This window comes from Aegilops tauschii, chromosome 5 (assembly GCF_002575655.3).
Source record: "Aegilops tauschii subsp. strangulata cultivar AL8/78 chromosome 5, Aet v6.0, whole genome shotgun sequence".
NCBI lineage: Eukaryota > Viridiplantae > Streptophyta > Magnoliopsida > Poales > Poaceae > Aegilops > Aegilops tauschii.
Genome location: NC_053039.3, coordinates 543,343,414 through 543,414,780, shown reverse-complemented (window position 1 = coordinate 543,414,780; position 71,367 = coordinate 543,343,414). Strand labels below are relative to the sequence as shown.

The following is a 71,367-nucleotide window of genomic DNA, read 5'->3' as shown; positions in this document are numbered from 1 at the left end:
ACGAGACTGACTCGTTATATCAACTTCAAGATGGCAGGCTCAGTGGTTGTTCCGATGGCGACAGTATTCCAGACCCCTTTGAGCCGCCCAGCCAGGTTGGGATCTTCATGGCCGGCGCACAACCTGTTCAAAATCCCGCTGCTGGGGCAGGGGGCCATGCGCACTCGCCGGCTCAGACGCTGATGGATCTTACAGATAAGAGGACAGCCCTATTAACTGCTACGGCCGTCCCAGCAGATCAAGCCCAGCATGATGCGGAGGTGGCACAGTTAAAACTGGATATAGCGAGAGCCAAGGAAGATCTAGCAGCGGAAGGGATCAGGATGGCTGTAGAGCGGGCGGCTCTCGACGCCCAGACGTAGCTGATTCAGGTGCAGTCTTTCCGGCTCACGATGGATCAGAACGCATCCAATGAGATCACGAGAAGGAGGCATCAGAAGGCTCAATCTCGACTCCCTCCGGTTTACGATCCTCGAAATCTCTTCAACACGCCTGGTGCAGGGCCCAGTAACCCGCCGGAGATCACGGCACCCGGGGCTGGAACGCCAATTCAGCCGCAAGTGATGGGGCCTCCCCGTGTGAACACTACCCCGCCTCAGCACGTGCCAATACCACCGGGTCATTATGCCAACCCGTTAGGAAACATGGTCGCCGCGGCGGCACGACTGGCAGCTCTCCCAATCGACGACGACTCTCCAACGGCGGTCGAAACCCGGCGGGTCAGAGAACTTCTTCAGAAGGCTCTGGCACAACAGGAGGCATATTCATATAGCCGGGACAGGATTCATTCGACCCCTCGTCCAGGCTGGAGCCCAAGTTATAGCAGACACATGGTTTCTGCGACCGGCTCAAGCAACGTCCGGCGCCGTGACTTGCCAGCGAGCCACGGCCCGGCTCATAATGGAGCCTTTAACGCGGTAGACCAAGACAGAGCGCGGCAGGAGGCGTAGCAGGCACCCCAGTTGACGGCTCACCAGCCCCTTCCGGTGTATCCGACGGCTTCTTTCGAGGCGGGTATACCTACGAGGACCGGAGGTGTCCCTTGTCTGGTGCCGGCTCTCCGCAATGAGCGTCTGCCCAAGGATTTCAAAGGACCTAGGAAGGTACCTAATTATACGGCTGATTTACAACCCGGAGCTTGGATTGAGAGCTACGAGATGGCTATGGAGTTGCTAGAGGTCAGCGAAGCGGCAATGGACAAGTACTTCACCATGATGTTGGATGGGACTGCCCGCACTTGGTTGAAAGGACTGTCGCCTAATTCTATCGGGTCATGGGCAGAGCTAAAAGCCCGGTTCATCCAAAACTTCAAAGATACATGTAGACAATCTATGTCAATTGTGGATTTGACTAACTGCAAGCAGCAGGAGGGCGAGTCTACAACCCATTGGGTTCGCCGGGTCAAAGAGATAATACATTCGTCTGACAAGATGGATGCCGGTTCTGCAGTCTTAATGTTAGAGCAAAATTGTCGTTTTGCGCCCCTGAAGATGAAGCTCGGGCGGCTCAAGCACGATTGCAATGATATGGGTACGCTGATGGCGGCTCTGGTCAAGTACGCCGACTCTGATAGTACCAAGGATCCCGCGTCTGATGATGAAAGGACAGGGAAGGGAAGGAAGAATGGCAATGGCAAGGGCCCTCAGCATAACCCGGCGAACCAGGGAGGTAACAAACGTAAGGCGGATGGAAGTATGGAGTTTGTGGCCAACACCAATGCGCAGGGTAACAACCATCGGCGTAAGGGGAGACCGCCTCCCCGAGCCAGCGGGTCAGGCCCGACGCTTGAGCAAATGTTGAATGAACCTTGTCCAAGGCATGGCTCTAGGGAGAAGCCGGCCACTCATCTATGGAAGGACTGCACAATCATGAAAGCCTTAAAAAATTCCAACGCTTTTAATGGCAACAACGGGCAGGGTGGCGGCTCAGGCGCCGGCGGCTTTCATGGCCCGGGCGGCGGTTCAAATTCCAATTCTCAAAATTTTCAAGGGGGTTTTAATCAGCAACCTGGCCAGGGTAATCACCAGCAGCAGCAGGGGGGATACCAGACCAATCCAAAGCAGCTCAATGGTGGACAGTATCATGCGTTTACTACCAGTCTGTGCAAGCGAGACCAGAAGCTTCGTAAGAGGGCTGTAAATGCTGTTGAGCCGGCGGTTCCTCGCTATTTAAGATGGTCTGAGCAGCCTATTGTATGGAGTAGGGAAGATCACCCTCCCCGTGTTGATAATCCGGGTCACCTGGCCTTGGTGGTGGCTCCTCAGGTTGGGGGGTATAAATTCACTAAAGTGCTCATGGACGGAGGCAGCAGCATCAACATCCTCTATTATGAGACCTTCCGTCGTATGGGACTAGCTGATAAAAACCTCAGCCAGTCCAACACTGTTTTCCATGGGGTGGTGCCCGGTAAGTCGGCATATCCAGTCGGTAAGATCGAGCTGGAAGTAGCCTTCAGGGATGAGTACAACTACAGGGCGGAAAAGCTAACCTTTGAGGTGGTTAAAATAAGAAGCCCGTACCATGCTCTATTTGGGCGGCCGGCTTACGCCAAGTTCATGGCATGGCCGTGTTACGTGTATCTGCAGCTCAAGATGCCGGGTCATAATGGGACCATTACGGTTCACGGCAGCCGGAAGATAGCCTTGGAGTGTGAAGAAGGTGACGCTGCTTACGCTGAATCTGTTTGTGCAGCAGAGGAGTTGAAGTTTTACAAGGATAATGTTGACCTGGCGGATATGACGTCGTTGAAAAAGCCAACCACGGAGCATGAGCCGGTAATGACATTTAAGTCAGCTGATGAGACTAAACTTGTTGACTTTGTTCCAGGTGACTCATCTCAGCAGTTCAGCATCAGTGCCAATCTGGATCCGAAATAGGAAGGCGCGCTCATCGAGTTCATCCGTGAGAATAGGGACATCTTTGCATGGAAACCTTCTGACATGCCGGGTGTACCAAGAGAATTCGCTGAGCACACTCTCAATGTTGATCCGAAATTTAAGCCAGTCAGGCAATTCCTCCGGCGGTTTAATGAGGAGAGGCGGAAAGCCATCGGTGAGGAAGTAGCCCGGCTCTTGGCGGCCGGATTTATCGTTGAAGTCTTTCATCCAGAATGGTTAGCTAACCCGGTGCTCGTGCTCAAGAAGAATGGCACCTGGCGTATGTGTGTGGACTATACGAATTTAAACAAGGCTTGTCCGGCTGATCCTTTTGCTCTCCCCCGTATTGATCAAATTATTGATGCTACGGCGGGTTGTGAGCGTTTGAGTTTCTTGGATGCGTACTCTGGTTACCATCAGATCGAAATGGCTGTTAAAGACCAAGAGAAGACGGCGTTCATTACTCCTTTTGGAGCCTTCTGTTATGTGTCTATGCCTTTTGGGCTCAAAAGTGCACAGGCGACTTACCAGCGTTGCGTGCAGAATTGTCTTCATAATCAGATTGGGCGCAACGTTCATGCCTATGTGGATGATATCGTGGTTAAATCCAGAGAGAAGGAGACCTTGATAAATGATCTGAGAGAGACCTTTGATAATCTCCGGGTTTACAAGATGATGCTTAACCCGGCCATATGTGTTTTTGGTGTTCCTGCAGGCAAGCTCTTGGGTTTTCTGGTTTCTCACAGAGGCATTGAAGCTAACCCGGAGAAGATCAAGGCGATCACCTCTCTGGCTAAGCTGGCGTGTATAAATGACGTCCAACGTCTGGCGGGTCGCATTGCTGCTTTGAGCCGGTTTATCAGCCGGTTGGGCGAAAAGGCCATGCCACTATATCAGATGATGAAGAAAACAGATGACTTTGTCTGGAATGATGCTGCTAATGCTGCTTTTGAGGATTTGAAAAGGCAGCTAGCTGAGCCGCCAATCCTTGCTGCTCCTGTTGATAAGGAGCCTTTATTGCTGTATGTCGCCGCTAACTCATGAGTCGTCAGTGTAGCTGTGGTGGTGGAGCGTAAGGAAGCGGGTAAAGAGCATCCGGTTCAGCGGCCGGTTTACTACGGAAGTACTCATTGAGTCCAAACAACGGTATCCACATTGGCAGAAGCTTGTTTATGGGGTGTTCATGGCAAGCCGGAAGCTTAAGCATTATTTCCAGGGCCACCCTATCACGGTGGTCAGTTCTGCTCCCCTAGGAGATATCATTCAAAATAGGGAAGCCACAGGAAGAGTTGCTAAGTGGGCTATAGAACTTGGGCCTCATGGTCTAAAATATGTGCCACGCACTGCTATCAAATCTCAAGCATTGGTGGATTTCATCAACGATTGGACAGAGCTGCAGGTGCCTGAGGAGAAACCGGATAATACATACTGGACTATTCACTTTGACGGGTCCAGACAGTTGGAGGGCTCGGGGGCTGGAGTGGTGTTAGCTTCCCCTCGAGGTGACAAATTTCATTATGTACTACGGCTGATGTTTCCCTGTACTAACAATGCAGCTGAGTACGAGGCTTGCTCCATGGTCTTCGGATGGCTAAGGAGATGAGTTTAAGCCGGGTAAGGTGCTTCGGCGACTCAGATCCCCTTATGGCGGCTTATCGCCGTGAAGTTGATGCTATTGCTGGACACTTTCAGGGTTACCAAGTAGAGCACATCGATCGCAGAAAGAACGAGGCGGCTGATGCATTAAGCCGGCTGGGTTCTCAGCGTAAGCCGGTGCCGCCTAATATTTTCTTGGATATTTTGCATAACCCTTCTGTCAAGTTGCCTACAGAGGAAGACTTGGCTGTTCCTGACCCAGAAGCCCAGTTGGTGGCGGCTCTCCATGTTATCCCAGATTGGACAGTGCCATACTTGGCTTACATGACCCGGGGAGAATTGCCTGAGGATGAAACTTTGGCCAGACAAATAACCCGGCAGTCAAAGTCAATGATAATTATCAATGGCGAGCTGCATCATCGCAGTGTCACTGGAGCTTTTCAGCGTTGTGTTTCTTCTGAGGAAGGTCAAGAAATTTTACGTGAGATTCATGAGGGGGACTGTGGCCATCATGCCGGTTCAAAATCCCTTGTGGCCAAGGCTTTTCGTCATGGTTTTTATTGGCTGACGGCTCATGCGGATGCAGAGGACTTGGTCAGTAAATGTGACGGTTGTCAGAAGTTTTCAAGACGGGCTCATGTGCCGGCTCAAGAGTTGAGGATGATTCCAATCACTTGGCCGTTTGCAGTCTGGGGGCTTGATATGGTTGGGCCTTTCAAACGATCTAAGGATAAGAAGACCCACCTCTTGGTGGCGGTTGACAAGTTTACAAAGTGGGTTGAGGCAGAACCCGTTAGTAAGTGTGACGCGGCCACAGCGGTTCAGTTCATGAAAAAGGTGATATTTCGCTTTGGCTTTCCACACAGCATTATAACTGACAATGGTACCAATCTGTCTAAAGGCACCATGGAGGAGTTTTGTCAACGAGAGCATATTCGGCTTGATGTTTCATCAGTGGCTCACCCTCAATCCAATGGTCAAGCTGAGAGCCAATCAGGAAATCTTGAAGGGCATCAACCCCCGGCTTTTGGTCCCTTTGCAACGGACGCCGGGTTGTTGGGTGGAGGAGTTACCCTCCGTGTTATGGAGCATCAATACTACTCCTAACAGGTCTACGGGTTACACGCCTTTCTCCATGGTTTATGGAGCGGAGGCGGTCCTCCCTAGCGACATCCGTCATGACTCGCCTCGAGTGGCGGCTTATGTTGAGGCGGATAATGAGCAGGCGCGTCAAGATGCTCTTGACTTGTTGGACGAACAGTGTGATGTAGCAGCAGCTCGCTCGGTGATTTACCAACAGGACCTGCGCCGCTATCACAGCCGCCGGGTTAAGTCCAGGGTCTTTCAGGAAGGTGATCTGGTGCTCCGGCTCATCCAGGATCAAACAGACGCACACAAGTTATCCCCGCCTTGGGAAGGGCCCTTTGTGGTCAGCAAGAACTTGCACAACGGGTCATATTACCTTATCGATGTTCGGGAGCACAAAGATTCACGTAAGTCGGAGGAAGAGACACGTCGGCCGTGGAACATAGCTCAGCTTCGGCCTTATTATACTTGAGCCACCGGCTCTCATAATGTACATATTTCTATAGCCATGTATATATCATGATAAATAATAAAGCAGGACCTCTGTCCTTTTTTCCTCCAAAGGTAAATGTATTATTGTTATTTCCATTATAACTTTACATGGTCACTTGGAGGTTGATCCGGCTTATGACCGTATTCGAATCTAGCCGTTAATAGTATGATCATTTGGGGGCTTCCTGTTCAAACATAGGTCGTATTCGAACCAAGGAGAACATAGCTGTCGATACCCACTTGATTGGCATATTGCCGAGCTCATTGGGGAGTTTTTCTTGATCATATTTGAATCATAGCTCAACCCCCTTTGGGAACCGACGTGGATCGTATTCGAATCAGCGTCGTTAAAAACTTTCAAGGTCATTTGGGGGCTTCCTGTTCAAGCATAGGTCGTATTCGAACCAAAGAGAACATAGCTGTCGGTACCCTCTTGATCGGCAACGCCAAAGCCACTGGGGGCTATATGATCGTATTCGAATCTTAGCTTAACCCCTTTGGGACGGTTCTCTGGTCATATTCGAATCAGAAGCCTCCAAATTTTTGACATCTTTTTGTTGTAAGCAAGTTCTTTTGATCATATCGAAGGTATTTAAGGGTGGTTCTACTTCCACCGGCTTAACCTTGATTAATAATGTTAATGACCTATAATAAGCATTATAAGTGCAGGTGAGCCGGAGTTCTCCACCTTATTATTCGGGTTACATAAACCGGAAGTATATTTGAAGGCTCGCAAGACAATTAAAGACAACTATTTAAAACTTAAGGAAAGCAGAGGATCAAACATAACCCGGAAGCATATAAAAGTGCAGTTTACATGGAGTTAAGCACTATACATGTGCACGATGGCACGACAAAATTAAGTGTTCATCCTACTCTGTTACATGACTCCCCGAGTCCAAAAGGTGAGGCATCGTTTTTTAAGAAATCATATGAGCCACCGGCGAGATCAAGGGCGTTGCTGGCCCGAGGTTTCCAGGTCATCCCTCTCCGCTCCTCCGGCTGTGTCCATAACCTGGAAGGTTGATGATTTCCAGTCAATGGCACTTAAGGCTTCAAATTGAGCCTCGTCATCAATTAACCCGGCCAGGTCAACTTCTGGGGTGAAGGTATGCTTACGAGTCGGAGGGATCAGGCTGACTGCTTCATAGCGTGGAGTTGGGATCCTCTGATTCTCCGCGTCATAGCCCGCTTGATACTTGGTAAGGTCTGTATCATTCCCAATCAAGGTGGCCACCAGGCGCACGCTCTTCACACAGGCGGCGAAGTCTTTCTGGTCAAAGGGGGTGCCGTCTTCCTTCAAGCTGGGGTATCCAAGAGCGATGTCGGCCGGGTCTAGCTCCGGTAGAAATGCCTTGGCCCGGCTCAGAACAGTTATAGCTCTGGCTCTTGCAGAAGCCCGTCTCAGCTCTTGGAAGCGTTGAGGAAGTACGGCAAGCCGCCTGAGTACGTCTGCCAGGTGGGTGGGAACCTCATTTGACAGAGCCACAACGGCTAAGGCACGCTGTGACCCGGTGTAAAGTTGCTCTACCAAGGTATAAACCGCCTTCAGCTTGGTCAGCACGTTCTGATTGAGATTGGAACTTCTGGGACCTGCATGACAAAGTCAGGTGAGCTGATGGCAATGGTGAGGCTTATGGGAAATGAACGGTGTAAGCTAGTTAGAAATTTACAGAGTAACTTACCGAAGATTGCGGAGACCATCTGAGATACATGGCGTTTTAAGCCGGACAGTTCGGCGGTTCTTTCAGTAAGAGCGGCCTCCGCTTGTTCGGCCCGGCTGAGCAAGGCAGTTTTCTCATCCACCCAGGCTTTTCTTTCTGCTTCAAACTTTTTCTTCAGTTTCTCTTGTGCAGAAACACTGAATTCAAATTTGGCATTGGCCTTTTGGGTCTCACTTTCCTCAGTCTTCAAGCGGTTCTTCAGATCAGAGATTTCCGATTCAAATTTCTTACAGGCGGCCTGTACAATTTCCGGGTTACAGTTTGGGTGATTATTATGCAATAATAAAGTCCCAAGCACTTTGAGAGCAAAGACACTTGGCACTTGGGGGCTAATGTATGCTGAGAAGCTCTATTAACAGTGTCGGTTTATAAAAATAAGTCCCAAGCACTTTGCAGGCAAAGGTACTTAGCACTTGGGGGCTAATGTGTAAAGTTGTTCAACTACTTGATTAAAGTAAGGAAAGAACCGGGTCAACTATACTGTTTAAGCCGGCCCTTGAGTAGTACCAGGTAAGCCGTTTTTCTTACAAGTAGTTATTAAGCCGGTATTAAGTCTACAACATATTTTATCATAAGTCATAGACTTGGGGGCTGGCATGGTAAGGGTAACTATGGAGTAAGCAAGAGAATCATACCTCAGTTTTTTGCTGGATTTGCTTCACCATGTCAATTTCCAGGTCCCGGCTGTTGTGCACTTGATTAACATAGCCGGAGACAATATCTCCAATGCTCAAATTAGCATAGTCAGTGATATCCAGCCTGGCCCTGCGGCGTTCCAGCAGTTCTTCCTTGGCAGAGCATCTAGCTAACACAGTGGGTCTCCCCGGTTCGACAAACTCTGTCCGGGTGATTACAACGTCCGGATCATCGGCCGGTTGAGCCGGGCTGGGGATCTCCGAGTTATCAGAACCCTCCATAACTTGTTCTTCAGATGGAGCAGTGGTGGTTTCAGGAGCTGAGGCAGACGGCGGCTCATGAGCAGAAGCTTCCGGTTCAGTTAGGACCGACTCTTCGGCCGACTTATTTTTCTTCGCCCTCTTGCTGGGCTTTACTTGTACACTGAAAGTCAAAGAGTTAGTGCAAAAACATGAGTAAGATAAGCACAAAGTATGCTGATTATCATTACCCGGGGGCGGTCTTGAAGGCCGGCAGGCTAGACTGCATTGAGGCGCCGGAGGAAGGTGAAGTTCCCTGGTAGTTTGAATCAGAAGAATTGAGTGGTTCACGAGTGACGCCCGCCAAAGGATGAAAAGGATATAAGTCGGAGATAACCTCAGTCCGGCGCTTCCTTGTTGCTTCGAGTAAGCCAGAGGAGTGGTCTGCGTCTTTGCTGGTCCGGGTCTGCCTCCGCTCTCATAAATCTGTCGCTTCAAAAGAAATTGAGGATCTTGATAAGCTAAAGGATGTGAAAATCTTACTTTCCGGGTTACTCTTCGAATTTTCCGTCTCGGCAAAGGCTCGGAATCGGATGAAATTATAGTTACCTCTTCATTCACCTCGTGACTTGTTCCAGTATCCTCCTGCTGATAATCCGTGTTAATAAGATGGTTAAAAAAGGAGCCTAAAGAGTCAAGAACTACCTCTGACTCGGAGGTGTCTTCCAGACGAAGCAGGTCCGAGGCGCTAGGTTTGCTCCCCTTCTTACGGGGAGCGGCTTTCCTGGCGGCTTTTTTAACTTTCCTGGCCTTTTTGGCAGCTTCATGGTCATACTTGACCTTCCAGAATTTATCATTAGCCTGTAAAATACAACAAAGGTTAGTAAGCTAAGACAAAATCGTTAAAATGGAAGGAGAAGCATTCAGGTCAATGGTTTACCGCAGGAGCCGGGTTAGTCTTGCAGAAGGGGCTTAAGCCCACTCTCCCGCAATCTGCCAGGCTTTCGTTCAGAAGCGACTTGGTTGTGTCATCAATGACGTCCTCAGGTAAGTCGTCTGGGCTGTGTCGTAGAGGATCATCTTTCTGGCCTGTGTAATCACACATCAAGCCGGGGCGGCGGCTTAAGGGAATCACCCGCCAGGCAACCCAGATCCGGACCAGATCAATACCATTCAAGCCGTTCCCCAGGAGAGCTTTGATTTTTTTGATGGTGGGTGTAAGTGTTTGACGTTCAGCTTGAGATAATTTGTCTGGCAAGGGGTGATTTGATTCCAGACGCAGGGCGCGAAAGCCGGGCAGAGGATTCTCGTCAGCTGGAGAAGTGTCCTGGCAGTAGAACCATGTCTGGTTCCAATCTTTCGGGTGGCTTGGCGGCTCAGCATAAGGAAAGAGACAATCTCTCCGTGAAATCCCGCCAAGTTCCAAGCTAGGCCCGTTGGCACACTCATTCTGGCGGTTCAGGTAAAATATCTCCCTAAAGAGCAGCAAGCTGGGTTCTTCTCCGAGGTACACCTCACAGAACACTTGGAAGTTGCAGATGTTTGACACGGAATTGGGTCCGATGTCTTGAGGTCGCGGGTCAAAGAAGTGCAGGACATCTCTGAAGAACTTTGAGCCGGGAGGAGCAAAGCCCCGGTTCATGTGATCAGTAAAAATGACAACTTCCCCATCCCTGGGTTGAGGCCTTTCTTCTGACGGGTCAGGAGCACGATAGGACATGACCTCTTTCTTTGGCAGATAACCCAATTTCACGAAGTCAGTTAAGATGCTGTCGGTGACATTGGATCTAACCCAGTTGCAGGTGATGGGTGCTTTGGGAGCCTTAGGAGGCATTGTGAAAGATGGAAGCCTATGACAAAATAAAATTTCCGGTTCAAATTTAAGCCAGAGGAAAATTTCAGTTCAGTATTCAAGATGGCGGCTTATGAAAGGGCCTAATGATATATGGTTGATTGTGTCAGGCTATTTAAAGCCGCCGTGGATATCATGAGCAATTAAGTTGTTTATCTCTATCACGAATGATCCAGAAATTTCACAAAGCGTGGCTTCTTTTAAGCCGGCGATATGACCCGCCATGGTTCACAGATGCAGTTTTTGCCTAAGTGTTGCACAAACAGGTTTCACAGATTACAGGAATTATTTTGGATCAAACGATCGTCCAGTAAGGAAAAATTTCTAGACCTAAAAACTGATACAGAGAAGTTCATAAGCTCTAAATGAGGTCTTTTTGCAAGCAAAAGGGGTCTGCTAATATTGAAAATGGGCGTGAAAAAACTACCGCCGGAGTTGTGCTTTACTCTTGGATCAAAGGGAGCCGTTGTGGAAGAACTGCGAAGGAATCGCGAGGAACCACGAAGAACACCGAAGAACTTGCGAACCCTAATGTGGATCTAGTATACGGGACGGCGAGGACTTACTGGTGCTGACGAGCAGCGGAGATGAGTCGCGTTTCTCTGGTCAAGACAGGTCGATGCAGCGGCCTTGGTTGGTGCAGACGGGATGCGCGGCGGCGGCAGCGGAGCTCGGGCTCTGGAGTGTTGAGAGGAGGAAGACGATGGAAAGGGAAGAGTGACGAAGACCTGAGGGCCGAGCCTATTTGTAAGGGACGGCTGATGAGTGGGCACGAGAAACGAGGAGGCTGAAGACATGATTATCCAGCTGCAGAGGCGCCTTGATTTTCGGGATAGTTATTAAGATAAGGATCCGTTGAGATACGTTGGACGGAACGTGCATTAATGACGGATGACGTCACGGCGGGTTACCAAGAATCCAGAAGATGACGTCATGGCGGGTTATGACCTTCGCTCAAACAAAAGCCGGAAGATTTACTCTTAAGGTATTGAAGATTGACATGAACCGGTTCAAATCAATCTGGGGCCTAATGTTGAGGATATAGCTACTGGTGTCACCCGCCCAGGAGGGGCCGGGTTACACTGAGACGATCATCGCGGGAAGCCCAGAATCAAGCTCGAAGATGGCGGGTCAGTAATGGGCTTAAGGCCCAGAAGCGGCTTAAGGCCCGTAGTGGTAAACCGCCGTAAGGCGTGACTTGTAGTGTAAGGCAAGAATAGTTAAGAGTCTGAGCAGGACGTTGTTTATAAGCCGGCCGGGACTCTGAGAGCCGCTGGGCGTTAACCTCTCTATATAAAGGGACGACCCGGCGGCGGTTCAGGGCAGAGAAGATCAGATCGATAGCCAAGTAGAGCGGTTTAGCTCCTGGTCATCGAAAACCCTAAGTAATACCACCTCAACTGGACGTAGGCTTTTACCTTCAACGTAAGGGGCCGAACCAGTATAATCCCGTGACCTTTGTCCCATTTAACCCCTTTAAGCTTCCTAGCGGCGATGGCTCCACGACTAAGTCCTTGCACGAGGACATCTGCCGTGACAATTCCACGACAGTGTGGTTTGCAGGCTTATCGGGTGTGCCATGAATCTGACAGGGCCTCTCAAGGATTTTTTCCAAGTTGGATGGACCGTCCCTGTTGCCTTTAAAAGGTTTCTTCCGTTGACCGGGTTTAGAACCACTGAATCCAGCATTGACTGCCGTGTCATCTGCGCCATCGTTATTGCTTCGACGATTGTTTTTATTGCGGCGTGGTTTACCATTGTCATCCCTGGCCTCAGAAGTGTCGGGGTTGCTAGAGCTGTTGCTTCTACGAGCCAACCAACTATCTTCACCCGCACAGAAACGGGTCATGAGTGCAGTTAAAGCTGCCATGGTCTTCGGCTTTTCCTACCCGAGGTGTCGGGCGAGCCATTCGTCACGGACGCTATGTTTGAAGGCTGCTAAGGCTTCGGTGTCCGGACAGTCCATGATTTGGTTCTTTTTAGTTAGGAATCGATTCCAAAGCTTGCGGGCTGATTCGCCAGGTTGCTGGATTATGTGACTGAGGTCATCAGCATCCGGTGGCCGGACATAAGTGCCCTGGAAGTTGGCCTGAAAAGCGTCCTCTAAATCTTCCCGGCTTCCAATGGAGTTCTCTGGGAGGCTGTTCAGCCAGTGTCGTGCTGGTCCTTTCAGCTTTAGAGGAAGATATTTAATGGAGTGAAGGTCATCTCCACGAGCCATATGAATGTGGAGAAGAAAATCCTCGATCCAGACGCCCGGATCCGTCGTACCATCGTACTGTTCGATGTTTACGGGTTTGAACCCTTCCGAAAACTGGTGTTGCATTACCTCATCGGTGAAGCACATGGGGTGTGCGGCACCCCTATACCATGCGACATCACGGCGGAGATCGGATGACATCTGAGTTCAGTGCTGATCCCGAATATTGTAATGTTCATCACGCCGGGCTTCATAGCCGTGATCTCGTGCCGGGGCACGACCTCTTGATCCATAGATCGATCTCGTCCGACCGGCTTTATTGGCCAGGTCCTGATGCAAGTCATATGTATAGCCCGCAGCTGCTGTTTCCTTGTCTCTTCGGCGAAGGGGTGCGGGCTGGTGTTCGGCTTGATGTGCCGCTTTATCCCGTCAACGTGGTGGTCGGTCTGGTTGATCTGCCTGATTGTATTTCGACGGTATTGGCTCAAGGGCTTCATCGTCGAATTGTGGCAGCAGCTTGCGCTTGGGGTAACTTTTTACGGGTTGCTCGGGGCCATACTCCTTGACGGCCAGGACCTTGGTCCACCTTTCATTGAGCGTATCCTGTTCAGCTTTGAGCTGCTGCTGCTTCTTTTTCAGGCTCAGTGCAGTGGCGATTAGCTGTCGCTTGAAGCATTCTTGTTCGAGAGGTTCCTCTGGGATGATAAAATCTTCGTCACCAAGGCTAACATCTTCTTCGGAGACTGGCATATAGTTGATGTCTTCCGAATCTTCATGATCAGCATGTTCGGGGCTATACTGACCCTCCTCCCTCTCATCCTGTTCGGACATGGGCTCAACGGGGTGTTCGGGGTCCTCGGCATTATCCGGAGTCTCATTGTCACCGGTGTCGGTGTTGCTGTCCCTTGCCCGACGTGATCGTGAGCGGCGCCGCTGGCGCCGGCGCTTTGGTGGTTCGTCGACGGGCTTGTCCTTATCGGGGTTCTGATTATCCTCGTCGTCCATTTCATCAGGAGTGTCCACCATGTATACGTCATAGGTAGAAGTGGCTGTCCAACGTCCTGTGATAGGTGGGACTTGGCTTGATTCCGCGTCGGCATCGTCGTCCATACCGTCGATGTCTTCGGACGCGTAGTCTAGCATGTCGGTTAAATCCTCGACTGTGGCTATTAAGTGGGTGGTGGGAGGTCATAAAATTCCCCGCTCTCAGCCCCCAGCCCATGCTGGGCATAGTTCGGAGGTAAAACTTCCGTGATGGCGAGAGACCGCATTAAGCCCAATGCTTCGTCCAAGGGTGAAAGCTCGATAGGAGTCTGCGGATCTGCAGGGCTGAGTTCAGTGATAGACACCTGGTCGGGCCCGATCGATGCAGACGTCGATAGTTCGGAGGCGTCGTCCAGAGGCGAGTCCAAGATCGCGTCTGGGTCTCCGGTCGGAAGTTCCACGATAGAAAAGAGTCCGGCGGGGCTGATCCTCCCGTCTTCGGACGATACGACCTGCTCCGGATCTAAGGCCGAGGCGGGCGCGAGCGTCGGCCCCTGGAGGGGATCTAAGAGCGGATCTGAAGAGCTTCCTTCATGATGGTAGGGGGCGACACTCGATGCCGCGAACCCCTCGAAGATCAGATCTCCTCGGATATTGGCGACGTAGTTCAGATTTCCGAACCTGATCTGGTGGCCGGGGGCGTAACTGTCGACCTGCTCAAGGTGGCTGGTCGAGTTGGCACGAAGCACGAAGCCGCCGAACACAAAGGCCTGTCCTGGGAGAAAAGTTTCCCTAGACACAGCATCATCGTTGATGAAGAGGCGAGCCATCGATCCTTCTGATGACAACACAGCGGAGCTCTCAATGAAAGCACCAATGTCGGTGTCAAAACCGGCAGATCTCGGGTAGGGGGGCCCAAGCTGTATGTCTGCGGATTCATGGTAACGATAATCAAAGGGACACAGTATTTACCCAGGTTCGGGCCCTCTTAATGGAGGTAAAACCCTACTCCTGCTTGATTATATTCGATGAGTATAGGGGTTACAAGAGTTGATCTACCTCGAGATCGTAGTGGCTAAACCCTAACTTGGCTAGCCTGTCAATGTTATGATCCTGCCTTCGGTCTAAACCCTCCGGTTTATATAGATACCAGAGGGGCCTAGGGTTGTACAAAGTCAGTTACACAGAAAGGAAATAATATACCCGGACACCTAAACTTGTCGTCCACGTATACGGGAGTCCCAACCAAGTCAAAACCGAGAAATAACAAAAAACCCGATGAAAACCAAGTCAAAACTCCTCATAAAAAGTCACAAATTCTCGAGCCATCAAAGAGGAAATATCACCCTCTCCCCCAAACACATAGAAGGGGAATGCCCCACCGCCACCATAGGCCGGTGGTTGACGGGCGCGCCTCAGTGCCGTCCTGGGCTACCTAGAGACGGTTAGGTTTCAACAATGTCATTCCATATTAATGTGTTATGCAATCACCAGACACCATCTACTTTCGATTAGTATGTGATTCAATATGATCATGACATCTACTACTACTTCTAACCTTTTTTTTTTGTTCCTACAACTGCGTTTTGTAAGTGAACCATAGAGGGACTTCCTCTCGCAAGTGAACCAAAAAGGAACTTCCTTTCTCCTCTAGAAGAACCTGTCCTGTCCTGTCCTGAAACCAAACTGTCCTGTCCCCGTTGGGGAACGCGCCGCACCCGCAGCTGGAGATCCCTCCCTCCCTCCCACCCGGTCCCGGTCCCGGTCCCGGCTCACGAGCCCGCCGCCCCGCCCGCCGAATCCGCCGCTCTCTCCCTCCCCGCCAGGGACGCGCCGGGGAAGGAAGGACCGTCCAGGCCTCCTCCCTCTCCGCCCACCGAACCCGCGACGCCCCCCCTCTCCACCGCGCAGGCGATCCGCCCTGGCCGCCGATCTCCTCGCTGGTATGGAATGGAAGCCCTCACGCAGCTCCCTCGGGTTTCCGACCGCCTCGTGTTTGATTGCTCTCCTCGATACCGCATTCCGCCCCGTCGATCGGTCGGGGGTCTGATTTGGTTGTGTTCTAGACGTCTAGTGGCAGCTCGTTTTCCCCAAAATTTCAGACGGATTAAACTGAACACGGTCCACTTTGGGTCCGCTACTGGGTTCTGCCGATTAGTAGGAGATTCTGCTGAATTTGGTTGTATTCTAGTGGCCCTAGTAACGTTGACGCATAGTTAGTTGACCTTGGATAGTTTCGTCGTTAGTCGTGGGGAAATTGATAGTTGGAGTGTGTGTGTACGTAGATACTTTTCAACTAAGAAATTCCGAGAGGTCCTGGGTTCTAACTTGCAATAGTGCAGAAATGCTTTCTGTTTGTTGTACGGAAAGTTATTTACAAACCGATGGGAGCTCTTCCACATCAGATAGTATGATTTTAATTTGGTGTCATAGCTGGGATTATTCGGTAAGGTTATCCTGTTTTCCAGTTTATTAATTCATCTGACATAATCTGATTATACTTTTCTAATACCATTTCCTGGTTGCTAGAGACACATTATTTCTGCAGCATGGAAATACCATTGAATCAGTTAGAAAACTGACAGGAGTTACACATCAAAAGATGAGGACTGTCATGTTTTGCAGTTTAATTCTTAATGCGTGGACTGATTGTTTACTTTTCTTATATCTCACGCTGTCATAAATTTGCTCCGATAACCGTATGCGGATTTGTTTTCCTGTTAGTTCCATTTCCTTCTTGTTACTTAGTTAGAGACACCTGCTTTGCAATTGCTGGTTGAGCTGGTGCTAGTGCTAGAGGCAGATAGCAGGGCTCGTGATTTGATTTGGCTTGTGCTTTGTAGGAATGGCCAATTTTACTAAAAACTTCCAGTCTTCAAGCAAACCAGATGGTGAAAAGAAATATCAGGGTACATTGGTTGCTTCTCCAGCAAAGGCCATTTCACCAAAGACAATAAAGCATATTGTGCCAAAACAATTGATCTTGAGCAGGGAGTCAACAGGTCATGTGGCGTCGTTTTTGGTAAAGGTTATTGCTCTTGAGGTAGTCAGGAGGATATCTAAAGCAAAATGTCCTTTTGTATGGAATTCTATTCAAGCACTGCAAGTTCTTGGATATCCTCCATTTAGGTGGATTCAAAGATGGGCACCACTCAAATTTGTCGTGCAAGGCATTCAGGTAATTTTATTCCTTAGCTCTTCAAGGCCTTGGATCTCTTCAAATGTCTAAGCTGCACATTCTTTTTTTCTTACAAAATTATATGTACTTTTGCAAGTTGTGACCTACTCCCTCCGTCCCAAAAATAAGTGTCTCAACTTTGTACATTAATATTGTGTTAGCTCCTCTATGTGCATGAAGATAATTGAAAGAATCGTTCTCTTGCTGTTATTCGTTTATCTAGAAGACCAGGGATTAGTTGACTATGTTCTGTTATACTCCCACACTGGAACTATAGTTGCAAGTTGCAACCATATTATGTTTCATAATTTGTGACAAATATAACTATACTTCGTACTCACCTTAGTCCCCTGGTTTAGTCCACTTAATGGATTTAACGCATTTGTATCTGTAACTAGCTGAGGGGCCATGTGTAGCTACGGAAGTAAAAAGAAATCCAATCTGGTGGAAAATCCAATGATATCAAAGCTAGCCTAGGCTTAGGGAAAAGCCAGACAATTTGCAGATAGAAAAACTGTATAAAGAATCATATGTATTACATATTTAAACCCCCAAAACAAGATTATGGAGATCATGGAGATGGTTCTACTTGTCAACAAGTTACTTTTGGCGGAGAGGATCACAACCAGCAGAGCTATTTGAATCAGCTGACCTGCCATCACAACCAGCTCTTATATTTATATGAATAAATGGTGTTTTATCTACCGGATTTGGAGTCCAACAAAGAGCTATAACCATGCTAGGTTCAGGATCACTCAACCCTCAGTGGAAAATACTGACTTATGAGTTGGCATAGAATTTATTTTGGCATAGCTTTTGTTTGGCTCCTTATTCCGCAGACTGAGCTTCTTGAGGTGTGTGCTGGATTAAGACTTGGAGAGAGATGAAGAAACTACAAACATGTCTGTAGTTTCTTTTCCAATATATTTTAGCACTAACCCTGATAATATATACTACTGCCTCCGTCCCACAATATAAGATCGTTTTTCAAGCTAGCTAACGATCTTATATTGTGGGACGGGGGTGTGTGTACTAAGTTACTGTAGAGCATCCCATTCAATTCATGTGATGCTGTGCTCATGTATGCTCGGTTACCTATTTGAATTCTCTTGAATGTATTTTTGTCGTTTTAAGCTTTGTTGAACTGCCTAGTATAAAACATTGCTGTATGATGTTTCAAATCCAATGATATATTTTTTGTGGTTCTATAATAATGCTTTGTTAAATTGGCTATTATGACACATCTGCTGTATGCTGTTTCTCAAATAGTATTTGTTTTAATGATAATATATTTATGTTTTCATTGCTTCTGAGCGCTGATGACTTTTCTCCAAATGCAGAAATTATCCACTCCACTGCTGTTCCTATCTGTCACATCTGCAGTAGGTGATCTTTCATCTAAGAGCGATGAAGCTGATGATGGACCTAGTAGCACTACAGGAGCTCCTGACCTTCCTGCTGAATCAAATGAAACATCATCGACTTCTGATACAAGGTTGGTTAAGACTTCAGGAAGAAACACAATAAGTAGCTTTAAAAAACACAATAGCATATTTTCTCAAACCATTACATTTAAGTTTGATCACATATAACTGCAATATCGAGAAGAGGGTACAGAAAGAAATATCGTTTTATATTTCCTCCCATATACTGTATAATGGAGCTGGTGGTGATAGGCCGTATGCCATGACACCACTCCTCCACCAGAAGTAACTTGCTGATAAGTGGAACCTCTCCATCATCTCTGCCATCTTGTTGTTTTTGTAATATGACTATCTGTCTATCTCTGCCATCTTGTAATATGACTATTTTGTTTTTTGTAATATGACTATGGCTCGAACTGGTATGGAGATTGATCCGCCACAAGATTGGATTTATTTTGTTACTTCTGTAGCGATGCACATGTATTCAGCTAATGTTTGATGATGGTGGTGGTTTCTTGGTTTAGGGAGGCCGCTGATGGGGATGGTACAAAGGATATTGTTGTTTCTGAGAATTGGCTGGTGCTGCTTTTCAAGGAACTTGAAAAACAAGGAATCACTTTGCCTGAGAGGTGGGCTTCTACTAGCCTATTTGCTATTCATATTAAGTAATACTACCTCTGTCCGTAATTAGTTGTCACTAAAATGGATGTATTTTGCACGTCAATCCTTACCTACCACCACAAGGTGCGCGGGGGTCAGGTGAGGTGGGGGGAGCAACGATATTTCTTTTGCACTTTTGAATATTTTAACGATATTGATAAAAATCTTGGTTATGTAACGGTTATTGTCTATGTTATCTTATGTCCAGTCATGAGTTTTACCTCTTAAGGAGGGTGCAAGTTATCCAAGCCCCTTTTACTCTATCCTAAGTAGCTTGTTGGCGGGTATTTGGAGAGAAAAATAATATATTATGTTTTGACATGATGTTCAAACCTTTCTTTTGTTACGTGCTGTTATATTTGGAGTTGCATGTTTCTATATCAGAAGACTAGTTACATGTTGTGGTGCTGGCAAGCATAGAAAGGATCTTACTGGCATGCAGCGAGATGACGTATGGCTGAATAGTTTATCTGGTGTATGTTTCAGGTTCAGTGAAGATGAACTACGCAGATTCCACATGGCAGCAAATGGTGACCTTTCAATCTTGGTCTCTTCAGTTAAGAAGACAATCCGTTGGAGGGAAACTTTTCACATACTTACATTGCAAGAACTTGAGAAATGGTCCCATTTGGTCTTTTGGCATGGGTTTGACACTACGCTTCGGCCTTGCTTAGTAATCCGTCTTGGACTCGCGTGCTCTAGTATAGCCCCTCGTGATAGACCTTGTTTTGGGCAGGCAGTAGGTAATTTCTCAACCTGTTTTATCTGACTATCAATTTGTTCCATATTTATTTTCCTTGTAATAGTCCATCATCAGTTAGAGTTTGGTAAGATGGGAATGGATTTCTTGCTTACACTTTGCGATAGACCTTATTTTTCTATCATGCGGTCCATTGGTCCACTGTTACTTAATCTGACAGAAAACATAGTTTCTCTTTCAGCAATTATTTGTTTAGTTGTTCTTATCATTTACTAGAAGTTAGTTAGTTTTCTGGTTTACTTGCCACTTCAGAGTCATTTTCCTTCCTGTTTTGAGGTTGCAGTAGTGGCCACTAATCACTAGCATCTTTCTGTCCAGTTTCTCAGATTGACCATGGTATTATACATTTGACCAACGAAGAAGATCCAAGAATTACTGTTTTGCTGGATTGCCACGGGATTTCTCCATTCAAATTTCCGATGCAAATGATGAGGTCATTTGTCAACTTGGTTCAAGAAAACTACCCAAATCGTCTTGGAGTATTAATTGTTGTCCGTCTTCCTCCAGTTGTCAGAGTTATTGCACAGACTTTTATTCAAGTAAGATTACTATCTTTGCCCCATTACTCAACGCACACGATTCACATTTGTATAGCTGGCATCCTTGTCATTCTTTCTGTATCAATCATGTAATATACAAACCTCCATCATCAGCTACATCTGTTTTATGTAGACAATGACCATGTCTTCGTGATATTTTTTGTTAGTGTGTTGTGATATTAATGTACATGACTGCTAAAATTTGCAAGTCGTACCACCTGTCTCAGTATTAGGTTTAGTGCCAAAATTTGCCTGTCGCACTCTTGTATTGGATTTTTTGCAGCCTCTACCATATTAAAATTATGTCATGCATTTTTTGATACAAAACAGGGAAGTCTTGATGAAAGCCTGAATGAGCATTATTAATTATTTTGAGATGATCTAATAAGCAACTATTGTACTTACTATTCCCTTTTCAAATCCTGCGCAGCTCCTGAAACCATCCACAAAGCAGAAGCTGCGTTTCGAGGGAGAATCGTACAAGAAGACGTTAGCCGAGTTCTTACAGATTGTGCCAGCTTTTCTTGGTGGCAAATGCAACTGCTCACGATGCAAGAAGCCTCGCGACAGTTCACTAATCCAGGCAGGGGAGGGGAGCAGGAGCAGGAGCCTTACCAGCGCCGGCTCCAGATCACCAGTCTCGGACATGGACTTGGACGAGGAACTGGAGGAGCTTCCATCCCCTTACAACTGCGAGAACGCGATAAGGGCTGCGGTGGTCGGCCTCCTGATGGTGTGGATCTTCGTCGCGTTTCTCGCTGGGATGAACGATCCCCAGTCCATTCCTTAGCCTCCCGAGTCTGTCTCCCAACGGTTCATTGCCTGCCAGTGCCAGTAGCGTAGCGTTACTGTATGTTGTTTCTTTGAGGTTGACGGTATGTTGTTTCTCGCACCAGTTCTTCCGAATTTCCTCTGCAAGCCGGCGTATAGTGTGGTGCTGTGCCGGCCGCAAGATTTATATAGTAGATATGAATAAAGTTGTGCGTGTATTCAGCATGGTTCACTCCAGTGTGATAGGTGCTACTATCATCACCCTTTTCGGCGGTTGTTGCTAGGTGTAGTTTGCCAATGTAATTTTGTACTTCAAGAGTAAAACAGAGGATTGTAAAACCACTGGATTTGTAGAACTGTGGTGTTGCATGGAGTACAAGATTGCTGTTGCTGCTAATGCGCAACCATTCTCCTAGCCTTTTCAATAGTATAAACATAAGAACATGATAAGATTGCATGAGCAAAATACAGGATTGTAAAACCGCTGGATTTGTAGAATTTGTGTTTGATTCGCTAGGAAAAATATAAGAATGCTATAAAACAGTCAAATAGGGTCAAAGCATATGCAAAAGGTAAGACTATGTTAGTTATGGTCTTTATGCATAGGAATGTAAAAGAAAGTGGTTGGAGTTGATTGTAAAATTTCTTTGACTCAAATCAAAGGATTTTTCTTTTTACATTCTTCCTATGGTTCACTCCTTTGAATCAAGTGGATGAATAGTGTAATCTAGGGCCTATGTAAATTTCCTACTCCTATGTTATTTCTCTACTTTTTCTCTGAATCAAAGGGGCCCTTTGTCGCCGGTTTATTTTGTTTTGATAACTCTAGTAATCAAAAGCTTGACCAAAACGTTGACAGGTCAAATATTTGGTAGCTTGCGGTTTGAGCTTGGGCTAAAACCAAACCTACGATGCTTGTTGACCTAAAAGGAAGCGATACAAACAGTACTGTGGATCTTGGTGAGCAACCCTTTACACAGTCTTACTCGTGCTACAACTCCAATGCATATTATGTATTCCCTCTGTTCACTAATATAAGGCATTTTTTGAGGGAGTAGTATTTATTTGATAAAAAAAATTATGAAGGAAATGTAATTGAATTGATTTTTTGCGCCGTCATCTGTTGTACACCGAGAGTGAAATTAGGTTGTGTGCCAGCACCATAGTGATACTAAATATGTGTTTACGGCGGATTTCTAGGGTTCACTTTCTATCTTACCCGGTTCACAATTTTAATTTTGTGTTTCAGTCACATCATAAAAAGCCTGCCCATATTCTAAGTGATTTTGATGAAAATTGTATCGGCGTGCATGCATATCAATAGGTATAGCTCAATATCATTAATATTCTCCAGTTCATTCAAGAAAAGAAAACATAGAAGTGATACGTACATTTGTAAAACCGTGGCTCGCACCCTGTATGATTTATCATATCTTTATGAGTCGCTTATCACTCTCTTTCTCTATTATCGCTCACATTTTTGCCGCTCTCCTGTACCTATATTGCTCTTTCAAAACGGCTATAGAGGCCTGTTCATGAAATCACTACTAGAAGGTGGTTTCGCATCCCCACTTAATGAATGCTCGAGTGGCACCATGTGACAACACACATTCTTCAATCATTAGGATTACAACAGTGGTCCCACAATGAATAAGAGCAAGTACAATAGAGTGACGTAGGCGGGCTATAATAGATGTCACGTCAGATTTATGCCTAGTTGAAGGAAAGAAGAGAGGAGAGAAGAGAAGTGGGCTATTCCCTCCGTCCGGGTTTATTAGGCCCCCTTTCATTTAGAGCCAAAGTTTGACCATGAATTTAACTAATAAAATATAAACTATATGTCATGAAAACTATACCTTAGAAAACCTCTTTCAAATACAAATCCAACAATATACTTTGGGTTCCATATACTTTATATATTTTTAGTTAAATACATGGTCAAATTTGGACCCAAAATACAAAGGGGGTCTAATAAACCCGGACGGAGGAGGTAGTACAAGCTTACAGTCGGCTGTAGCACGAGACCCAACAAGCTTTGTGTGAGAGAGAGACGTGGGCCATATATTAATTGCATGCCATACTACTATGGCTAACTATTGTATGTGTGGACTATTATGGACTATTATGTTGACAATAAATGACATGGCAACTCCATATAGTCAGCTCTTTGTTATAAACAGTTAGGCAAGATATCGGATAGAACCAAAAAAATATCATATGCGCATCAAAAGAGTATGGTATCACAATGTTTCGCGCAACGTGCGCGTACAATGACAACCAATAGGCAACGAACTTTCGTTGCGAGGCACGATAACTACGGATGTTTTTACAACAAATTTTTTGAAAACACATGGCGATTTCTTCAAAAACACATGGCAAATTCTGGCAAACAAAGAACCTTGCTGCGAAAATTTTCGTGTTGGCTTGAAAGAATTGACATGCTCCGAACACATAAATTGTAGTGGAAAAACGTTCGTTTTGCCATGCACCCCAGCGAACATTCGTTGAATAACATTATCCAACAAGAAACATCGAGAGCATGAGCTCAGTTTTGTTCGAAACTTGAAGCATAGTCAAACAAATTTACAGAGACAAGTTCAGTCAAAAAATTTAACTGCAAGTTCAGTGGCCTCGGTGCTGCCGTTAACTCACTCGCTGGCTGACCAACGAGGCAGGGCCACGGTTTCTTCCACACCTTTTAACCCTAGCGGGCAGGACTGGCACAGTACTACTACCAGCACCGGCCTTCTCCCACCCAAAACAACCATCCCCTCGCCGTCCGAGCGCCTCCTCCCTCGCCGGGCCACTCCGCCGGCGGCGGCCTCCCTCCCTCGCCCACCGCCCTGCTCCCGCCCCCTCGTCCCTCGCCGCCAGATCCGCCCATCCTCCGCGCCCTCTCCCGCTCGGGCCTCGGCAGATCTGCGCGGGCGGCGGCCCACCCCACCCCGACGCTCCTCCCCGAGCCATGGTGAGTCCCTTCCCCTCCCCTGGATCGCCTCATTCCTCGCACGCCGTCGCCGTTAGACCCGGGGCGGCCGCCGAGTCTAGGAGTAGTAGTAGCAGGCCTAGGCCATACTGGAAATGAAACTCCCTGTTGAACCGCCAGGTTTGAATTGGATATGCTGGTAGATTTAGATACGGGTCTCCTCTCGGGCGCGCTAGAGTTTTGTTTGTTGATTGTCACGCTGCTTATTTAGTGCACATTTTAACATTTGCAGCTTATCTTGTTTCGGGGTAGCAAAATCGATGGAAACCAGGTTGCATATTATGATTGAAATATTTGTGTAACCATGGTGCCCCCTCCCCCTTGTCCCTGTAGTTTCTGGAGAATGGTGAAACCCATGTACCTCAACATGTATGGTGTTGGACACGCGCGTCTGTGTCCATGCCCTTTAACATGGGTGTTATTTCATTCTGTTGGTAGATGTGATTTTGCCTTCTCCCTGGATTTGTTTGTAGTCTGACCGTTGGAGTTCATTTTGAAATTCATGTGCTAGGATCAAGTTATGGTGAGTCCATCACCAAGCGCCAGCAGCGGCAGTGGCAAGAGCGTGGGTAGGGCCAAGAGCAGGAGCAGGAGCAGAAGCAAGAGCAAGAGTAGGAGCAGGAGCAGGAGCAGAAGCAAGAGCAGCAGCAAGAGTAAGAGCAGGAGCAGGAGCAGGAGTCGCAGCCGGAGCAGAAGCCGAAGCCCTCGGCGAGATAGGCTGCGCAGCGAGCGTTCATCTCGCCGCAGCCGTAGCCCACCTCGTCGTGGCCGCAGTCCTCCTCGTCGCAGCGAACGTCGTAGCTACAGGTGTGCACCTGCTGATGTTCTCTTCTTAGAAGCTTTCGTGCAAAATACGTTATGCTGACTTGGATTTACATTGAGCGTTTTGTTACCTGAAATATTCACTGGAATACCAACTGCAGCACAAGTTCACGCATCGTTGGCTGTCCAGTAGTGTTGTGCACCTGCTGATGTTTTCTTCTTAGAAGCTTGCTTGCAAAATATGTTATGCTGACTTGGATTTACATTGAGGGTTTATGTTGCCTGAAGTATTCACTGGAATACCAACTGCAGCACAAGTTCACGCATCGTTGGCTGTCCAGTAGTGCATCATTTGCCCGCTCTTCTGCACTGGAGTGGGTATCGACAATTCGACACACCATAGCTAGCACACTTGTGGAAAAATAGAATGATGAATCAACATTTTATTTATTTATTTACTTGTCATAGAAGTGTTAGTATATATGTGAAAAATAGCTATTGTGCTTGTCTGATTTATTTAAGCATCTTTAGTTGGTCAACTGGTATTGGAGGCATGTTGGTGTTCTTTTTAATAGGTTTTAGTCTGACGAAGTTACTATGCCAATAGCTTTGCATTAACTAAACCACACAGGGAAATGCATATCTCTAGAAAATTGGCTGCCTGGTTTATTTCTGGCAATGCCAATGGTATTGGTATATGGTGAATGAACCATGGATATCTCTAGAGATATATATGCCTAGCACCCTTGTCTTCAAGTGTGCTACATGGGCTAGCTGGACCACCACAACCAGCCCCAGTTGCCTTTTATCTGGTCAGTCAAATTGTCAGGGCAGAATTTTATGTGATTTACTTGCCGACGTCACTTATCTCTTCCTCCGTCAAGGCTAACACGTACCTTTTGGGTATCTCTCAAGTTTCTAGCCTGGATTCTGGGGAAGCTGTTAGATGGGTATCAAAGGCTCTCTCGATGGACTTAGGAACAAATTTGCTAGATATGGTAGGATTTGAATAGGTGGGACTAAGTAGAGTTGGGTAACTCATAAGAAACACATTATTATTAATGAATCCAATATTTTTCAACAATATTGCTCTGGTATCGATCTGAGAAACAACTGGAACTTGGTATCAGGAAGTATGAATTGAATGTGATGTTTCCATGTCCCTAAAGTATGACGCCATAACAGGTCTGTGTTGTTTCTATAATACCATTAAACCACCCTCACTGCATTACGTTATGGTGTGGACCCCCCTCCCCCCATCTATAACTTGTAGCACACTACTTTATAGATTTACTAAGGTGTATGTTACTGCTAGTACTCCGTAATCCACTGGAAAAGCACATCAAAGAGCAAAGCCTGAAGGGTGTGTACAATGGTGCTATCTTTGGAGTGCCCTGTAGGATAAAGGCTGATGTGGAGGAGGGAGAAACCCAAAAAAGGCTTGCGGTTCCACCTTCCTCGCCCCTGCGTCGCTCCTAGGAGCGGCACGGGCGGAACCCAGCGCCGGCCCCACCCCCACCCCCATCCCCTCCCTCCCTCTCGGCCTCGCCGGCGCACGCCAGCGGGCAAAGCCCCCCGGCGGCCGGTGGCTTTCCCCACATGCGCAGGTGGTGGATGGGGCACAGGTGCTGCGAGTCAACGGCTTCTCCGGCGGCCTAGATCCGGCCCCTGGCGGCTTTGGCTGCGTGGATCCGGCGGGTGGCTGCGTGGGCGGGCAGCTTCTGCTGCTCAACAACGGCCCCTCTGGCAGTGCGGTGGCTGCGGCAGGAGGTGCGGGCTAAGGCCCTCGAAGGCGGGCGGGCATGTCTCCGCTCGCGGGTGGCTGAGCTGGAGGCGCGGCGCGGGCGCTCTTGAGGCCGGCGTTGTGGATCTACTTTATGGGGTCGCGAACAAGGACCGATGCACGCGGGGGCGAGCGTGCGGGGATGTGTTGTTGTTGCTGCTGCGGGGCGGATATGAGGCCGTGATGGCGGGTGGTGCTTGGACGCCGGGGTGGCCGCCCCAGACCTCTTCTTCGGCGACGGCGGCCATGGTGGCTGCGTGGGCAGCGCCATGGCTGTAGCTCGGGGGCGTCGGTACTTTGCGGCACTGCGTCGGCCCTCGGTCGCACGAGGGACACTTGGTGCTGGCTGGTGGGTTGGTTGTAGCTGTTGCGCGGGGTGTCTGATCTGACCAGTCGTGGCTAGTTCTGACTCCTGTAGTGGTGATGGGGTAGCCTAGTCGGCGGCGGCGGGGCTGTTCTCATCGATGACTCCGGGCTTTGGAGGCGGGTGGTTGTTCAGGCGGGCGATGGCTCCCGTGTGCCGTTTCGAGGGGAGGGCTTTCGTTGGCTTCTCGGGGCGAAAGCCTTGCCCTGGCCTTGGCCGGCGCCGACGATGGCGACGCTTGTGGGCGTCGGGACCTTCTTGGAGGCGTCGTTGTTCGAGGGCCTACGATCTCTTCTCTCGCACTCCGGGGAAACCCCAGTTCCAGGTTCCTGGAGCGGACGATGGCGGCGCTCGGGTGTCGCGTTCCTTCTTGGAGGCATCGTTCTGGAGTGGTCTTGGCTTGGGCGAGCCATCGGCTCAGGTGGTGTGTGGCCTCGGGGCCGGCGTGGAAGTCTGAGCGGCGGCTCCGGATCTCGTCGTCATGGAGGGGTGGCAGCATTGGTCACGTGGGTGGTAGTGTCGTTGGCCAGCCTGGTGCGCGGCCTCAGGGTCGGCGTGGAGATCGGAGCGGCGGCTCCGGATCTGGTTGTTGGTGTCGGCTCCGGTTGCTCGGGTGACGAAGCTGGCGGCTCACCTGGTGTGCGGCCTTGGGGTCGGCGTGTGTGATTTTCATCTGTACGTAGGAGCGGCGGCTCCGGAGATGGTTGTATAGTGTCGGCTTTGTTTGCTCGGGTGGCAGAGCAGTCGGCTTGCCTGGTGCGCGGCCTCGGGATCGGTGTGGATGCCGGAGCGGCGGCTTCGGTTTTGGTTGTAGGGAGTTACTCGGGCGACGGAGCCGGCGGCTCGTCTGGTGCCCGGCCCCAGGGTCGGTGTGTGTGTAGATGGTGCCATATTGGGGACGTGTTGTAACCGTTTTCGCCCGGGTTTCTGTTAATTAACTAGGCAACTCTCTTCTACCTTTTTTAATTAATCGGGCCCTAAGAGACCGCATTTCAAAAAAAAAAGGCTTACGGTCTCTTAATTAAGAGATGATCTCTTAGCAACGATATCTCTCCGCACATATTTAGGTATATCTAGTTATTAGAGATAAGACTAAGAAATCACCCATTGTCCATATTTTATTTGCCATCTCTAGCTTATGTGGCGCGCTTAAGATAAGACTGCCTTATCAACCACTGTTCATGCACATAAATCACTGGGTTCCAGTGGAATAGGGAAAATATTTATCTCTATATGCTCTTTGTTAGTGAGTTATGGAAGAGAGTGGATTTTTGGAACCCGGGTGTATTGGAGGACCTTATTTTAAATACTTTGAAAATCACATTTAAGGTTTCAAAAAATTCTGAAAAAAATTCTACGTGATCATATGGATGTATATTACACATGTGTAATGTTTGGTGATGAAATAAGTAACTATGCGACCTATATAAAAATGACAAAATGGTGATTTCCAAATAGTGAATAATGCATGCACTGTTCATCTTTCTAAAATCACGATTTTGTCATTTTTGTGTAACTCACATGGTTACTTATTTCAGCATCAAAGTTTACACATGTGTAATATACATTCATATAAACATGTTGATTTGTTTTCAGAATTTTTTGAAACTTCAAAAAAGCATTTTGGCACAGTTCAAAAAATAGGGCTCCAATACACCCGGGTTCCAAAGTGACTTTTTGGTTATGGAAATATTATACTGTCACCATCATAATATATGTCGTCCTTTGATGGAAAAATGGCCATGTTTAACTTGAATGATTTTCCAGGGATATTATTTGCAAGAACTGCAGGAGACCTGGCCACATTGCTAGGGATTGCCCATCTGCTTCTACCTGCAATAATTGTAACCTTCCAGGGTAAAGTGAACTTTCAGCACTCTCTTACTGTACTTGTACACCTGTACTTATTTCAACTTTGCGGGGGTCAGTATGCAGTTCTCTCGATTATTGCTTGTCCCTTTTGGCTATTTTCTGCTATGTTATTGTTACCAGAAATGTATTAAAAAGTTGGGCCATAACTCTTGTTTAAATATATCTTTTGTCAGGCACTTTGCAGCAGAATGCACTTCCAAAACAGTTTGCTGGAACTGCAAGAAGTCTGGGCACATTGCCACTGAATGCAAGAACGAGGCCTTGTGCCACACTTGCAGCAAGACGGGGCATATGGCGCGCGACTGCCCCGCCTCAGGGTCCAACGCCAAGCTATGCAACAACTGCTTTAAGCCGGGACACATCGCGGTCGACTGCACCAACGACCGCGCCTGCAACAACTGCCGCCAGCCAGGCCACATCGCCCGCGAGTGCAAGAACGACCCTGTCTGCAACCTATGCAACGTGTCGGGCCACCTGGCCCGCGCCTGCCCGAAGACGACGACCCTGGCCTCGGAGATCCACGGGGGCCCCTTCCGCGACATCTCGTGCCGCATGTGCGGCCAGCCGGGCCACATCAGCCGCAACTGCATGGCCACCGTCATCTGCGACACCTGCGGCGGCAGGGGCCACATGTCATACGAGTGCCCCTCGGCCAGGGTCTTTGACCGTGGCGTCCGCCGGTTCTGATGGATTCAGGGGTGGCCCCGGCGCCTGAAGCACCCCGCCCTTGTTCCGTTCGTTGGTTGGTTCCTGTTTTAGATAGCTTCGGCAGACGACGCCGAAACCGTTTTTCGCTTGGTCGGTGCACGCTCTTCTTGCTCCCTGGGTGTTGGTTGTTGTGGAATGAATGTTTATGGTGTAGCTTTGTAACTCTGCTGAACTGAGCCGAGAAAGAGTCGTTTATATGAACTGCCATGGTTAGACCAGATTATATATCATTGTGACACGCTTTCCAGTTTACCTGAGGAGCTGGTTTCGTGCCGCGGTCTGCCTGCCTCGTGCTCTGCTCTGCTGAGTTGAAAGTTTCGGAGGGTTGTTGGATGCATGTCGTGTTACTGGTGGGTTTTTTCTGGGGTTGCAGATGTTGACTGTCCTCGGCGGTGATGGCTTTCCTTGCTGTTTCTTCATACATATTTTACATCAGGAACATGAAAAGTTGGCTGCCTTTGAGATGACATCCGAGCACATGGGGCTCATTTGGTTTCTGCAGTTGGAATGAGGGAATCCAGAGGAAAGTTCCTCGCAGATGTACTCGGTTTGTAGGAAAGGAGCACAACAATTTTCATCGAAATACTGTTCATTTCCTGTGTGTTGGCAACTGTTCAGGTCAAAATTCTTATATTATTCCTAAATCCTAGTAGTACATTTTAGTTTCCTCCAAACGGAACGAGCCCTGATGGTGTGAAAATTGATCTTCGCAGCTTCATGATTTGAAGTGGGAATTTTTGGAATATGGGGGGAGGAATCCTCTCCTTCCTCACAAAATTCTTGTTGTCTGGTACCCGAACAAGGGCTGCATTCACAGGCACCAAGCGAAGCACTAAAGTAATGTAGCGTACAAATGCTGAATGCTTTGCCTCATGTCCATTGCTTTCTCTCGGCATCATGGTCGCCATCAGCACCATATCCTATTTATATAGTACACACTTCAACTGTTTAGCACAGTCAAAAGATGTTGGTGCGGTGGGTAGAGCACAGCACAGTCAAGAGAGCTAGCTACTAACATACATGCCAGAAATTTCATCCGACAAAAAGACACGCTGGAGATCATATCCAACAGATATGCAGCAGATAGACTGCCATGCTGAATTACACACGGACCTTGTGACGAATCCAAACAGAACATTTAATTATTTATAACCGTAACTTGGAGGAACAGTGCAGTGCAGCAGCATAAGGCCCGGCATATAAATGGGCAGAAGAAAAAGAACAGATTACATGATAGAGCAAGCCCTCCGTGGTCACACGGACCACGGGAGGAGGGCCTTTCGACACGGTAACAAAGCCACAAATCATCAAGAAAGTTTCAAGAGTCACACCGCCAAATCTATATTTGACATAAATCCATATTGCGAGGCATTGGGATGATTTGCCTTAGTGCGCGCGCTCCTTGATCACGTCCAGGCTGATTTCGCTGGGGTCAGTGGCCTGCATCTCGATCTGGATGCCGTCCAGGGTCCTCTTGAACTTCTCGTTGGTGCTCGCGTACGTCATCTTGCTCCTCACCTTTGCGGTGTCCGGGGACCTTTCGAATTCAGGCACAGCGTAACCCGTAAGCAAGCAATCAATAAGCCTTCGGTTGATGTGAGCTAACCACGCATGGGAAATGCAAGGAACGGAGAACAACATACCAGAAGATATAGAAGATCCTGCTCTTTGGCACATCCTCCGGGGTGGTGAAGTCGAAGTCGAACACCGCGAATCGGCAGTCATTCTCAGGGAGGGTCTTGGTGAAGTCCTCATAGGTGGCCTCGCGCTCCCCAGTTTGGTCCACAATGACCTCCTTCTGGTTCTCCAGCCTGTAGGTTATGAAGCGGTGCATCCTCTTGGACTTGAGCTCCACAAACCTCAGCTTGCAGTCATCATGGATCCCAGCTCCGGATGATGCGTTTGCCTGGGTGCATAATAAAGAAAGTTACGATGGATATCATAGCTACACAGATAACGCAACCTCAATTCTACTTGAACAACATCATAGACTCTTAAGTAAACATACAACTCAATGAACGCCTTTGCGCTTAGTCTTCTATACTAGGAAGATGGAATGGGGTGCTACCCCATAGTTGCTCGAAGCCAAAATTCATTACAATGTCATGAACTGGGAAGGAAATGCCAAAAGGCTCAAGATGTCACAGTCCAACAAAAGTTGAAATCAGGAGCTACATGTACTAATTTTTGTTAATCTTCTGTACGGCAGACAATTTCCACTTGCATCCACCTAAATCAGACTTATCCATCAACTTAACACACTACCAGATCTCTATCCTTCTCCACCAACTAGTCTGGAACATGGATTAGCGATCTCTTGGAGCCAAAACTGGCGCTGAATTATAGTAGGTTGTAAAATCATACTTTGGTGGCCCGGCGCTAGTGCTACCCACAGATGCACGGCATAGTCAACAGGTGCTGCTAGCTAACAGGCAGCAGATGCATGGTGGCGGCACAGATCAGCTGAGATTCCATGGACGATCCATGGTGCACAACCTGGATCTACCGATTGCAAGTTGCTAAAACCAAGGATCCGAGGGGCCAGCCATCCCTGCCTAGCCAAATCCCGAGAGATTCGCTGGGAAAGCAGACGGGTTTCCCACGATCCGACCGCTGGCGACGCGGAAAAAGAGAAGAGCAAAGCTTCGCCCGACCTCGGTCTCCCCCGATCCAGGCGCCCAGGCCAGTACTTCTCTGCCGGCGGCCAGATCGAGGGCCGACCCACCTATCGCCCCGACAGCAGAGGAAAATTGAACTAGGTAAAGCAAGCGCCGATCTGCGGGACAGGCGGCGAGATCGGCGCGCGGAGACCGCAGACCCGGCGCGGGGGAGGGGGGTGGGGGAAGGACGAAGACGTACCATTGCCGAGCTCGGGAGGGGTGGGAATCCGCCGGGGAGGGGAAAGGGGTGGATTGCTGGGGGTGGAGAGGGTTGTGTGCTGCCTAGCTTGGAGTTGCTGCTCGCTCGGCTCGCGCGGCCCCCCTTTTGATGGGTGGAGTCGTCGGGGCGTCCCCCCGTCCCCGTGTGTGGTGCGCTCGTGGTCGGCCTTTTTTGCGGTCGCCTGCCCTGCGCGGCTCCGTGGCCGTCGGATGGCGAGATGGGCGGGCGGGATTGGCCCCTGGCCCGCGGCGTGACAAATCACCGCTTCTTGCGTGCTGCGACTGTCGTCTGGCCTGGCCGCGTGGGTAAAAACGTACTCCTGCGGCCCAAAGAAAAACGTAGTCGGGTACCCAAAACAGGAAACATTTGCTAGTGCCTGGTAGTAGGCATTTTTTACGATGGGCAGAATATCACATACGAAAACCAATACTTATTAAACAACGCGAAAAAGATATTTTGAAGTTTCAAAAAACTCTCAAAGAAAAAAAAATGAGATGTTAAGAGGACGGTGTTCTATTGCCATGCAAAATGCCAAGTTCAAACACACTACGGGATTTGAGCTATGAAAATAACAACCCAAAATCAGCATTGAATAGTGCCGAACAGTAACGCCACTATTTAGGGCTGAATTTGTTTTTTTTTCATAGCTCATATTTCTTGATGTGTTTCAACTTGAAATTTTGCTGCCAATAAAACATCGCCTTCTTGACATCTCGTAATTTTTTTAATTTCATTTTTTTGAAACGTTCAAATGTGGTTTCCAGGAAGTTTTCTTTGAATGTCGGTTTCCGCATGACATTCTCGCTTTACGATGTGCATGCTTCTGGCCATAGACTTTTTTATGCGAGAGAATCATTGTGTGCATTTGGGAGAGGGGGGGTCTACCCCCCTGTTGGGGAACGTAGCAATAATTCAAAATTTTCTACGCATCACCAAGATCAATCTATGGAGTTTACTAGCAACGAGAGGGGAGGAGTGCATCTACATACCCTTGTAGATCACGAGCGGAAGCGTTCAAGAGAACGGGGTTGATGGAGTCATACTCGTCGTGATCCAAGTCACCGATGATCCAAGCGCCGAACGGACGGCACCTCCGCGTTCAACACACGTACGGAGCGGTGACGTCTCCCACGCCTTGATCCAGCAAGGAGGAGGGAGAGGTTGAGGAAGAAGGCTCCAACAGTCGTACGACGGCGTGGTGGTGGTGGAGTGACAGTTTCTCCGGCAGGGCTTCGCCAAGCACACGCGGAGGAGGAGAGGTGTTGGGGAGGGGAGGGGCTGCGCCTTGGGAAAGGTGTGGCTGCCCTCCCACCCCTCCACTATATATAGGGGCAAGGGAGAGGGGGCCCGGCCCCCTTAGATCCCATCTGGTGGGAGGGGCGGCGGCCAGGGGGAGGTGGCTTGCCCCCCAAGCAAGGGGGGCGCCCCTCATTAGGGTTCCCCCAAAACCCTAGGCGCATGGGCCCTAGGGGGGTTTGGCGCCCAGCCCACTTAGGGCTGGTTCCCTTCCACCTACAGCCCATAAGGCCCTCCAGGGCAGGTGGACCCTCCCGGTGGACCCCCGGAACCCCTTCGGTGGTCCCGGCACAATACCGGCATACCCCCGAACACTTCCGGTGACCGTATGGTGACTTCCCATGTATAAATCTTTACCTCCGGACCATTCCGGAACTCCTCGTGACGTCCGGGATCTCATCCAGGACTCCGAACAACATTCGGTAATCACATACAAACCTTCCTTATAACCCTAGCGTCATCGAACCTTAAGTGTGTAGACCCTACGGGTTCGGGAATCATGCAGACAATGACCGAGACACCTCTCTAGCCAATAACCAACGGCGGGATCTGGATACCCATGTTGGCTCCCACATGTTCCACGATGATCTCATCAGATGAACCACGATGTCGAGGATTCAAGCAATCCCGTATACAATTCCCTTCATCAATCGGTACGTTACTTGCCCGAGATTCGATCGTCGGTATCCCAATACCTCGTTCAATCTCGTTACCGGCAAGTCACTTTACTCGTTCCGTAATGCATGACCCCGTGACTAACTACTTAGTCACATTGAGCTCATTATGATGATGCAATACCGAGTGGGCCTAGAGATACCTCTCCGTCATACGGAGTGACAAATCCCAGTCTCGATCCGTGCCAACCCAACAGACACTTTCGGAGATACCTGTAGTGCACCTTTATAGCCACCCAGTTACGTTGTGACGTTTGGTACACCCAAAGCATTCCTACGGTGTCCGGGAGTTGCACGATCTCATGGTCTAAGGAAATGATACTTGACATTAGAAAAGCTTTAGCAAACGAACTACACGATCTAGTGCTATGCTTAGGATTTGGGTCTTGTCCATCACATCATTCTCCTAATGATGTGATCCCGTTATCAATGACATCCAATGTCCATGGTCAGGAAACCGTAACCATCTATTGATCAACGAGCTAGTCAACTAGAGGCTCACTAGGGACACGTTATGGTCTATGTGTTCACACATGTATTACGATTTCCGGATAACACAATTATAGCATGAACAATAGACAATTATCATGAACAAGGAAATATAATAATAACCATTTTATTATTGCCTCTAGGGCATATTTCCAACAATCTCCCACTTGCACTAGAGTCAATAATCTAGTTACATTGTGATGAATCGTACACCCATAGAGTTCTGGTGTTAATCATGTTTCGCTCGTGGAAGAGGTTTAGTCAACGGATCTGCGACATTCAAATCCGTATGTACTTTACAAATATCTATGTCTCCATTTTGAACATTTTCACGAATGGAGTTGAAGCGACGCTTGATGTGCCTGGTCTGCTTGTGAAACCTGGGCTCCTTGGCAAGGGCAATAGCTCCAGTGTTGTCACAGAAGAGAGTCATCGGCCCCGATGCATTGGGAATAACTCCTAGGTTGGCAATGAACTCCTTCATCCAGATTGCTTCATGTGCTGCCTCCGAGGCTGCCATGTACTCCGCTTCACATGTAGATCCCGCCACGACGCTTTGCTTGCAACTGCACCAGCTGACTGCCCCACCATTCAAAATATACACGTATCCGGTTTGTGACTTAGAGTCATCCAGATCTGTGTCGAAGCTAGCATCGACGTAACCCTTTACGACGAGCTCTTCGTCACCTCCATAAACGAGAAACATATCCTTAGTCCTTTTCAGGTACTTCAGGATGTTCTTGACCGCTGTCCAGTGTTCCATGCCGGGATTACTTTGGTACCTTCCTACCAAACTTACGGCAAGGTTTACATCAGGTCTGGTACACAGCATGGCATACATAATAGACCCTATGGCCGAGGCATAGGGGACGACACTCCTCTTTTCTCTATCTTCTGCCGTGGTCGGGCATTGAGCCGTGCTCAATCTCACACCTTGAAATACAGGCAAGAACCCCTTCTTGGACTGATCCATATTGAACTTCTTCAATATCTTGTCAAGGTATGTGCTTTGTGAAAGACCTATGAGGCATCTCGATCTATCTCTATAGATCTTGATGCCTAATATGTAAGCAGCTTCTCCAAGGTCCTTCATTGAAAAACACTTATTCAAGTAGGCCTTTATACTTTCCAAGAATTCTATATCATTTCCCATTAATAGTATGTCATCCACATATAATATGAGAAATGCCACAGAGCTCCCACTCACTTTCTTGTAAACACAGGCTTCTCCATAAGTCTGTGTAAACCCAAACGCTTTGATCATCTCATCAAAGCGAATGTTCCAACTCCGAGATGCCTGCACCAGCCCATAGATTGAGCGCTGGAGCTTGCATACTTTGTCAGCATTCTTAGGATCGACAAAACCTTCCGGCTGCATCATATAGAATTCTTCCTTAAGGAAGCCGTTAAGGAACGCCGTTTTGACGTCCATTTGCCATATTTCATAATCATAGAATGCGGCAATTGCTAACATGATTCGGACGGACTTCAGCTTCGCTACGGGTGAGAAGGTCTCATCATAGTCAACTCCTTGAACTTGTCGATAACCCTTAGCGACAAGTCAAGCTTTATAGATGGTAACATTTCCATCCGCGTCCGTCTTCTTCTTAAAGATCCATTTATTTTCTATCGCTCGCCGATCATCGGGCAAGTCTGTCAAAGTCCATACTTTGTTTTCATACATGGATCCTATCTCGGATTGCATGGCTTCAAGCCATTTGTTGGAATCTGGGCCTGCCATTGCTTCTTCATAGTTCGAAGGTTCACCGTTGTCAACAACATGATTTCCAGGACAGGGTTGCCGTACCACTCTGGTGCGGAACGTGTCCTTGTGGACCTACGAAGTTCAGTGGTAACTTGATCATGATCATCATCATTAACTTCCTCTCTAGTCAGTGCAGGCACCACATAAACATTTTCTTGTGCTGCGCTACTTTCTGGTTCGAGAGGGGTCATCTCATCAAGTTCCACTTTCCTCCCACTTACTTCTTTCGAGAGAAACTCTTTCTCCAGAAAGGACCCGTTCTTAGGTATACCCAATGGTTTCCTTAGGGTATCCTATGAAGACACATTTTTCCGACTTGGGTTCGAGCTTTTCAGGTTGAAGTTTCTTGACATAAGCATCGCATCCCCAAACTTTAAGAAACGACAGCTTAGGTTTCTTTCCAAACCATAATTCATACGGTGTCGTCTCAACGGATTTTGACGGAGCCCTATTTAAAGTGAATGCGGCAGTCTCTAAAGCATAACCCCAGAATGATAGCGGTAGATCAGTAAGAGACATCATAGATCGCACCATATCCAATAGAGTGCGATTACGACGTTCGGACACACCATTACGCTGAGGTGTTCCAGGCGGCGTGAGTTGTGAAACAATTCCACATTTCCTTAAGTGTGTGCCAAATTCGTGACTCAAATATTCCCCTCCACGATCTGATCGTAAGAACTTTATTTTCCTGTCACGTTGATTCTCAACCTCACTCTGAAATTCCTTGAACTTTTCAAAGGTCTCAGACTTGTGTTTCATTAAATAGACATACCCATATCTACTCAAGTCATCAGTTAGGGTGAGAACATAATGATAGCCACCGCGAGCCTCAATGCTCATTGGACCGCACACATCAGTATGTATGATTTCCAATAAGTTGGTTGCTCGCTCCACTGTTCCGGAGAACGGAGTCTTGGTCATTTTGCCCATGAGGCATGGTTCGCACATGTCAAATGATTCATAATCAAGAGACTCCAAAAGTCCATCTACATGGAGTTTCTTCATGCGTTTGACACCAATGTGACCAAGGCGGCAGTGCCACAAGTATGTGGGACTATCATTATCAACCTTACATTTCCTGGCATTCACACTATGAATATGTGTAACATCACGTTCGAGATTCATTAAGAATAAACCATTGACTAGCGGGGCATGACCATAAAACATATCTCTCATATAAATAGAACAACCATTATTCTCGGATTTAAATGAGTAGCCATCTCGCATTAAACGAGATCCAGATACAATGTTCATGCTCAAAGCTGGCACTAAATAACAATTATTGAGGTTTAAAACTAATCCCGTAGGTAAATGTAGAGGTAGCGTGCCGACGGCGATCACATCGACCTTTGAACCATTCCCGACGAGCATCGTCACCTCGTCCTTTGCCAGTCTCCGCTTATTCCGCAGCTCCTGCTTTGAGTTACAAATATGAGCAACCGCACCGGTATCAAATACCCAGGAGCTACTACGAGCGCTGGTTAGGTACACATCAATAACATGTATATCACATATACCTTTGGTATTGCCGGCCTTCTTATCCGCTAAGTACTTGGGGCAGTTCCGCTTCTAGTGATCGTTTCCCTTGCAATAAAAGCACTCAGTCTCAGGCTTGGGTCCATTCTTTGTCTTCTTCCCGGCAGCTTGCTTACCGGGCGCGGCAACTCCCTTGCCGTCTTTCTTGAAGTTCTTCTTACCCTTGCCTTTCTTGAACTTAGTGGTTTTATTCACCATCAACACTTGATGTTCCTTTTTGATCTCCACCTCCGCTGATTTCAGCATTGAATATACCTTAGGAATGGTCTTTTCCATCCCCTGCATATTGAAGTTCATCACAAAGCTCTTGTAGCTAGGTGGGAGCGACTGAAGCATTCTGTCAACGACCGCGTCATCCGGGAGATTAACTCCCAGCTGAGACAAGCGGTTGTGCAACCCAGACATTTTGAGTATGTGTTCGCTGACGGAACTATTCTCCTCCATCTTACAACTATAGAACTTACCGGAGACTTCATATCTCTCGACCCGGGCATGAGCTTGGAAAACCATTTTCAGCTCTTGGAACATCTCATATGCTCCGTGCTGCTCAAAACGCTTTTGGAGCCCCGGTTCTAAGCTGTAAAGCATGCCGCACTGAACCAGGGAGTAATCATCACTACGTGACTGCCAGGCGTTCAGAACGTCTTGAGTTGCTGGGAAAACAGGTGCATCACCTAGCGGTGCTTCAAGGACATATGCTTTCTTGGCAGCTATGAGGATAATCCTCAGGTTACGGACCCAGTCCGTGTAGTTGCTACCATCGTCTTTCAGCTTGGTTTTCTCTAGGAACGCGTTGAAGTTGAGGGCAACATTAGCGTGGGCCATTTGATCTACAAGACATATTGTAAAGGCTTTTAGACTAAGTTCATGATAATTAAGTTCATCTAATCAAATTATTAACGAACTCCCACTCAAACAGACATCCCTCTAGTCATCTAAGTGATACATGATCCGAATCAACTAGGTCGTGTCCGATCATCACGTGAGACGGACTAGTCGTCATCGGTGAACATCTTCATGTTGATCGTATCTGCTATACGACTCATGTTCGACCTTTCGGTCTCTTGTGTTCCGAGGCCATGTCTGTACATGCTAGGCTCGTCAAGTCAACCTAAGTGTATTGCGTGTGTAAATCTGGCTTACACCCGTTGTATGCGAATGTTAGAACCTATCACACCCGATCATCACGTGGTGCTTCGGAACAACGAACCTTCGCAACGGTGCACAGTTAGGGGGAACACTTTCTTGAAATTTTAGCGAGGGATCATCTTATTGATGCTACCGTCGTTCTATGCAAATAAGATGTAAAACATGATAAACACCACATGCAATCAAATAGTGACATGATATGGCCAATATCATTTTGCTCCTTTTGATCTCCATCTTCGGGGCGCCATGTTCATCATTGTCACCGGCATGACACCATGATCTCCATCATCATGATCTCCATCATCGTGTCTTCATGAAGTTGTCTTGCCAACTATTACTTCTACTACTATGGCTAACGGTTAGCAATAAAGTAAAGTAATTACATGACGTTTCAGTTGACACGCAGGTCATAAATAAATTAAGACAACTCCTATGGCTCCTGCCGGTTGTCATACTCATCGACATGCAAGTCATGATTCCTATTACAAGAACATGATCAATCTCATACATCACATATATCATTCATCACATCCTTCTGGCCATATCACATCACATGACACTTGTTGCAAAAACAAGTTAGACGTCCTCTAATTGTTGTTGCAATTTTACGTGGATGCTATAGGGTTCTAGCAAGAACGTTTCTTACCTACGCCAAAACCACAACGTGATATGCCAATTTCTATTTACCCTTCATAAGGACCCTTTTCATCGAATCCGATCCGACTAAAGTGGGAGAGACAGATACCCGCTAGCCACCTTATGCAACTAGTGCATGTCAGTCGATGGAACCTGTCTCACGTAAGCGTACGTGTTAGGTCGGTCCAGGCCGCTTCATCCCACGATGCCGCCGAATCAAGATAAGACTAGTAACGACAAGCAAATTGACAAAATCGACGCCCACAACAACTTGTGTTCTACTCGTGCATAGAAACTACGCATAAACCTGGCTCTGATACCACTGTTGGGGAAAGTAGCAATAAGTCAAAATTTTCTACGCATCACCAAGATCAATCTATGGAGTTTACTAGCAACGAGCGGGGAGGAGTGCATCTACATACCCTTGTAGATCGCGAGAGGAAGCGTTTAAGAGAACGGGGTTGATGGAGTCGTACTCGTCGTGATCCAAATCACCGATGATCCAAGCGCCGAACGGACGGCACCTCCGCGTTCAACACACGTACGGAGCGGTGACGTTTCCCACGCCTTGATCCAGCAACGAGGAGGGAGAGGTTGAGGAAGAAGGCTCCAACAGCAGCACGACGACGTGGTGGTGGTGGAGTGACAGTTTCTCCGGAAGGGCTTCGCCAAGCACACGCGGAGGAGGAGAGGTGTTGGGGAGGGGAGGGGCTGCGCCTTGGGAAAGGTGTGGCTGCCCTCCCACCCCTCCACTATATATAGGGGCAAGGGAGAGGGGGGCCGGCCCCCTTAGATCCCATCTGGTGGGAGGGGCGGCGGCCAGGGGGAGGTGGCTTGCCCCCCAAGCAAGGGGGGCGCCCCACTTTAGGGTTCCCCCAAAACCCTAGGCGCATGGGCCCTAGGGGGGTTTGGTGGCCAGCCCACTTAGGGCTGGTTCCCTTCCACCTACAGCCCATAAGGCCCTCTGGGGCAGGTGGACCCTCCCGGTGGACCCCCGGAACCCCTTCGGTGGTCCCGGCACAATACCAGCATACCCCCGAACACTTCCGGTGACCGTATGGTGACTTCCCATATATAAATCTTTACCTCCGGACCATTCCGGAACTCCTCGTGACATCCGGGATCTCATCCGGGACTACGAACAACATTCGGTAATCACATACAAACCTTCCTTATAACCCTAGCGTCATCGAACCTTAAGTGTGTAGACCCTACGGGTTCGGGAATCATGCAGACATGACCGAGACACCTCTCTAGCCAATAACCAACGACGGGATCTGGATACCCATGTTGGCTCCCACATGTTCCACGATGATCTCATCAGATGAACCACGATGTCGAGGATTCAAGCAATCCCGTATACAATTCCCTTTATCAATCGGTACGTTACTTGCCCGAGATTCGATCGTCGGTATCCCAATACCTCGTTCAATCTCGTTACCGGCAAGTCACTTTACTCGTTCCGTAATGCATGTCCCCGTGACTAACTACTTAGTCACATTGAGCTCATTATGATGATGCAATACCGAGTGGGCCCAGAGATAGCTCTCCGTCATACGGAGTGACAAATCCCAGTCTCGATCTGTGCCAACCCAACAGACACTTTCGGAGATACCTGTAGTGCACCTTTATAGCCACCCAGTTACGTTGTGAAGTTTGGTACACCCAAAGCATTCCTACGGTGTCCGGGAGTTGCACGATCTCATGGTCTAAGGAAATGATACTTGACATTAGAAAAGCTTTAGCAAACGAACTATACGATCTAGTGCTATGCTTAGGATTTGGGTCTTGTCCATCACATCATTCTCCTAATAATGTGATCCCGTTATCAATGACATCCAATGTCCATGGTCAGGAAACCGTAACCATCTATTAATCAACGAGCTAGTCAACTAGAGGCTCACTAGGGACACGTTATGGTCTATGTGTTCACACATGTATTACGATTTCCGGATAACACAATTATAGCATGAACAATAGACAATTATCATGAACAAGGAAATATAATAATAACCATTTTATTATTGCCTCTAGGGCATATTTCCAACACCCCCATGGTAGCTGAGGTGAATTGACTTGAGATTCTGCAACAATTCATTTGATGTCAGTATGGATACATATATCTTGTTCCCGGATAATGACAACACAGAAAGTGTGTGTGGAGTTTGCTTATGTTGGTTGGTAGCTTTCCTGATAACTAGCTATTCTGCACCATCAACGCCAATAGCCTAGTCGCACATTGTTTTTCATCTCAATTTGAGAGATATCTCGGTCGACATGGTGCTAGTAAAGGTATTGTCTGATATTAGCACTGTATGCAGCAACGAGAATAACCGTGTATTCACCTGGAACCCCCAAGAGAACTTATTGTTGTTGAGCATGATGTTATCTAGTTAGTCAGAGGTAGTTGTCAATGCTCATCGAAGAAGTTGTTGGTAAAAAATGCTATGTTGTAGAATTTCCCATTGGCATACTTGTCCAAGGTGTGAGCCAGACAGGTTGTTGTTGTAGGCATTAAGATTTTTAGGCGGTGAGTGCTTCCCAAGTTCTAGTGATAGCACACCCGAGGGCATCACATAGCTCCCAAGAGAAGGTGGAGGCCATGGGGGGCATGTGCCCCCCCCCTCCATGGCCTCCATCTAGAGTCACCCATGGTTGATGAAAACAAGTGGTTTGAGACCTATAACAAATCAATTAATGTTGGCATGGATCCAGATATCTTGCTCTCAAATAATGACTCCACAGAAAGTGTATAGCTTATTTATGTTGGCCGGCAGCTCTCCTGGCAGATGGTTATTCGGCACAATCAACAATAATAACCCAAAAGATATGTCGGTCGACACGCTGCCAGTGAAGTTGTTATCCGATATTAGTATTGTATGCAGTAACAAGAATGAGTGCATATTCACCGAAAAATCCTCATAGAAGTTATTGATTGTTGAGAATGACTTTATCCAGCAAGAGATAGTTGTGGACGCTCGCAGGAAATTTTCACAGAAGTTGTTAAAAACAGCCGTGTTGTAGAGTTTTTCATTGGCGCATTGTTGGGATACACTAGGTGCATCGACTGCAATATAAAATTGTTCTACGAGCAGAACAACCAGGAACTGCTATGATTCTAGAATATGCGATTCAGTGGAAAACTCATATGCATGTGGGGAATAATAAATGGTTAAATAAAATGTTCCTAGTCTTGCCTCTAGGACTAGCTCAAGTGTTGTTGGTGATCACGTTTTCCGGATCTTAGGATACAGTTTAAGGTGTTAAACGATAGTCCTAAAACAATTTTGAGAATATGACATTGGAAGAACGATCATATTGAATTGACCCAAACTTGTTTATTGTGAATTGAATTAATATCGCCTGTATTCAATTGTAATAACATGGAGTGTTAACGTGTGATATTTCTCCTTAGACCATAGAGTATCGCGGTCAGTTCTTACTGTACGATGGGCTTTGGGGTTGCTCAAACGTCACCTATAACACGGTGATCATAACGACAACTTACAGGTTCATGGGAAAGTTTGACAAGTGGTCAGATAGCTCAAGAGTGGGATTTGCTCCTCCGATGATGGAGAGATATTCTTAGGGCCCACTCGGTGTGATGGATCAATCATCGTCTGGCCATACACAAGTGACTTCGTCACAGGGATGCCGGAACACAATAACGAGAAAGAAGAACCGGTAACGAGGATTTCGGTATAACGAGCATAGTGATGACTCGGGAGGATACCGATGCATCTTGGGTTTTGTGAACTATCGCGAAGCAAAGGGAACATCACATGGTAACCAAAGGTTCACTCGAATATCATTCATTTGCTCATAGAGACCGATACAGACGTCCACGGCCCGTTGTCAGTTATTGAACGAACAGTTTCGTTCTTGTCTATGGGCTACCGAACCTACAGGGTCACAAGCTTAAGGCAATCACGGTCTGCTGAGTGTTATTCGTACGGGATTCATGAGAATATATTTGTGGAATTGTTTCATGAATATTCAAAATAGTTCCGAGAGGATCTGGAAGCGTTTCGGGGTCACCGGAAGGGTTTCGGAGAGTATATAGGTGGAAAATGTTTTCAGGGATGTTAAAGTATATACATAATGGTCTACATGTATTTAGAACATTTATATATATTTAATTTAATATTAATGGGCCTAAAAAGGCCAAGTGGTGGAGAAGGAATTGGGCCGCCAAGGCCCAATAGGGGAGGCGCCCCTTTCCCTCTTGAGGGAGGCTGAATTGGGGTGGGGGAAGGATTCGTCCTTGCACCCTTAGGCCGACGCACCAAGGAGGAATCCTTCCTCGTTGGTGGCAGCCCTCCCTCTCCCCTCAAACCTATATATATTAGAGGATTTCCACCCTTTTAAGATACAAGTTTTGGAGCCTCCTCTAGTTGATCTAGTTCTAGTTCTAGTTGGTCCTAGTTGACCAATTAGAGCTAGCCCTAGACACCTCTAATCCTCATAATTAGAAGCCCCGTGTGGTTCTAATCTCCTCCCTAAAATTCTCCGGTAGTGATTAGCTCTAAATGGCGAAGCGCTATCGAATCGTGAAGACCATACACTTGCAACCAAGTAGAGAGGCCATGCTTTTGGTATTCCGTTCAAGGGATCGTCCGAGGGCGGTTCGCGGGATCGTCATCGATGTTCGAGGGACTCCAAGTACGATCTACACTGATTCGTCTACTTCCGGTGCACTCTGGAGTCGACAACGATCGTTTATCCAAACCCGATATGCATCTTCATATTGTTCCTGGGTGTTCGTAGGGCAATTTTTTTGTTTTCTACTATGTTTCCCAACAGTGGCATCATGGGCGGTTCTATGAGTAGATGCAGTTTTCGATCTAGATCACATGTGATTGTGAGGGTGAAGTTCTTGCTATGCTTCCCTCGAGTGTTGCTTCAGTTCAGTTCATTGACGGCATGGTGTCGCTTTTCACAAGGTTCTGACAATCGCTCGGCTCTGTCTGTCGACGATCTGCTAACAGTTCCTTGGGCTTCACCATAGTCAAGAATACTGAACCGTCGCGTACGCAAGTGTCGTGGGAAACCACGACCACCTATGGGACAATGAGCCCCTTTGTGGTTCGGCGGGGGGATGAGCACGTTGCACAAAGAGCGAAGAAGCGTAACATTACACGACATAGATCACACGGGCAGTTTTACCCAGGTTCGGGCCACCGCGAGGCGTAAAACCCTACTCCTGCTTTGGTGGATTGATGGTGGATTATGGTGGAAAACGCAACGCTCTTGGCCGGCAGGGTTGCCTCGGGGCAAGAGTGACTACGCGCGTATGAGTATCCGAGGGTCCGAATCCTCTCTATGGTTGCCATGGGCCTCCTTTTATAGATCAAGGGGTCACCACAGTGGCAAATTAGTCATTACGCACTGATTCGATAGAAAACAGTGCTATCATACCTAACTCTGCAGGCGGACAGAGCGCATTAAATGCGTCGCTTAGTGTCACATCACAGTGTGCCCGGCAAGCCTTGCCGTGCTGTTTTGCCAGCTTCGCGCCTGCTTTCTTGACACGTCTTTAGACGGGTGTCATCTGGGGGTGGTTCCTATAGGAAATGGCTGCCATGTGGCAAAAAACAACCACTTAGCCACTTGGAGGCTTGACACCGCACCGATCGGTGACTTGCGTCGCTGTGAGGTTGAGCGGTGAAGCTTTGGCGGGGTAGTTCGCCCTTGCTGAGCCTGGCAAGCTTGCCAGGGTGGTCTGGAGGTTTGTCTTTGGGGCAACCTCATCCTCGCCAGGCTTGCCTGCCCAGCAAGGGAGGTTTTTCCCTTAGTTGTTTCTTGCTTCTTCGTCTTGACTTGTTCTTCTTGATTCGCCCTCTTGATTCCTTAATGAGCTGACCCCTTTGGCTTGGTCTTGGTCTTGGGTGCTGCAATCTTGAACTTTAGGCCTGTGCATAGTCTGGGCAATAGACCCAGGGTTTGTTGCACCGACAAGAGCCCCTGGGCCTGGACCGAACGTGCTGCCGGGCGTCGTCGGGGTAGGCCCCAACTAGTGCACAGGCAGGAGGGTAGCGATTGCTCGCCCTTTGAGATCTTCTCTACTTCTTCATTAACCTAAGCTCAGGTCAGTTTCTGATTTTCCTGCACGTCGTGCAAAATGTTGTGGGAAAATCCGGACCACGATCCGTGGATCGTCGACGTCCCATGATCACGGGGTAGAAACTGCCATCCCACTTGCCTCCCGCCCTTGGTGCATCCGCCACGTGTACTGCATGCATTGCGTAGGGTAGGTGGCGGATGCGGAGGGCGCGGGAATGGGTGCCATGGCAGAAAGCCAGGCGTCGCTGATTGGCGTAGAAGGTCGGCCCTGATTTCCCGAGCCGTTGAAGGCGCAGGGAAGCCGTATTGGAGCGGGGCGGCTGCCTTCTGAATGAGAAGTCAACTCCCTGCCTCACTCCCCTATAAAAGAGGGCAGGAGCGGTTTTGTTCACACACTTTATTTTTTCCTTTCCTCGAACATTCGTCGCTCGCCATGGCGAGGGGACGAGGACACGGTGGTACTCCAGTGGTGGCGATGAGAGCTTCTACTTGACAGCGTCTCCCCCTCCTCCTGAAAACGTGGGGCGGAGCCCGCCGTCAGAGGAGGTGGGAGAGGACGAGGCCACGGTCGTCGTGGCACCAGGGGAGGAGGAGGACAAGGCGGCGTCCTGATCGCGCCCTCGCCGGACGCTCCTCCTTCGATGGAAGGCCACGTCGGAGACCAGCCTCTGGTGTTCATCATTAGGTTGTATAAGCCTCCACGCGGCCGCCTCCGTCTCCCCCCATTCGCAAGGGCGATGGAGCTCGAACAGCCGCGCACATTGATACTGCACATGAGGGGCTACGGGAATGGCAGCATACGGGCGGATGTGGATTTCCCCGCCCCTCATGTCATGTACTTCCGTTGTGGCCGGAAGACCTTCGCCCGCGCCCATAGCTTGTCGGAAGGACACATCCTCCATTTTAAGTTAATGGAGGTCGATTTCATTTCCGTCAAGGTTTTTGGGAGCTGGGGTGCTCGCTTAGGGTGTTGCACAGAGAGCTCGACCAATGACGAAAGCTCATCCTCGAGTGATAGCGACGAGGAGGACAGTGATGGCGATGATGACGGCCTCGACCGGGAGGGTGACGACTCCGACTCCGGCTGAACACCAGCCGCACCGTCACCGTCAGGTGGCGACAACACCTGCATCTCCTCTCCGGCAAGGTGATTTGCCAGGGAGTTGGGTGTGGTGGTGGAGATGGCGCCTTCCAGCTGGGCCTCGACAGGCTTCCTCGCGGGCTACAGCTTCGTTCGCCCTGTCGGGTCCTGTTGGCCCTAGTGGTGGCAGCTAACGGGTCGCCTCTGCGGGTCTCTTTGTTGGGGAACGTAGTAATTTCAAAAAATTTCCTACGCACACACAAGATCATGGTGATGCATAGCAACGAGAGGGGAGAGTGTTGTCCACGTACCCTCGTAGACCGAAAGCGGAAGCGTTAGCACAACGCGGTTGATGTAGTCGTACGTCTTCACGATCCGACCGATCAAGTACCGAACGCACGGCACCTTCGAGTTCAGCACACGTTCAGCCCGATGACGTCCCTCGAACTCCGATCTAGCCGAGTGTTGAGGGAGAGTTTCGTCAGCACGACGACGTGGTGACGATGATGATGTTCTACCGACGTAGGGCTTCGCCTAAGCACCGCTACAGTATTATCGAGGTGGACTATGGTGGAGGGGGGCAGCACACACGGCTAAAAGATCAAACGATCAATTGTTGTGTTTCTAGGGTGCCCCCTGCCCCCGTATATAAAGGAGCAAGGGGAGAGGTGCGGCCGGCCAGAAGGGGTGCGCCAGGAAGAGTCCTACTCCCATCGGGAGTAGGACTCCCTCCCTTTTCCTTGTTGGACTAGGAGTGGAGGGGGAAAGAGGAGGGAGAGAGGAAGGAAAGGGGGGCGCCGCCCCCCTCTCCTTGTCCTATTCGGACTAGGGGGGAGGGGCGCGCGGCCCTGCCCTGGCCGCCTCTCCTCTCTTGCACTAAGGCCCACTATGGCCCATTAAGCCCCCGGGGGGTTCCGGTAACCTCCCGGTACTCCGGTAAAATTCTGATTTCACCCGGAACACTTCCGATATCCAAACATAGGCTTCCAATATATCAATCTTCATGTCTCAACCATTTCGAGACTCCTCGTCATGTCCGTGATCACATCCAGGACTCATAACAACCTTCGGTACATCAAAACATATAAACTCATAATATAACTGTCATCGAAACTTTAAGCGTGCGGACCCTACGGGTTCGAGAACTATGTAGACATGACCGAGACACGTCTCCGGTCAATAACCAATAGCGGAAACTGGATGCTCATATTGGCTCCCACATATTCTACAAGATCTTTATCGGTCAGACCGCATAACAACATACGTTGTTCCCTTTGTCATCGGTATGTTACTTGCCCGAGATTCGATCGTCGGTATCTCAATACCTAGTTCAATCTCGTTATCGGCAAGTCTCTTTACTCGTTCTGTAATACATCATCCCGCAACTAACTCATTAGTTGCAATGCTTATAGTGATGTGCATTACCGAGTGGGCCCAGAGATACCTCTTCGACAATCGGAGTGACAAATCCTAATCTCGAAATACGCCAACCCAACAAGTACCTTCGGAGACACATGTAGAGCACCTTTATAATCACCCAGTTACGTTGTGACGTTTGGTAGCACACAAAGTGTTCCTCCGGTAAACGGGAGTTGCATAATCTCATAGTCATAGGAACATGTACAAGTCATGAAGAAAGCAATAGCAGAATACTAAACGATCGTGTGCTAAGCTAACGGAATGGGTCAAGTCAATCACATCATTCTCCTAATGATATGATCCCGTTAATCAAATGACAACTCATGTCTATGGCTAGGAAACATAACCATGTTTGATCAACCAGCTAGTCAAATAGAGGCATACTAGCGACACTCTGTTTGTCTATGTATTCACACATGTATCATGTTTCCGGTTAATACAATTCTAGCATGAATAATAAACATTTATCATGATATAAGGAAATAAATAATAACTTTATTATTGCCTCTAGGGCATATTTCCTTCACTCTTCACCATCACCTTCGTCCACGCCCTCCCGCTTCAGTCAGGCTACCTCTCCTGGAGCCCGACAGGGTCAGGCTGGGCTTCTGCCTAGGCGCCCCTTTTGCCCTCTTCACCTCCTGCCGCAGTGCCTTGGAGGAGAGGGACAAGAAAGGGTATCACGGGGCACTTATCTTTTTTCAATCTAAAATCTGTAGGCACTTGCCAAACTTTAGTTCAAATTATGTAACCTCTTTCATCCATGTTTGTGTTCTGTAAGATTTGTACTTGTTGATCAGCATGTTTAATGAAAAAAGATAAACCTTGCCGGGTATTTGTGCATGTAATGCGTCCATGCAGAGGTGGGATGCCTCTATACGTTTAAGTAAACAAGTTTTTCCCGGTAGGCTATCCTGCCGGTACCCCAGTTTGCTGCCGCAGAGCTAGGCCTGCCGGGCACAAATCATAAAGAGGGACCAGCCCCCCGCCAACCTTCTCGTCAAAGGCCACTGCAACCATCCCGCCCGAAGCAACGGTCGAGTCAAGGGATGGGAACACCTAAGTTTCGAAGGTGGCGAGGTTTTCTCATGCACAAGTCTCTACTTATAGAACATGCATGGATAAGAAAGAGAACTTATCTGTTTGGCTTGCCGGGGATCGCAACGTGGGCTCGTCTTCTCTTCTCCTTCTTGGGACCAAGTCCACGGCAGGAGCCTGCAGTTTTATGCAGATGAAAATGATGCCATATGCGATCTTATTCTACATGAACATGATATGCTTATGCATGCATGCAATTTGTCGGCCCCCCCCATCGCTTCATTTATTTTTCTGTTACTTAGGGTCTGCGCCTGGCTTTGTATAAGGGGTTACATGCAACTGAGGCAAAGCCTGTACAAAAGGGTGTGGCCGCCATGCAAGGCCCGACAGCCGCGCCTTACGGGTAGAACTTGCGGAGATACTCAACATTCCATGAGTTTTGCAACTGAATGCCATCTCCGGTCTCTAGACAGACTCCACGAGGTCTGGTGACTCGTTCTACATGGTAAGGGCCTTCTCACTTTGGCGTCAACTTGTTTGTACTCTTGGCGGAATGAACACGCCTAAGTACAAGGTCGCCTTCCTCAAAACACCGGGCGTGAACCCTGCGGCTGTGATAGCGACGCAGGGCTTGCTGATAGCGTGCAGCACGCGTAGCAGCCCAAAGACGGTTCTCCTTGAGTAGCACAGCGTCGTCACGCCGGTGCTGTTCCTGCGCTACTTCATCGTAGGCAAGCACTCGAGGTGACCTGTAAATGAATTTCGTGGGGATAACTACTTCTGCCCCATAGACTAGGGACAAGGGAGTCAGCCCGGTAGGTCAATTTGGTGTTGTTCTGAGGGACCAAAGAACCACCGGCAGCTCATCAATCCATCGGCTGCCACACTTCTGCAGCTTATCAAATGTTCTTGTATTGAGTGCTCGCAACACTTCAGCATTCGCCCTCTCAGCTTGCCCATTGCTCCTGGTATGTGCAACAGAGGCAAATGAGATCTTGCTTCCGAGGGCATGAACATATTGCATGAAGGTGTGGCTTGTGAATTGGGTGCCGTTGTCAGTGATGATCCGGGCAGGGACTCCGAAGTGGCACACCTATCCTTTCAAGAACTTGATAGCTGACTGAGCAATCACCTTTCTCACGGCTTCTACTTCCGGCCACTCTGTAAACTTGTCGATTGCAACGGACAAGAATTCAAAGCCCCCGGTAGCACGGGGGAAAGGGCCGAGGATGTCGAGCCCCCAGACCGAAAACGGCCAAGACAAAGGGATTGTCTGATGGGTAGGCAGATGGATATTCTTGGAATGGAACTGGCAGGCTGACTAGCTCGACCGCATCTTAGAGGGCTGTTGGCCAATAGAATCCTTGCCGGAATGCTTTCCCAACCAAATCCCTTGATCCAATGTGGGAGCCGCACATGCCTTTGTGTATTTCTGCCAGCAGTTCCTTTCCTTCTTCCCGACAAATGCACTTCAATTTCACACCATTGGGCCTTCTTCTATATAGTGTGTCATCGACGAACTGATACATACTGGCCCTCCGGGCTACTCTTTCAACTTCTTGCTCTTCGGGAAGTTCTCTAGTTTGGAGGAAATGAACTATGTGTCACGCCCAAGTTGGAGCCTGGGGCTCGGCAATGAGGACTAGCGGCACCTCCTCCTTCGTGGGAGCGCTCCCCTCGACCATGGGGACCAGTGGTCTGGTGGGAGGGGGTAGCTCAGCAGCTGAAGGGGAGTTGTTCCCGTCAAGCTCTCTGCCAGGAGCCTCGAGAGGCTCTACCGGGAGAGGCTTGCCGGAGGCCAGTTTCCTCCTCTTCCGGGCCATTGTTGCTGGGGATACGGAGGGCTGAGTTAGATGGAGAACAAAAGTTCCTGGTTCCACAGGGAGCTTTTGCACAGCACACTTTGACAGATGATCAGCAATGCCGTTTTCCGCATGGGGCACGTGCTCTATTTGCATTCGTCAAAGCGCTCCTCCAACTTTCTCACTTCCGCAACGTATGCCTCCATCAATGGACTTTGGTAATCCTTGTTGACTTGTCTCACCACGAGCTGTGAGTCTCCGCAGATGATCAACTTCTTGATTCCCATCTCTGTTGCAATCCTGAGCCCGGCAAGGAGCCCTTCGTACTCGGCAATGTTGTTGGTCGCTTTCTCCTGGGGAAAATGCATCTGGACGACGTACTTCAGGTGCTTTCCAGTGGGAGCAACAAGGAGCACGCCAGCCCCTGCACCTCGCAGGGAGAAAGCACCATCGAAATACATGATCCATTCTTGGGGTGCTTCCTTGCCAAGAATATCTGTCTCCAATACTTCTTCATCGGGAGTTGGCGTCCATTCTGCTGCCGATGCTCTGCTCTGGAGAGTTGATGTGCTGTCAAACTTTAATCCAGAGCTGGATAACTCCAATGCCAATTCCACTATCCTGCCGGTAGCCTTAGGGTTTCGGAGTATCCATTGCAAAGGAAAGCGGGTCACAACAGTGATCTCGTGGGCTTGGAAGTAGTGGTGCAGTTTCCTTGAGGCCATGGCAAGGCCAAAAATCAACTTTTGCATGCCAGAATATCTGGATCTAGCCCCCTGCAACAGGGAGCTAACGAAGTATACTGGGCACTGCACCACCGTCTTCCTTGTCGTGTCCTTGGGGCTGCCTCCGCTACCGTGCTCTTCTTTGTCTTGATCTGCATCTCGCCTTGCCGGGCTATGTTCGCTTTCCTCCCCGAAAGGGACTCCGTCTGTGGCTGCCATTTCTTCTACTTCCCGTTGCGCTACTAGTGCTCCACTAACCACTTGATTAGTTGCCGCCAGGTATAGCAGCAATGGCTCGTGGTTCCGCATACGTGGTCGGCTCGTCACTTTCTAGCAATAACACATCGCACACTTTGCGCAATGTTTCCGACCTCTGTGGTTCCGGTGCCGAGTCCACTATGGGTTCCCTGACCGACTCTGGTATGATCTCATCACTAGCCGAGTCGTCCCCGAGTGGCTCTCGAATTTCTTCTAATCAGACCGTCCTCCCACTGGCTTCCCGGCAGAGAAACTTTTTCCCTAGGAAAACCATGTTCCGTGCAACAAACACTTTGTTCTCTTCCCGGATGTAGATGTGGTATCCCAAGGTTTCCTCCGGATATCCCACAAATATGCATTTATTGACTTGGGTGTAAGTTTGGCTGACATAAGTCGCTTGAGAAATGCTTCACAACCCCAAATATTTAGAAAAAACAAACTGGGACTCTTCCCGATCCACATCTCATGTGGTGTCTTGTCTACTGATTTTGATGGTACCCTGTTAAGTGTGAAAGCTGCAGTTTCTAGAGTGTATCCCCAGAATGACAAGGGTAAATCCAATTTACTCATCATAGACCGAACCAGCTCCAACAAGGTCAGATTCCTCTGTTCCGATATGCCATTTCTCCGTGGAGTACCCGGAGGTGTGAGCTGATGTACAATACCTCGTCTTTTCAGATGATCATCAAACTCTTGGCTCATGTACTCACCTCCATGATCTGATAATGAAAGCTTTATAGTCTTGCCGAGCTGATTTTCAACCTCGTTTTGAGACTCTTTGAACTTTTCAAAAGTTTCCGACTTGTGCCTTATCAAATAGATATATCCATATCTACTCAAGGCATAGGTAAAATTCACGAAGTACTGATAACCACCTCTGGCCGTTGTGCTCATTGGACCACACACATTGTTGTGTATAAGTTCCAACAGCTCGGACGCCCTCTCGCAACTCTTTGCAATAGGAGACCTGGTCATCTTGCCGAGCAAGCATGATTCGCTTGTCATGACCCCATTTTTCTTTTGACTTTTGATTTCCAATCTTCTATATCTTTTGAATCAAAGTGTCTAAATTAAGTTTTATTTGCTATTTGTGTATGTTTGTGACGGTGGCTTTGAAATTAAATCCAGTTTGAACATGTTTGGCAACTTTTTAAACTTTGTTAATTTTCAACTCTTGAAACTTGGTATGAGTGAACGACAAAATCGTAAGTTTTAGAAACTAAAACTTAAAACTTGATGTGCCCTCTTGCTGAATCTAAGGACCTTGTGGATCATGAGACAATCGGGCGGTCGTGCACGACTGGGAAGGTGTGCCCCTATGAATTTTCATTTACTACCCCACCTCACTTGGTATGTGACATATAAACAAGAAAACGTTTAGCCAAAATTTTATAGGCCCATAAATAAACATAGAATGTTTTCAAGAACCAAGGCCTGCATAAATAACCATATCGATCGTGTGGAACGAGCGCGTGTACAAGTTTCTTTGTTTCTTTTGCTTTTGCAGCAATTAATTTGCTGCATCAGGTATCTTGGCCCGCATCGGGACATGTTTTGCCATTCAACATGGTCATGTATCGGTCAGGGAAGCGGTCTAACCGTCTTCTTTCCGGCAAATTGGAAGCAAACTAGTGCGCTTTCCGGACTGCCGCCATGGAGGACTCCGACATCCCAGCCCACTCCAATCCTCCTTCTCGGTCTCATTCTCTTCCAATCCGCCCCTGCTCCCCCTTGCTTTGCATCCGCACCGTCCTTGTCCGACGCAGCCAGTGTACTCTCTGTCCGCCGCCCAGGAATTGCGATGGTGCCATCCATTCAGGATATGTCTGCAGCCAGGTACCTTCCGCCCCCTGTCGACATCGTCCATGGTGGACACCACACTCGGCAGATGTTCGGTCAAATGTCATTGAGCTTATTTTCAAACTTCATGTCGTTTTTAGAGTAAGAAGGGTAGCCAGTACTCGATGAAGGAGGATTAGGTTGTTGTGCGATGCGTGGTTGGTCGTATCTGCGGACTTCGTAGGCAGGAGCAAAATTGGGGGGGGGGGGTCTTTTTTGTAGCGCGTGTGTGGTTCGTCTCATGCGTGAAAGCACATTGCACCCTATGACATGCTCATCATTCATGAATGTCAAGTCCTTAGCGTATCGATGGTACACCATCCAGAACTTCGTCATGAAGTATCGTGGCGTGTTTGATCGGCTGGAGGCAATGTGGCCATTGTGCGCAGTAACCATGAAGATCATAAGTTTTGCTTCTTCTTACTCTACATGTTGATTGACCAATTCATTCACTCACTGTTGCACTACGCGTTGTGTAGCCTATACGTGATGCTATGATGTACTACACGTCAGAGGGCAGACCATTCACACACATACATTGATGGATGAAGCTCAAGGGGCGGTATGTGTGGGACAACATAATCTATCCATGATAAACTTGTTGAACATCCGGTTAATCTCGTTGAATCTAAACTATTGTTGTACTAGACATATTCGCATGCTGTTTATGGATGATATTTGCTATTTTTTATTCGAACTTTGATGAATTTCATCGTGTTTGATGAAAATCAGCAGGTTAGTTGAAATCTGATTTAGAATGTATACGAGCAGTGTTAGACGGCCGGCTCCTACTTTTGTGTCACAGACTGTTCCACGCGGACGAATGCGACGTTCGGTTTAGGATTAACGTTGGAGATGCCCTTATACCGCGTAGGTTGCACGCGGCCTAGATCGACAGCAGAATCTTCTGCCATGAACAGCGCGAGAATAGAATAGAAGCGGTCGATTGCAGCTGAAAAATCTCAGGCCAACCAAATATTCAATAGAAAGAAGGAAGAAAGAAAAAAGGCGCCGCGCGACAGCGACTGCCAGCTGCTGCCCCTATCCTTTAATTATTCGGTCATCTGCTGTCGTGTCACTTTAAGCGAGACATCCACGATCGAAAGAGAGATCTTTTATTTTCTTCCTCCTAAGAACAGCTCTGTGGGCGTTCTCTTGACCAAAAAATTCTGTAGTACAAAATTAATCGTGCTGATCGATGATCGATGGATCTGTGAGCGTTAGTGGCGAAGCGTACTCACGCTGCCTCTCGCAAGCCTGGATCTTCTTTTCCACGTCGACGCACGACACATGCTTCCTAAAGTCGCGTCCCATTAACCTGTCACTGACAGGTCGATCGATTAATTTTGCCTTTAAGAAAAGCCTAAGATCATATATTAATTACAAAAAAGTATCACATATTCTTACAAAGTACAAAGGCATCTTAAAAAAAATTACATTCAAACAGTGGGAGTGCCGAAGTCTTTTTTATTTTTGGAACTGAAGCAAAATATTTGCCTCATCTCATTAATAAAGAAGGGAGGACAAACATAGTTCGACGAGGTCCATTACGCTTCGACAAATGAGAAAGAAAAAAGACTACTCTCATGACATCAAAGAACACAAATGTTTCGCCCCCACGAGGACCCAATTCCTAACTTCTGCTTTGATGTTATCTATCCAGATAGTTGCCATCATCGATTTGTTGCAGAAAACTCTTGCATTCCTTTCGTTCTACAACTCCTAGGTGACTGTTGGAAATATTAGCACTTTTCCGACTAATCTAATCCACGAGTAAACAATAAGCATGGCAAATACGGTATACATCTCATACCAATAGCTAAGCATGTGAACACATACAGTACATAGAACCGAAACATCTATGAACAGCATATATATGGCCAACACATGAACGGGCAAATAGGGGATGAACGAGTCATACCCTCCGGTTGGCCAGGCCAACGCGGCGGCGGCGCAGCAGCCTCGGCATCGGCCGAGGCCTTCTTCTTGGCGGCTTCGTCGTCAGTCATGGAGTCGATGCAGGGGAAGTAGTGGAAGCAGAGGCGGACGCGGACGGGGACGGATCGGGAGCAGTCGCGTCGAGACGCTCCCCAAAAACCTTATTGCCGTTCTCCCGGGAAGGATCTCGAACGACAGGGTTCCGGAGGCACTTGCTCTCCCGACCAACCGTGCACGCGGTCGTCGGGATGGGATCGCCGGAAGCAGCACAGAGAGAGGAACAGTAGATGACGGCTAGGGTTGTACGAGAGGGGAGTGAGTGAACTGAGATAGGGTTCACTCCACTGGCCAGCGCCTTTTTATATAGGCCGTCAGGTAGATGGGCCAGGGCCAGGCCCACGACCGAGTCCGCGAACAGCCCACGGTCAATTAATTAACCATTCCTGAGCGGCAAAAATAAGCTTCGGCTCGGCTCATTCCCGCAACCTGCAACCCGCGGCGCGCGCGCGTCGTGACGAGGCGAGGCGTGGCGTGGCGTGGCGAGGCGAGGCGGGCGGCGGAGGAGGAGGAGCACGTGTACAGCTCCCATTCCCAAGCTCCCAATAGCAAGTGGTAGAGCAGCCCTTATAATTAAAGAGTTCTCACTCTTCTTACTGTAGCAGTATGAGACTAAACTTTCCACACTTCCCATCACTTTCCGTACACATGCATGGGCCTTAGAGAGTAACCAGGGATTATTGTCTTATATGGGCCTAAGCCCATCCATAATCCATCAATCCCGCACCAGATCTCGAGGCACATAAGTTTGTCAACTGTTCCAAACAATGTTTGATATACCAGAATTTTCAGTGGAGACTGTTAAGTTGAACTTCCACCTGGAGCAATAGGATTAGACTTCTTCACAACTGAACAATGGACTATGCCTAGTTTGGTGTGTAGAAGTTTCGCATATTGTCAGCTGATACGTGGCTGCCGAAGGCTAAACCCCACGGGTGGAGCTTATTAGTCATACTCTGTACCTTCTCATGAGCTTGCTACCTCTTGAGCTCGCGCTGGTTTTTCCTTGGAAGAGGAAAGGGTGATGTAGCAAAGTACAGTAAGTATTTCCATCAGTTTTGAGAACCAAGGTATCAATCCAGTAGGAGACAACGCGACAAGCCACCGAATACCTGCACAAACAAATACCAACTTGCACCCAACGCGATAAAGGGGTTGTCAATCCCTTAACAGATATTTGCAAAGTGAGATCTGATATAGATGGTTAAACGGTAAAGTAATATTTTTTGTATTTTTGGTTTATGGAACGGAAAGTAAAAGATTGCAAAGAAATTAAATCAGAAACTAGAATTGTAGATCGGAAACTTGTAAGATGGAAAATAGAATATTATATGATGGAAAATAGACCCGGGGGCCATAGGTTTCACTAGAGGCTTCTCTCGAGATAGAAATTATTACGGTGGGTGAACAAATTACTACCAAGCAATTGATAGAAAAGCGAAACGATATCTAAGGCAATGATCATGAATATAGGCATCACATCGGTGTCAAGTAGACCGAAACGATTCTGCATCTACTACTATTACTCCACACATCAACCGCTATCCAGCATTCATTGTAACACTCCGGATGTAACTTTCCATAATTGTAACTTCGACTCTTGCCATTTTCGGCTATGTGTTATGATATTCCCTCCGTGGTCGGGTTTTGTTTTCGTTTTGCATTTTTGTTCTTGTCATGCATCTCATATCATGTCATCATGTGCATTGCATTTGCATATGTGTTTGTCTCATGCATCCGAGCATTTTCCCCGTTGTCCGTTTTGCAATCCGGCACTCCCACCTCCTCCGGTGCACCCCTCTTGTTTCTTTTGTGAGCGGGTGTTAAACGTTCTCGGAATGGACCGAGGCTTGTCAAGTGGCCTTGGTATATCACCGGTAGACCACCGGTCAAGTTTCGTTCCATTTGGAGGTCGTTTGGTACTCCAACGGTTAACGGGGTAACCGCAGATGCCTTTTGTGTGTTGCAGCAAAACCCCTCTCTAAGTAGCCCAAAACCCATCTAAGTCACTTCCATGCTCTAGGTCGTTCGATCACGATCGTGTGGGCGAAAACCGCACCTCATTTGGACTCTCCTAGCTCCCTCTACCTATATATTTGCACCCCCCCCGAAAATCTCGGATCCCGAAACCCTAGCCCTCTCCCTCCGCGCGCCGGACGTGTCCACCCGGCGCCGGACGAAATCGCGCCGCTGCCCTCGCCCAATCCAACGCTGCCACGTCAGCGCCGTACGCCGCGCCGCCGCGCGAGCCCGCGAGGCCCGCGTCGGGCCCCCGGGGCCCACATCGCCTTCCCCGCCGCCCGTCTCCTCCAGCGCCGCCGCCTCCGCGCCGTCGCCACGCCGCCGCCGCCCGAGCCCCCGTCCTCCCGTCCGCCGCCGCGGCTCCGCGCCCCGAGGCGCCGCCGTAGCCCGTCGCCGTCGCCGGCGCGCCCGCACCCGACCTTCCCCGAGTGCCGCCCTCTCCCTCCTCCCTCACCGCGAGCGTGCTCCGGCCAGCTCCATCGCCGGCGAGAGCCTCGAGCCCGATCTCGATCCAGTCAACGCCGAGGTTGACTTTTCTCCTCTCCCCCGTTTTTTCCTCCAAGTCCTAATGTTTTTACAGTATGTGCACCTGTTCAACGCATCATAACTCTCTGTATATAGCTCCGTTTCGTGCGTGTATTATATCGAAATGTTCGCCTCGTGATGCTCTTCATTTTGTTCCATCGCACCATGTTCATTTGAGTCCATCTTGATGCCCAAATTTCTGGTGCAAGAGTGCTAGTTGCTGTTAACTGCTGTTATTTATCAGAACTTGAGGTATTGTTATTTTTGTTGCATTTAATCTGTGCATATTATGAGTATGAGCTCTACATGTGTTTTGATATATGCCATGCCATCTTTACAGAGGTGTATGCCATGTAGTTTTGTGATCTCTGTGGTGACTAGCACAAGCATGCAAACTAGGCCTTGTGATGTTTCTGATTTCAGGGACTTGGTGATTTCTCTAAATCTGTGACTGCTGTTATTTTGTTGCTATGTATCCATGTGGCTACAGAGAGATACATGCTTGTTTTGGTGATGTTCAGTAAGGATGTTTTATAGATATTGTTGTAATTGATCCATTCATGCCCTTTTTTGCAATTATGGAGTGCCATAGCATGACTTAATCTTGCTCTACTTTTGCTATAAAATATTTCTGGCAGATTGTTTACGTGTTATTCAATTTTGCCAAGGGTGTTGTAGTTGATCCTTCCATTCTATGAATTTTCTCTTGCCTTGGATAGCTTCATAAACATGCCATCTTTCTGTAGGTATGCTTGTTTTGTCATGCATTGCTTTGTGGTGAGTGCATCAAGCTCACCAAGATGCCCTCATAATGTCTGTTTCTGCCATGCTCTGTTTTCTACTAAGTCTGAAACCTGTTAACGAAACTTGCTATGTTTACATGTCTGCCATCATATCTTCTGGGCCTTTTGGGCTTATGGTCAGTAAGGGACTTTTGTCATATGCATTTAGGAGAATACTTCCATGCCTTGTTTTGCCATGTTAAGTTCCTGTAGCATGTTGATTTCGTGCTCTGAATATTGCTACCTGATGCTGTTTCTGCCATGTCCAGTAATTTCACCAAGTCTGTGAACCTGATATCTTTTGCACTTTTGCCATGCTTGTTTGAACCTGTTATGTTGTGATCTAGCCATAGCTCAGTGTTCATCTTTTGTCAAGCATCTCCTGCCGATTACTGCCATATGTTTTGTTGCTATGTTGGAGTGCTGTAGCATAGTTACTTGTTGCATTCTAAATGCTATCATGCTGTTAATCGCAGATTCGTGTCATTCTTGTTTTGCTTGCCATTTGCAAACCGTGCATCCGTTTCCGGTGATCTTTATATCGATTTCGACCGAAATCATCTCATCTTTCCAGTGGAATGCTTGGTTTGCCAAGTTACTGCCTTGTTCATCAGTTTTCTTCCGGAGCACGCATACGCATCGCATACCACATCTCGCATATCATACATGTTTTGCATCATGTTGCTTGTGCATTTCCCGTGATTGATTGTGGTTTCATTGCTTGTGTTCTTGCTGTGGGTAGAGCAGGGAGACGAGTTCGTGAACGAGGAACCTGTTGAGTACGCTTACGAGGATCAAGCTTTCGACAACTCTGAGAACCTTGCAGGCAAGATGACCATACCCTCGAAATCACTTCTATCTTTGCTTGCTAGTGGTTCGCTCTATTGCTATGCTGCACTACCTACCACTTGCTATATCATGCCTCCAGTATTGCCATGTCAAGCCTCTAACCATCCTTTCCTAGCAAACCGTTGTTTGGCTAAGTTACCGCTTTTGCTCAGCCCTTCTTATAGCGTTGCTAGTTGCAGGTGAAGTTGAAGTCGGTTCCATGTCGGAACATGGATATGTTGGGATATCACAATATCTCTTATTTAATTAATGCATCTATATATTTTGGTAAAGGGTGGAAGGATCGGCCTTATGCCTGGTGTTTTGTTCCACTCTTGTCGCCCTAGTTTCCGTCATACCGGTATTATGTTCCTTGAGTTTGCGTTCCTTACGCGGTTGGGTGATTTATGGGACCCCCTTGACAGTTCGCCTTGAATAAAACTCCTCCAGCAAGGCCCAACTTTGGTTTTACCATTTGCCACCTAAGCCTTTTCCCCCGGGTTTTCGCGAGCCCGAGGGTCATCTTTATTTTAAACCCCCGGACCAGTGTTCCTTCGAGTGCTGGCCCAAACCGAGCGATGTTCGGCGCCCCCTGGGCAACCAGGGTCTATGCCAACCCGACGTCTGGCTCATCCGGTGTGCCCTGAGAACGAGATATGTGTAGCTCCTATCGGGATTTGTCGGCACATTCGGGCGGCTTTGCTGGTCTGGTTTTACCATTGTCGACATGTCTTGTAAACCGGAATTCCGAGACTGATCGGGTCTTTCCGGGAGAAGGTTTATCCTTCGTTGACCGTGAGAGATTATAATGGGCTAAGTTGGGACACCCCTGCAGGGTATTATCTTTCGAAAGCCATGCCCGCGGTTATGAGGCAAATGGGAATTTGTTAATGTCCGGTTGTAGAGAACTTGTCACTTGACTTAATTAAATACATCAACCGTGTGTGTAGCCGTGATGGTCTCTTCTCGGCGGAGTCCGGGAAGTGAACACGGTTTGAGTTATGTTTGACGTAAGTAGGAGTTCAGGATCACTTCTTGGTCATTACTAGTTGACGACCGTTCCGCTGCTTCTCTTCTCGCTCTCATTTGCGTATGTTAGCCACCATATATGCTTAGTGCCTGCTGCAGCTCCACCTCATTACACCATCCTTTCCTATAAGCTTAAATAGTCTTGATCTCGCGGGTGTGAGATTGCTGAGTCCTCGTGACTCACAGATTCTACCAAAACAGTTGCAGGTGCCGACGATGCCAGTGCAGATGACGCAACCGAGCTCAAGTGGGAGTTCGACGAGGAACGTCATCGTTACTATGTGTCTTTTCCTGATGATCAGTAGTGGAGCCCAGTTGGGACGATCGGGGATCTAGCATTTGGGGTTATCTTATTTTCATTTGGATTTGACCGTAGTCGGTCTATGTGTGGATTTTGGATGATGTATGAATTATATTTATGTATTGTGTGAAGTGGCGATTGTAAGCCAACTCTCGTTATCCCATTCTTGTTCATTACATGGGATTGTGTGAAGATGACCCTTCTTGCGACAAAACCACAATGCGGTTATGCCTCTAAGTCGTGCCTCGACACGTGGGAGATATAGCCGCATCGTGGGCGTTACATTCATCTAGAGTATTAAGTTCATAAATAACGGAGTAACGTCTTAAGCAAGATGACATGATGTAGAGGAATTAACTCAAGCATTATGAGGAAAACCCCATCTTTTTATCCTCGATGGCAACAATACAATATGTGTCAGTTCCCCTTCTGTCACTAGGATCGAGCACCGCAAGATTGAACCCAAAGCTAAGCACTTCTCCCATTGCAAGAAAAGCCAATCTAGTTGGGCAAACCAAATCGATAGTTCGAAGAGACTTGCAAAGATATCAAATCGTGTATAAAAGAATTTAGAGAAGATTCAAATAATATTCATAGATAAGCTGATCATAAATCCACAATTCATCGGATCTCGGCAAACACACCGCAAAAGAGTATTACATCGAATAGATCTCCAAGAACATCGAGGAGAACTTTGTATGGAGAATCAAAGTGAGAGGAGAAGCCATCTAGCTACTAGCTATGGACCCGTAGGTCTGTGGTAAACTACTCACGCTTCATCGGAGAGGCAATGGTGTTGATGTAGAAGCCCTCCATGATCGAATCCCCCTCCGGCAGGACGCCGGAAAAGATCCCTAGATGGGATCCCACGGGTACAGAAGGTTGCGGCGGTGGAAAAGTGGTTTTGTGGCTCCCCTGGAAGTTTTTGGGGTATAAGAGTATATATAGGAGGAAGATCTAGGTCAGGGGGTCACCGAGGGGCCCACAAGGTCGGGGGGCGCGCCCTACCCCCTGGGCGCGCCCTCCACCCTTGTGGCCACCTCGTGGCTCTTCTGACTTGCACTCCAAGTCTCCTGGGTGTCTTCTGGTCGACGAAAGATCATTGCGAAAGTTTTATTCCGTTTGGACTCCGTTTGGTATTCCTTTCTGCGAAACTCTAAAACAAGGAAAAACATAAACTGGCACTGTGCTCTAGGTTAATAGGTTAGTCCCAAAAATCATATAAAATAGCATATTAATGCATATAAAACATCCAAAACAGATAATATAATAGCATGGAACAATAAAAAATTATAGATACGTTGGAGATGTATCAAAGCTTTCTAGAGATCACCCAATCTCATAGACTGTGACCAGCAGTCGGGCTCACATAGGTGTGTTCCTCCAAAGAATGCTTTGTAGGCTAGCATCTTGCTTACATAAGCTTTGGAACACATTAAGACAAAAGTCAGCCTGCCTTGCAGAATTAAGAGTATTATTGCATCTCCAATGGAGTGGGTTAATTAAGGATACTCTCCTCAGTTGACTGCTGGATTGTTTTCCCGGGTCCTAATTCACGGGATCTCCGATCACATAGGTTGGGTTACCCCCATGGCAACTTACATGGGTCTCATACCCATCTCCCTCGATGCATTTTCTATCAGAATCCGTGATAGCCCTTTCGTCAAAGGGTCTGCCAGATTCTTAGCCGTCTGGATATAATCCAACGCTATTACTCTGGGGTTTCTTGATTTTCTGATAGATTTTAATCTTCTTCTTATGTGCTTTGTGGATTTCATGTTGTCCTTTGAACTCTTAGCCTTGGCAATCACTGTTTGATTATCACAGTTCATAAGGACAGCCGTGACCACCGGCAAATCCATCAAAAGCTCTCGAAGCCATTCTGCTTCGACGCATGATGTGTCTAATGATGTGAGTTCTGCTTCCATAGTCGATCTGGTTAAGATCGTCTGCATGCAAGACTTCCAGGAAACAGCACCACCACCAAGTGTGAAGACATATCCACTTGTGGCTTTCATCTCATCAGCATCAGATATCGAGTTAGAATCACTATACCCCTCAAGTACCGTCGGGTACCTAGAATAGTGAATCCCGTAGTTCACAGTACCTTGCAAATAGCGCATCACTTGCTCAACAACATGCCAATGCACATCTCCCGGATTGGAAACAAACTGACTCAGTTTGCACACAGCAAATGAGATGTCAGGGCGAGTAGCACAAGCTAGGTACATGAGTGAACCAACCACTTGAGAATATCTCAATTGATCTATAGCCGTGCCTTCAAACTTTCTTTTGAACACCCACTTACATCCCAATGGTTGGCAACTGAGGACGCTAGGATCATATGGTGTTGCAGAAGGTTTGCAGTCCGAATATCCAAAACGACTCAAAATCTTCTCAACATAGTGGGATTGCAAAAGTGTAATTCCACCCTTAGTATTTCTCAGTAGCTTGATGTTCAAGATAACATCAGCCACGCCCAGGTCTTTCATCTCAAAGTTATGAGATATAAAAGCCTTGACCTCCTCAACGACTTTGAGGTGGGTCCCAAATATCAGTATGTCATCGACATACAGACACAGTATTACTCCTTCGCCCCCACCATAGCGATAGTATACACATTTGTCAGCTTCATTAACAACAAAGCCAATAGATGTCAAAGTTGTATTAAGCTTCTCATGCCATTGCTTAGGTGCTTGTTTTAGGCCATACAAAGATTTCACTAGCTTGCACACCTTTCTTTCCTGACCTTTTACTACAAAGCCATCTGGTTGTTGCATGTAAATTTCCTCGTCTAGCTCTCCGTTAAGGAAAGCCATCTTAACGTCCATCTGATGAACAAGAAGACCATGCGAGGCAGCCAAAGCGAGTAACACTCGAATGGTTGTCAGTCTAGCCACATGTGAGTAAGTATTGAAGAAATCCTCTTCTTCTTTCTGGGTATAACCCTTGGCCACAAGTCTAGCCTTGTACTTCTCAACAGTACCATCTGGCCTAAGCTTCCTTTTGAACACTCACTTACATCCCAATGGTTGGCAACCATAAGGATGATCAGTGATCTCCCATGTCCCATTAGCCATGATGGAATCCATCTCGCTACGGACCGCATCCTTCCAGTAGTCAGCCTCTGGAGATGCATAAGCTTCTGAAATGGAACTGGGAGTGTCATCATCCACGAGGTACACGAGGAAATCATCACCAAAAGACTTTGCAGTCCTTTGTCTCTTGCTCCTAACAGGAGCTTCCTCATCATCCTCTGATGAACTTTCATCACTTTTGTGTTCATAATATTCCATCGGAATGGCAGGTTCAGGAGTCTCATCAGATTCCAGTCTAGAACTGCTTTGCATATCTCTCATGGGGAAAATATCCTCAAAGAATGTAGCATCCTTAGACTCTATAATTGTACCGACCTTCTAGTCAGGTACCTCAGATTTGACCACTAGAAATCTATAGCCAACGGTATTCTTAGCGTAGCCCAAATTAACGCAGTCCACAGTCTTTGGTCAAGCTTACGCTTTTTCGGGATCGGCATATTGACTTTCGCCAAACAGCCCCAAGTGCGAAAGTAAGAGAGTGTAGTTCTTTTCTTTTCCCATTGCTCATAGGGGGTAGTCTCATTATCCTTCGCGGGAACTTTGTTCAGGACATGACATGATGTCAATACAGCCTCCCCCCACCATGCCTTGGACAAACCCGATGTATCTAACATGGCGTTAGCCAAATCTGTTAGAGTACAGTTTTTCCGTTCGGCAACCCCGTTTGACTGGGGTGAATAGGGAGGCGTCCTTTCATGAATAATACCATGTTCCGCACAGAATAAATCAAACTCACTAGAAAAGTACTCTTCACCACGATCAGACCGGACTCGTTTTATTTTCTTCTCAAGTTGGTTCTCAACTTCAACCTTATAGATTTTAAAGTAGTGTAGAGCCTCATCCTTTGTATTTAACAAATACACATAAAAGAATCTAGTGGAATCATCAATTAAAGTCATGAAGTATTTCTTTCCACCTTTAGTCAACACACCATTCATCTCACAGAGATATGAATGTATGAGCTCTAGTGGTTCCAGGTGTCTCTCCTTCGCGGGCTTGTGAGGCTTGCACACACGCATGGCACTTAGAGCCTTTGGCTAAAGTGAAACTCGGGATTAGATTCATCTTAGCCAGCCGCGTCGTACAACCGAAATTTATGTGACAAAGACATGAATGCCAAACCTCACATTCGTTCACATTAGAATGAATTTGGTTCACAACTTTATTACAGAAATCCTCCAGGGAAAGGCGGAACAAACCGCCACAATCATATCATTTTCCAACAAATAGTCCATACCGAGATACGACTACTTTGTTGGACTCGAATACTAACTTAAATCCTTCTTTACATAGACGGGAGCCACTAACGAGATTCTTCTTTATGGCGGGGACATGCTGCATGTTCTTGAGTTGCACGATTTTTCCCGAAGTAAACTTCAGATCTACCGTGCCAACACCATGAACAGAAGCATGCGAGCCGTTCCCCATCAGGAGCGTTCCCCATCAGGACGGAACAATCTTGTGCGACCTGGTAAGAAGAAAACAAAGACACATCAGCACACACATGAATATTGGCCCCAGTGTCAACCCACCAATCGGTGGACTGACAAACTGAAAGTACGATAAACAGATTACCATACCCAGATGGCCCATCATTGTTCCTTAGAATGACATTGACAGACTTGGCGTCCTGTCCTGGCTTCTTGTACTTGTTTGGGCACTTGTTTGCCCAATGTTCCTCTGAACCACAAGTAAAGCAGCCATTTCTCTTTTTGTCTTTCTTCTTACCCTTCTTCTTGAAGGTAGTATTCTGCTGGACAGAGTTCTTTCCCTTGAACTTGTGGAAATTCTTCTGCACCACATTGGCGCTTGTAAGTGCATCTAGTGCCCCTTAGTGATTTTGGTGTATTGAAGACTTATAGGTTAAGGGAATAATGTGTTTATGAGTGTACACTGGTCTATAAGTCTATGAGGAGTTTGATATTTACAGAGAAAGTCAACCCCTAAAAATGAAGTTCTTCGACTGAAGACTTTGAATTTCTGAAGACTTTCTGAAGACTTTGAAAGTGAAGAAATTGGTGTGACCTTGAAGACTTGATATTCATTCGAGGAACATGAAGCGTGAAGACTTTTGTTTTCATAGTTTCATTTTCTCTTTCTTGAGTCATAGGAAACACCGTACTGTTAAGGGGGTCGAGGAAATACTAAGGAAAAATTTCCAAGTGATGCTCAACTCAAAATCCTACACCTACCAATCCCTTCGAGTGAAGCCATTGGAAATCTCATACAGTTCAGACAACTTCTTCAGTGACAGAGATGAAGTTCTTCTGGTCGCTGAGGAATTTGTTCTGACTGAGGAGTTAGGAATTCGCCAGTGCGGATTGCCTACACAGTGAGGAACATGATAGCCCTGAGGAATTTGATACTCAAATTTCCGACCGTTGTTGTGCTATGCGCCAGCTGTCCCAAAATATCTACCCACCTAACGGTCATATCATTGAAGGGCATTTATGTCTTATCATGTCGGGCTGCTCCCTAGGCTATAAATAGCCGCCCCTACAACCACTAGCTGGTTGGCTGCTCCGAGAGAAACTGACACTTGTCATTTGAGAGCATCCCATCCTCCGAGGACTTTGAGCGAAAATCATCAAGTGAGGAAAACCCAAACCCAAACACCTACAAACCCAAAGTGATTGAGCATCACTGAAGAGATTTATCCTGTGTGGATCCGACGCTTGTTACCTTTGAAGACTGTGCTTCTTCCAGACGGTTAGGCGTCATGGTCTAGAGCATCCAAGAGGAAATTGTGGATCGCCGAGTGACCGAGTTTGTGAAGGTTCGGAAGTCACCTGAAGACTTACCACGAGTGATTGGACGAGGTCTGTGTGACCTTAGTTCAAGGAGAATACGGTGAGGACTTGTCAGCTGAAGAATTTGCAAACGGAACTTTTAACTTATCTTATCCAAATTTTTGGCTTTGACGCTCAAACCGTTCCGCATCCCACGAAATACTTATCTATTCACACACGATCTCCACTTCTCAGTACGTGGGTGACACATGTCAAGCGAATGAGAAGGGTCAGGGGCACGCTCGTCCAAATTCTTTGGGAAACAGTTTTTCACCGTGGCTATAAATACCCCCTCCCCTTCCTCACTTCACTTTTACTCCGCTCGTTCTCTTGCCAGCTCGAGCTTCTCAAACCCTAGCGTCGTCGCTACTTCATCGTCGCCGGTGAGGAAGAGCTTCACTGCCTCGACCTCGTCGCCGTCGTACTCGCGCCGGCCGCGGATTTCCTCACTCCGCCGCCGCCGTAGCTGTCTTCCTTAGCCAAGTTAGGGCGTGGAAGATCTGCACTGACGAACTTCACATCTCCACATCCCAGTTCGTCGTGTTCTTCGTCCAGTGTAATTAAAAGTTACTTTTACTGCCCTCTTTGATTCAAATGATTTCTACAAAATCCTCAAATAGTGTTTATTCTTCAAATCCTCACACATTAAACACCTCACATGTCATCTGTTCTTGATTCATTTCTCTAAGCTACATTTTTCTTCAAGATTCCTCAACTGTGTGGATTTCTGATATGTACAACTCTGGAACCTAAGACAAAGAACGCTTAGTGAAATTCTTCAAGACTCATCTGGTCAAATTCCTCAAACTTGTTCTTTTGAAAAACTTCTGAGAACGCATATGACCTCTCCAAATTCCTCGCAACTATACTCCATTCACAGGTACTCATGTACGCTGCTGAATCACTAGGTTCTCATCAACTTAACTCATTTGCAGCGTTCCTCGAAGAAAAATTGCATACATCTTCAGAAAATTCCATTGTTCAAATTCCTCAGCTGAAGAAAATGGCTGATGGAAAGAAGCCACGGAAAGGAGGAAAGAGGCCTGAATTAAATACTGCCTTTGAGATCCCTGATGACATATACAAAGACTATTGCACTCCTGATGAGGCCAAGTTTGGTAAGGAGGACAAGAATCAGCGCAAGGTGCGCATACAGAGGATAGAGAGGAGATGGGCAAGAGAGTGGAGGGAGTACATATATGTTACTCCCAAATACATGAAGAAATTCGCACTCAATCCTCCATGCCCAAGACCTCCATTGGCACCTGGCCAAGAAGCAGATCCCACCAGCCTCAAGCGCGATGAGGATTATCCTGATGAATGGGCCAAGCGCCAGGCCAAGTTGGCTAGACAAGCCAGAGAAGCAGTGAGGAAATTCAACGAAGACTCTGCTGCTGTTGCTGCTGAGGCCTCTGTAAAACCGAAGAAGGCCATGTCAAAGAAGCCTGCTCACAAGCCAAGTGCTTCTTCTTCAATGCGCTCGCGGTCGAGTTCCTCAGCTATGCCCTCACGGCCAGAATCCTCAAAGCCCTCACGACCAATTCCTCACGCTGCTCCTGCTCCTCCAAAATCCTCAGCTCCTCCGCTCAAGTCCTCAGCTGCTCCGACCAAATCCTCTGCACCTATGCATCTTGCCACGTGCCAAAGGACTACAGGCATCTCTATTGCCTCAAGAGCTTCTGCTAGTTCTTCAGCTGCACCGAATTCTTCAACTGGCCCCTCTCTGCTGAAGACAAAGGCCACTGCTGGACGAGGTTCTCGCCCAAGTCCTCAAAGAAGCAGGTCGCCTTCCAAGTGTCGTCTGATGAAGACGAAGCTGATGATGAGGAAATTGCCAAAATCATCAGAGACAGGCAGGTCAGGGCCGCTAGAGCCAAGGGCACAAATGTGCCTCTGCTTTTGGATCCGAAGTTGATCCTCGACTACATTGATCTCTGGCACAAGGACCCAAACACTCCTATGCCTGATTTCAAATTGACTCCTGGCCAAAGTCATATGCTGACTGCCTTCATACAAGAAGAGAAATGGAAATTTGAAAAGGCCAGGCAGATCAAGAAAGCGCAGTACAAGAAGGAGCGTTTTCTGGAGAAACACGTTGTCTCTATGACAACTGAAGAACTTGTCAATATTCAATCTGAGATCAAGAAACTTAGTGATGAATTTGACGTATACCGTGCTGACTGGCTTGGAGCCAAAGTCCGTTTTGTGAAACTTGCTGATAAGTTCACGTCCAATGTTGCTGCTCCAATGCAACAAGAAATTCCTCAGGCTGAAGCATCTGCTCAGCCGACTGAAGAACATGCCAGCACCGCTGATGACATTCAGGCTGCTGAAGAAAATGTGAGTTCCAGGGCTGATGACTGCATTCCAGCCGCTGATGAAATTGCCAGGGCATCCACTAGTGGTGCGCCTGAAAAAAATGAAGAGGTCAGGGCAACTGCATCAGTTGTGCCTGAAGAAACTCAACCAAATTCCTCTGCTCCTCCTGCGCCTACCCCAACTCCGATCCTTCCATCTGCTTCAGATGTGAAGAAGACTAAGGCTGCAGAGCGTGCAGCAGTGAAGAAAAGGAAGGCATCAACTTCATCAGATTCTTCAGTTTCGAAGAAGATGAAGTCTTTGACCAGCTCGTTTGCAAACCCCATTGATGCTATTCCTATCTCAACCATGCCATCAAAGGACCTTGTTCCTTATGATGAAGAATATGTGATTCCTAGCGAATCCGATGAAGAAGATCCTTCTGCTGCTTCGTCAGAGCAGTTGGATGAAGAAATTGAAGTGGATGCAATCCCTTCAACTCCAGTTGTTTCCTTGCCTATGCCTCAGTTTACTGCTGAAGAGGTCGGTGTCGAAGAAAAGGAAGATGAAGATGTGGACATTGGTTGTACCACACCTGTGCTGAATGATGACTTTTGGGAAAGTCGGCACCCCAACTCTCCACTGTTCACACCGTTGCAACAGATTCCTCAGTCCCCAGTAACTACAGTTCAAATGGGATCTGATGAACCACATGCCACACCGTCTGTCCATGAAGAAATTCCAGCCACTAGTGTCGTGGAATTGTCACGGCAGATGTCCTAGGGTGAGGACTTAGTCATGAGGCCAGCGCATCTATGTAGTAGCTTGAGAGGGGTTGAGCGGAATCGAGAGACGCAACACAAGACGAGGATTTAGACAGCTTCGGGCCCCAGGAAACATCATCCGGTAATAACCCTACATGCTGTTTGAGGCTAGATCTCATTATCATCACGAGGGAGACGCCGTAAACCGGCTCTTTGTGTCTAGCCCTAGAGATTGTTGATTGTTTGCTTGTCCCTCTTTGGGGGAGCCCTGCCCCTCCTTATATAAGTTGAAGGGGCAGGTTACATGTAGACTCCAACTCGGACTTAAGACTTAACTATTCTGACTTCTCTTTATGGGCTTCCTAACATCTTGGGCTTCATAACGTCTCAGGCTTCATAACGGCTCGGGCTTCATAACCCCTGGCAACCCAGTTATCACTGTTTGCCGGTTTATGATGGTCTGCCGGTTTATGATGGTCTGTCGGTTTATGACTTCCTACCGGTTTATGACTTCCTGCCGGTTTATGAACTGACTTAACACCTGCCGGGTTATCATCTGACTTGACTCCTGCCGGGTTATCATCTGACTTGACTCCTGCCGGTTTACCACCAGCCGGTTTACCATCTATCTTAACTATCTATCTTAATAGTCAGCCGGTTTATCAACCTGCCGGTTTACCAAGTCCCAGCCGGGTTATAACTCCGGTCGGATCATACCGCGGGGTATATCCCCGACAACTAGTGCTGAAGAAAACGTAAATGAAGAATTGAATACCCAGGCTATCACTGAA

General features: G+C 47.8%; 3 protein-coding genes and 1 pseudogene across 3 annotated transcripts; 3 read left to right on the top strand and 1 right to left on the bottom strand.

Moving 5' to 3' along the window:
• Positions 1-15,179: 15,179 nt before the first annotated feature.
• LOC109786459 (uncharacterized) lies at positions 15,180-21,414 on the top strand. Its single transcript, XM_020345031.4, has 7 exons — positions 15,180-15,628; positions 16,529-16,863; positions 18,204-18,358; positions 18,812-18,916; positions 19,434-19,690; positions 20,026-20,246; positions 20,677-21,414. The coding sequence occupies exons 2-7, from the start codon at positions 16,531-16,533 to the stop codon at positions 21,034-21,036; spliced, it is 1,431 nt and encodes a 476-aa protein (XP_020200620.1). The 5' UTR covers positions 15,180-15,628; positions 16,529-16,530; the 3' UTR covers positions 21,037-21,414.
• A 2,282-nt stretch (positions 21,415-23,696) lies between these two features.
• On the top strand, positions 23,697-29,744 carry LOC109786460 (uncharacterized). The gene is made up of 4 exons (XM_020345033.4): positions 23,697-23,985; positions 24,515-24,810; positions 28,680-28,769; positions 28,958-29,744. Exons 1-4 carry the CDS (start codon positions 23,983-23,985, stop codon positions 29,469-29,471), a joined length of 903 nt encoding a protein of 300 aa, XP_020200622.1. The 5' UTR covers positions 23,697-23,982; the 3' UTR covers positions 29,472-29,744.
• LOC109786461 (uncharacterized) lies at positions 25,977-27,714 on the top strand (annotated as a pseudogene).
• An 862-nt stretch (positions 29,745-30,606) lies between the features above and the next one.
• LOC109786462 (actin-depolymerizing factor 4) lies at positions 30,607-32,603 on the bottom strand. Its single transcript, XM_020345034.4, has 3 exons — positions 32,352-32,603; positions 31,136-31,398; positions 30,607-31,029 (listed from the first exon to the last, which is right to left on the bottom strand). Exons 1-3 carry the CDS (start codon positions 32,352-32,354, stop codon positions 30,879-30,881), a joined length of 417 nt encoding a protein of 138 aa, XP_020200623.1. The 5' UTR covers positions 32,355-32,603; the 3' UTR covers positions 30,607-30,878.
• Positions 32,604-71,367: the final 38,764 nt, after the last annotated feature.

Excerpts from the sequence above, each read along its gene's own strand:
- LOC109786459 (XM_020345031.4), top strand. The coding sequence starts at position 16,531 with ATGGCCAATTTTACTAAAAACTTCCAGTCTTCAAGCAAACCAGATGGT. Across the intron at positions 16,864-18,203 it reads TTGTCGTGCAAGGCATTCAG|AAATTATCCACTCCACTGCT; the intron begins GTAATTTTATTC and ends CTCCAAATGCAG. Across the intron at positions 18,917-19,433 it reads GGAATCACTTTGCCTGAGAG|GTTCAGTGAAGATGAACTAC; the intron begins GTGGGCTTCTAC and ends TGTATGTTTCAG.
- LOC109786460 (XM_020345033.4), top strand. Across the intron at positions 24,811-28,679 it reads AGCGAACGTCGTAGCTACAG|GGATATTATTTGCAAGAACT; the intron begins GTGTGCACCTGC and ends ATGATTTTCCAG. Across the intron at positions 28,770-28,957 it reads AATAATTGTAACCTTCCAGG|GCACTTTGCAGCAGAATGCA; the intron begins GTAAAGTGAACT and ends ATCTTTTGTCAG.
- LOC109786462 (XM_020345034.4), bottom strand. Across the intron at positions 31,030-31,135 it reads AGGATCTTCTATATCTTCTG|GTCCCCGGACACCGCAAAGG; the intron begins GTATGTTGTTCT and ends TGAATTCGAAAG.